Source organism: Curcuma longa, chromosome 19, assembly GCF_044706935.1.
Source record: "Curcuma longa cultivar G26 ecotype Majalengka, Jawa Barat chromosome 19, ITB_CL_G26_1.1, whole genome shotgun sequence".
In the NCBI taxonomy this organism is placed as follows: Eukaryota; Viridiplantae; Streptophyta; class Magnoliopsida; order Zingiberales; family Zingiberaceae; genus Curcuma; species Curcuma longa.
This window is the reverse complement of record NC_133879.1, coordinates 1174271-1238069: the sequence shown is the minus strand read 5'-3', so window position 1 is coordinate 1238069 and position 63799 is coordinate 1174271. Positions and strand designations below refer to the sequence as shown.

Sequence of the window (63799 nt, the reverse complement as noted above, 5' to 3'; positions counted from 1 at the left end):
AACTAAGGCCAAGTAGGCTCTCTACAACGCAATATTTACATATCTCCACACATGAGGCTACATTTACACAACTCTCACAACTCACTCTCTTTAAGTCTTTGTTGACAATTAGTATTGTGGATTGGAATGCTAGAGAAGGGATGAATAACTTTCATTTACAAATAGATTTTTTTTCCTTTTTTTCGAGATAATGTAGAAATGACTTTCTAGTAGTCCTTGGTTCCAGTTTCTCTCAACTCAATGCCGCAAAAATATTAGTAGAAAGTTTGTGTACTATTGCCAAGAATAAGTGAAATCATTATTTATATAGATGAGCATCACGTGGTTGTCGAACAATTATTTTTGAATTACTTTAGTCCAATAAAATCCATGAGTTATTGGAATACAAATTAAATAGTTAGTGTTCCCATTTAACTCAAATCTAATTATATTGAGTCAATTGGATCTTATTTTCAATTAACTCAAACTCAACGAAGAGCATTTTGTTTCTAAGTAGCAAGTTTTTAGTTGACTCATTAGTCAACTCAACACTCCTGGTCGACTCAACCAACGTTGAGATCTTGACTTTACATGTATACACCTTCATAAGCCTCTGTAAAGCTTTAAGATTGAGCATGGTCACTAACTACAACTAGGAAAGCTCTATGCAATGTCATATTTACATTTTCTCAAGTAAGCAAACCCGAGATTACATTCACACATTTCTTGCAACTCATTGTCTTTGGTACTTCAATTTGTTGCGACTTTACATTGCCTAAGGTTAAATCTCGCATCGAATCTTTAGTCCCTCAGATGCACTAAGCTTTTGACTCATTCTACTTATCATCCTTCTCTAGATCACCTACGGAGTCCACTTCTTGTAGTTGTCATCAAAGTTGGTGAACTACTTCAACTCTCTTCTGCAAACTTGGATGTCCACCTTATCATTCTTTGATCTCCCACGACCATCTGTGAGGAAGTAAAGCTAAAACAACTTGGTCACTCCGCGAACTCTTTTGCAAGGCTTCGCCAGGATTCGAACCCTTGCCCTCACACTTCGACCCCATTCTATATAGTCACTTGGATGTCTCATATTATCATTCTTTGATCTCCACAAAATTTATGATTCATCAAGCCAAAACAACTTGGCCACTCCTTGCAAACTCAATGTACAAATTAGATCTACTAATAAATCTAACTTAAATAATTTATCATACATTAAAAACACATCTATTATACCTAATTGTTTATTGATTGATTGCGTCAATAGTAACTTCTGTTGGCTTCTTCATAACCCTTCTCAACCACCTCACATACGCTTGATCCAATTCTTATAGTTGCCGGTGATATATAGGAGACTTTTAGATGTATGATAAAAAATTTTTAGATCTACATGATATAGATAGATACATTTCAAGAGTCTGCATTGGAAAAAATGAATTCACGTCACAAATCTAACTTCCAAATGCTAGCCTAAATGTTGTCAAACATAAAGTTTAGCTCACCTTGAGTTAGCCAAATTAAATTGAAACAATTTACATACAACAATCAGTCTCATGACCATCTGTGAGGAGATAAATTGATAAGCAGTTGGCCACGACGGAAGAGGGTATTGCCTTGGCTTCATCGAGATTTGATTCTTGTCCACTTCAACAACTCTGCTTCGTCGTAACCAACTCAATTATATTTTAGGGATAAAAAATGACCATTTTTTTATTTAGGTATGTCATCCTTGCACTATGCTAATTTTCTCGATATCATTTCAATTTTATCAGATGCCTCCGAAGAGACTGCATGACACATATCATGCTTATGGATCTTAATACATTTTAATTAAAGCAATTTTATATATAATTTATCTATCGCTTTACATATATCACTATTTAGTTTTAGCATGTGGTGTATTTTTAGCCTATGCCATATTTTAATTTGATAATTTTTCTCTATATAATTTTTAAATCAAATTGCAAATTCCATTACTTAATGTAACTCGGTAGCGTTATTTAAACAAAGATCATATTTGAATTGAGACGGACTAAATAGGAAGACCAACTTGTCTTCTAGAAAACAGTAAATTAACTCGTGGTGAAGTCAAATTATTTTAACTGATGATCTACAACCAATCAATTCAACATCTAAATCATCATAATTATGAAATGATCGCTACGATCAAGGAAGTCATCACAGACTTGTACTCTGTAGAGTATCAGATCACTTACTGGTCAAACACGGGTGCATATCGATGTCATCTGATGTCACTGCCACGGTGACAAAACATTCCTGACTTGGTCAAAGTAACTTGTCATGCAGGGATGAGTGGATGACCTACAACCAATCAATTCAACATCCAAATCATCATAATTATGACATGATCGCTACGATCAAGGTAAAGGTAGTCATCACAGACTTGTACTCCCTCGAGTATCAGATCACTCACTGGTCAAACACGGGTGCATACCGATGTCATCTGACGTCACTGCATAGTGACAAAACATTCTTGACTTGGTCAAAATAACTTGTCATGCAGGGGTGAGCTGCGAGAGTACCATAACGCGATTGGTGCAGCGGTCACGTTTATCCGACGCAAGTCACTTGCGCTGAGATTAAGCTTCTTATTGACTAAGTCAATGGTTTAAAAAAAAAAAAACATCGTGCGGTCTAGTATAAGTATTATCTGAAAAATCCAATGCATCTTAATAAAACATCTACAAAATCTCGTCTGGATTGCATATCGAAATAACATGAATCCAAAATCAATGTCGTTCCTTACTTGTCCTTACATGAAATTCCTGTAACACGGCAGCCGATCAAACTCAGCAACAACTAGAGCCTTCTCTTAATGGGGAGAGGAGGAGAAAAAGAGAAAAAAATTTAACAACTCAGCATCCTCCAAATGGATGTTGACTTCCTCTTTTTATACAAACATATTCTTGAAGGGACCATTTCCATATTGAACTCATAACCTGCTAACAACTGATCAATATTAATGATTCAGATTATTAAATTCTACACTTGTAATCCATATTTGATAACTAAAATCCCCTTTAATACATGATGTATCAGATCACTTAACAATGTTTAATTTTTAATGCCAATCATGTGAGGTATTAATTCACGTGTTAGCTCACTAAATGGAGACTTAATCTTTCAATTTCCCACTTAAACTATATGTGATACCGTATATATCACACAATACTTTAGTTAAACTTAACAATGTCAATTTTATGGGTTAAAACACCTTTAAACAATGTAATCTATTAATTCCATCAGTATAAACTAAAGAAGTCAAAGTTATCTTATTTATAACAAGATCCAATAGTAATCATAGTACCAACTTCATTAACGACATAGATCTAATGTTGATGTGTAGCATGAGAATGATATAAAATGTGATATATATGTACATGTTCATTCTCAACCAGTTCTTCTTATGACCCAAACAAGGTCCAAATTATATTTATTGATATTTTATGCTAAATCGTAGTAATAAATCATGATTCAACTTGATGACTCAAAATAGAGTCCTACATTATATTTGCAAGCACCGTATGCAAATTGTAATAATAAATTATAATATCTTTATTTTAAAGTCAAAACTTTATACACATGAACAAATCTTAGTACGTATAATAAGCCAAAAGTACATATGCTCATTAATATAGAGTATTACAATAAATATAAACTCTCACTAGACGAGTACTTCATCAAAAAGAAGAAAATCCATATTCACATGTCGATGAAACACATTGGGCGATAAGCTCTTGGTGAATGAATTCGCTAACATTGAATCTGTCCTTATATGCTTTATCGTGAGCTAACCACTCTGAACTCTTTTTTTAACTATCAAAAACTTTATATGGATGTATTTAGACTTTGACGAACTACGGTTATTCTTATAATAACATTTTGTAATATTATTATCACGGTTGACCCTCAATGGACAGTACCCCTAATGATCAGTAATCTTATGATAAAGTTTTGCATCCATATCTTGTGATTGGGCATTTCATAGCAGTCTATAAACTCTACCTCTATCATAGAAGTGATTATTAACGCCTGTTTAATTCTTTTCCATGATATAGCTATTAGGACCTATGCGAGCTAGAGGGGGTGAATAGCTTCGATCACTTCGATTGAATGTGCAACAGAAACTTGAATTAAACTCAATGTCATATGCACAACATCAAGATTTTACTTGGTTCACCGGCTTACAAGGTGACTACTCTAAGGCCTAGTCTTAGCAATCTATCACTATTATTAATTCCTTTTTCTTCTCGAATATCTTTCAGAAGTGGAGAAACCTTTTACAACACCTATTATTTATAAGTGACAAAACAACACAAAGAAACAAATACAAATGAAAGTAAAACACTTTACAATTTGAAAAAAATTTGCTTTGGATGCTTTGTTGTTGCTTTGGATTGTCTTTTAATGATAGAAAATGCAACAATATTTTGTCCTCAAATCCTCAAGAACTGACTTTCTTTGGCTTCTCCTTTGCCTTTTGTGCTACTTGAGCCTTTTTCTTGATAAATCTTAAACACTTGCTCTTATAGTATCATTTTTCTATATACTCAAAATAAATAATATAATTTTTATTTTTTAATGATTGAAATTGGTATACCTTCACAAGTTTGGCTCCCCAAGCTTGTTGAGGTGGCACAATCTTCCTCTTTATCGCTTCCAAATATTGAGGATTTCTCTTGTTTCGGTGTCAATGGCCTCTCCCCCTCAATCCTTAAGGTGGATTCTTCTTTAATATTTTCCTTGAATGTTGAGTATCTCTCAACCTCTGAATTCTTAAGTTCTTGATCCAATGAGTCTCCATCTTTGGATTTGTTTTCACATGACATTGAGGTTGGATCTTCATGAAGCGTTATTAGCTTCGTCCATAATTACTTGACATTTTAATATTCACCTATCTTACACAAAATATCGTTAGGTAAAATATTTGCTAATAATTTAGTTACCTTTTTATTTATCACATATTTTTGAACTTGCTTTTTAGTCCATTTGCTCTTTTAAAGAAGTTTTCTCTTTCTATCTCTTGGAACTTCAAATCCTTCCATTAAGGCAAACTAATTTTCTATATTGGTCATCAAGAAATTCTCCATTCTTGATTTCCAATACCTGAAGCTTCCCATTTTGAAAGGTCATGATACTCGAATGTCGTATCTGAATCCATCTCGGGGTTCCATTCCAAAATCCAAGCTTCCTTTGGTGTTGGCTTCTTTCAATGGTCAATCCGATGACGTGTTGCTAATTACCATCAAAGAGCTGAAAATCATGCCTTCTTCTTCTTTCTCTATCTTTGTGCTTACTTCAGTGGTTAGTCCGATGAAGAGTGGTCCTGCTCTGATACCACTCGACCAACTAACATATTGATCAAATATCGAAACCGTAACTCGAGTCAACTCAAACTTAGCCACCTTGACCAGTGATCGATTGCACCAACAATAGTCCCTCCTGCTAACATGAAGACATAACCTGAGGTGGATCTCTTACTATCCAAGCATCCAGTAAAATTAGAGTTTGAATATCCAATGACCTCTAGATGACCGATAAGTGAACATGTAGTCATTAGTTCTTTGCAAATACCGCCTAATTTTTTTTATAGCTTTCCAATGCTCTTGTCTACTTAAATATTTGGCTAGCATCCCCACTATGCATATAAGATTTGGACGCTACATAATACATATTTGAGCATACAGATAGTAGACCTTTATCATTACTTGCTAGTAAAATATTATTCATATACAGAATAAGTATGATAAACTTACTCACACTAAAATTGATATACAAATATTGATCAACTAAATTCTCCTTAAAATCATAGGAAGAAACCACTTAATCAAATTTTTGATACCATTGACGAGATGCTTGCTTTAGTACATAAATAGACTTAATCTATATACTAGGTGTTTTAAATCTTCCAATTAAAGTTCATAAATGGACTTTGCTTTAGTACATAAATAGACTTAATCTATATACTAGGTGTTTTAAATCTTCCAATTCAAAGTTCTCCGGTTGTACAATATAATAGTTTCCATAATATTTCCATTGAGAAATATGCAGTATTATCGTCCATTTGATGTAGCTTTAGGTTATAATGAGTTATATGTGCTATGATTACCTTAAAGAAGTTCTTTGTCGAAATCGACGAGAAAATCTCATTGTAATCAATGTCCTCTTTTAAAATGAATTCTTAGCGACATAACAAGCCTTATTCTTTTTGACATTGCCCTGCAATCCCGTTTGATTTTAAATATACATTTACAACTAACAGGTTTCATCCCTTTAGACAATTCAGCAAGTTCTCAAATATCGTTGTCCGTCATGGACTTCATCTCTTCTCTCATGACTTCAATCAACTTTTCCAGATGAGGATATAATACTTGTTGAATCATCTTCCAACCCTATGTCAAAGTCATCCTTTTGGAGATATATATAATCATATGATATTGTAGATTTCTTTTCCCTAGTAGATCTCCTTAGTGACATTTGTACTTGAGATGGTTGTGAGTTATGCTCAACCATAGGAGGAAATACATCTATTTGAGTTGATGTACCCTCTATTTGTATTAGAGGTGACATGTAAATATCGTGGTCTACTATCTCTGTTAGTGTATCACTGTATGTAGAATGGTTACTATTTCACTATTAGTTGCAATAATAGTCGCCATAGTAGGATCATCATTGCTCTCCTCAAATGAGATTTTCCTAACTTTAGTGCTCCCACCATTGGCAATGAATTTGACATTACCTGTCTCAAAAAAGAATTTACTTAAGGGGTTAAAAAACTTGAAGCCCCTTGATTTTTAAGAGTATCCCACAAAATGACAACTAATAGTTCTTAAGCCTAATTCCTTTTGTTAGGCCTATGGGGCCTAGCCTTAGCTGGACAACCTTAAACATATAAATGCCTAATGCTGGGCATTTTACCTGTCTATAGCTCATATGAGATTTTTACTACCGCCTTACTAGGTACTCTATTAAGTAAGTACATCATAATTTTGAGTGTCACGCCCCGGTGGAGGATCCGACGGATGGTCGGCGCTCATCCAACTCAGCTCTGGCCGCAGCTTCTGTGGCTGATCGGAGAAGAAAGGGGAAGTCGCAACGGGGATTCAGTCAGATTGCGATTGGAGAAGAGAAAACGAGAAAGCATAGTGACTGCGATGCTGAACCCCCTTTCGTGAGTGAACCAATTTTTGCCTTTTAACCGCGCGCGTGAACTGTGGCTTGAACCGGCTTGATTGAACCGAAACTGATTGAGTTGAACCCTAATTTGAACAGGCTGAGCCAAGTGAACTTTGGGCTGAATCAAATTGTTGGGCTGAGTCAGTTGAGTTTGGGCTGAATCGGATTGTTTTTGATCTTGATTTCCAGTTCGAATCTGTTTTGATTTGGACCATTTGATTGAACCAGGTTAATTTGTTCAGCTTTGATTTGGATCGAAACTGGATTTGGCGTGTGATTTGGGATGAATTCAATTGAATCTGGTTGAGTCAAATTGAATCTGATTTAATTTCAACTCGAACCAGAATTGATTTTATTCAAATTGAACCTCCAAACTTTATTATTTCCATCCTTAATTTTCTACAAAATAAATTACAATCAATTAATATCCATAAATTAATAAAAAATAGAATAACATTAAAAATTCATCCAGATAAAGAATCAATCCAACAAACCTTATTTATGTCATAAAATATGGTCAAACCGATCTGAAATAACCCTAATTTACCCGGTCAAATAACCACTTATCAGTGACCAAGCTGGGAGTCAGGCTCCGGTCTGGCTCCTGAGTGGTCGAGGGTTTGGGACCCGATCGGACTCGAAGAGCAAGGTCAAGTCAACCTTCTATCCAACATATATATCTCAGACTTTGACCGATCTTTGCTGGTCAGGTCTGACCACCTCATAGCCTCATAGCACCCATAACAATATATATATAATTTCTATCAATTTACATATATTTAGTTATAGCTTGTATTATATTTTTAGCCTACTCCATATTTTAATTTGATAAACTTTTTCAATATAATTTTATATCAAATTACAAATTTCATAACTCAATGCAAACTCGATCGAATTAAAGACGGACTTATGGTGAAAATCAATTTGCAACTAGTTGACTGTAGTCAAAGTCAATTTGTTTTACCAAAATACTTGCTTTCCAATGAACGATAGTCTGATAAAAAAATTGATAGTAGAAATTTCAAAGCCATTGTTATCATCATAATCATAACGTGATCACTACGTTGCACAAAGTTGTGACCTGTGGAGTATCAGATGACTTACTGGTCAAACACGGGTGCGTTGATGTCAGCTGCGGTCACTGCCAAAACCTTCTTGACTTGGGTCAAAGTATTTGTAATTTGTCTTGCAGCGAAGAGCTGAGGGAGTGCCATAACGCAATTGGTGCAGTAGTCACGTTCATCTAGAGCAATTAAGACACTTACGCTGAGATTAAGCTCCTTATTGACTATGTCAATGTTTTTTACTAATAATAATAATAATATAGCATCATGCGATTATCATAAGTATCATCAAACTGTTTACTACATTTTTAATGAGCACATACATACTTTTCGGTTAATGAACACACGCATTTTAAATATTTTTATATGTGACAATTTTAATTAAAACAGTTAAAATTTATATAATATTTTTGACCAAAATTACTTATTATTTTTTAAGTATTTTTTCATTATTTGGATTTAAAATTTAAGTAAAAAATAGTCATATATTAGTTTTTGAATCAAAATTAGTTTGGTCATGAATGAATTCCTATACAAAATGATTATGTAGAATTTATAAATTAAAACTACTATAATCATCTAATAAGTTTGAAATCATATGCAAACTTTAATAATTTTGTAAAGTGCTTTTATATATTCATATTCGAACTTTAAACAGAAAATAATAATGTGCTAGTTATAGAATATTTTTAAATCTTATAACTTTTTTATGATTATAAAAAAATTAAAAAAAATTATATTTGGCAATAATTTTAAAAAAAGATTAACTTGTAGAATAATTTTTTTAATCAAAATTACAATAGTTGAATTTTGTTTTTAATATTTTAGGCGAGCTGATTAAGATGTAGCAGCTGATTTAAAAACATAAATTATTCTTTTTTTAATAAAAAAATGTGCTCTTTGACATTTAAAGCAAAAACGCTCTTTTTTTTATTTATTTATTTTCAAAAAATGCCTTAGCCGACCATTATACGATTGGAAAACAGCTCACACCCGCAGCGACTCCCTTGTCTACGCATGCTCCAAGTCTTTCTGCTAAGAGTAGATCAGTAGGTTCATGGACCCACCTCGAGATTGAACGATAAATACGACAATGGACGTGACAATGTCTGCTTCGGCTGGAGCCCTCCTTGGGAATTTTCCACGCTACGCACACAAACTGTCACCGTTGGTTCCACTCAGTCCAGTCGAATTTTCCACGCGTCCAACAAATTCTGCAGAGCACTCTCCTCTTTATCTCCGCGCACTTCTTCCCGGCGACACCACAGCACCAATGGATCACCACCACCTCCTCCTCCTCCTCCTCCTCCTCAGGGCGTCACTCCTCTTTGCAGCCGCCTCCACCGACTTCAGCCCCAGTTACTTTCTAAACTGCGGCAGCCCATCCAGCATCACCACCAACGATAGCCCCCCGCGAGATTTTGTTACCGATTCCAACTTCGTATCCGGCCGCTCCTCCCGACTCTCCAACCCCTCCTCCGACACCTCCTCCTCCCTCTACTCCACCGCCCGCGTCTTCACCGGCACCGCCTCCTACACCTTCCCCCTCAACTCCACAGGCGTCCTTGGCCTTCGTCTCCACTTCCTCCCCTTCTCGACCAACGATCGGGACCTCTCTGATGCCCTTTTCCGCGTCACCGCCCAGCGTTTCCTGCTCCTGGACAATTTCTCCGTCGCGTCCACCGCAGACCCCGTCATCAAGGAGTATTTCCTCTGGTTCGACTCTACCGCCTCCACAAACCTCGAACTCACCTTCGTCCCCGCTTCATCTTCTTTCGCCTTCGTCAGCGCAGTCGAGGTCTTCACCACCCCCTCCTATCTCTTCCAGAGCTCTCCTCCTGCAGATTTATCCAATCAGGCTGTGGAGACTGTCTATAGGATCAACGTCGGCGGTCACAACATTTCTCCAGCCAACGACACCATGTGGCGGACATGGATCCCTGACGATGACTATCTTTTCAACAAGAACACCGCTTTGGTGAACAGCACCACTACCAGAGCAATCAACTACGAAATCGAAACTGTGACGAACATTGTCGCTCCAGAGTCTGTCTACAGCACGGCTCGTACCATGAACATTCCAGAAGACATGCGGATTGGCAATCCAGATTTCAACTTCAACGTCACCTGGAATTTTAAAGTGGATGCGGGCTACAATTACTTGGTCCGTGCACATTTCTGCGATTTCATTTCGCAGGCGTTTCAATACGACCCTATCATCTTCAACCTCTACGCTGCCAACCAGTCTACGGAGATCAATTCAAGAGATCACGCTAATTCCCCTAGCGTGCCCTTTTATTGGGATACAAGGGCGGAGAAGCTGCACTCTGGGTGGATTAACATTAGCATTGGCCGGTCTAACAAAAACAGGGCAGAGAATGCTAATGCCTATCTTAACGGCCTCGAAATCTTCAAATTCAACGATGCGCCCGTCAGTTCCAGCGACAGCAGCAAGAGAAGAGTGTCCGTCGCGGTCATCGCCTCCGCTTCTGCCGGCAGCGCCGTCCTGCTGAGCCTCGTTGTCTTCCTTTTGGTACTTTTGGCTTGCAAGCGTCGTCGGAGATCGAAGTCTCGGCCACTGCTCCCGAAGGAGACATGGTCGCCGTACCGCCGAGGAACGACGCCGAGGGGAAACTCAGTGGACCTCTCGAGCAAGCCGACTGAAGAAACAACGGCGCAGACCGCGTCCCCCAGGGTGAATCTCGACCTCAACATCCCGCTGCTCGAGATCAGGGCCGCCACCAACGACTTCGACGAGAGCCTCGTGGTGGGGAGCGGCGGATTCGGGAAGGTCTACAAGGGCATCCTCGGCGACGGCACCAACGTAGCAGTGAAGCGGGCCATGCCCGGGTCGAGGCAGGGGTATCCGGAGTTCCAGACCGAGATCCTCGTCCTGTCCAAGATCCGCCACCGCCACCTCGTCTCTCTCATCGGTTACTGCGAGGAGCAATCGGAGCGGATCTTGGTCTACGAGTACATGGAGAACGGCCCCCTCCGGAACTATCTGTACGGGTCCGACGACAAGCCGTGCCTTTCGTGGAAGCAGAGGCTGGAGATCTGCATCGGGGCTGCCCGCGGGCTACACTACCTCCACACCGGCGACGCCCACACCATCATCCACCGCGACGTCAAGTCGACAAACATCTTGCTCGACAAAACCTACTTGGCCAAGGTCTCCGACTTCGGGCTCTCCAGGTTGGGGCCTTCCATAGGCGAGACCCATGTGACCACTGGGGTGAAGGGCACCTTCGGCTACTTCGATCCCGAGTATTTTAAGACGCAGCAGTTGACCGAGAAGTCCGACGTCTATTCTTTCGGAGTGATGCTGTTCGAGGTGCTCTGCGCGCGCCCGGTAATAGACCGGAGCCTGTCCCATGAGCAGATGAACCTGGCGGAGTGGGCGTTGCATTGGCAGAGAAGGGGCCAGCTGGAGAAGATCATCGACCAAAGACTGGCGGGGAACATCAACACGAACTCGTTGAAGAAGTTCGGGGAGACGGCGGAGAAGTGCTTGGCGAACTACGGCGACGACAGGCCGTCGTTTGCCGACGTACTGTGGAATTTGGAGTACGCGCTGCAGCTCCATGTGACGGAACTGAAGAGGGAACCGCACGAGGACAGCGGCGCAGTGGATTTGCAGATCTCCGTGGCGGCGACGCGGCAGGTGGATTTGACGACCGTTGCCAACGTCGAGGAGGAAAATAACTGGCGTATGAGGAGCATTATGCCGTTGGACGCGTCGGGGAGCACCGTGTTCTCCCAATTGATCTCCAGCGAGGGAAGATGAAGGACACGATCGGATTCGTGATGAATAAATTATAAAATAAAGAATGTTTAAGAAATTATGCTGATGATCCGGAGAGAGATTAAGTGTTGAGGCTCCACTTCAATAATGATAGGAAGGACTCCTTATCAGATGACGTTTACTAAAAAGTATATGTCTTGAGCTGATACTATAGTAGTTGCAGTGATAGCCAAATCATTTTCTTCCAAGAAAATTCTATGGATGAGTCACCGGCTGAAGATAGTGAAGTCACGCAAGACCGCAGATGGTGGAGCTCCTGTCAAGCATTAAATATTGTGCGTGCCCTTCTGGCGGTGGTCTGGGCAGAAGCGTGGACTCGGAGAGGCTGAGCTGACAGAGGAGTCGATCTCTAGCTAGGAGATCACGGATTCACTTGGGAGCAAAGCTAGTGGAGCACTAAGTGGGAGTTGAGTGGGAGATCGACAACTAGGTTAGATGGGAGAGCTCGGGCAGTCACTGGGAGGAGAGCTTGGTCGGTGAGTAGAGTTCGGGCTTAGAGTGCATGGCCTCGAGCTGAGCTAGGTGATGAGTCAAGCTAGTTGTGGGGTTAGGCATCGATCTGAGTCAGTCGACCAAGAGATCGGGCCTTACCTTTGTCGTGTTGCTGCTAATTGGACTAGATCTTGACTTTATTGACATAGGCGTATTAACCCATAAGTCTAATCGAAGGAGGCGTAAGTCAGATTGACTAAACTAGTTCTTTAGCCCGAACTCAAGTTGGTCATGAGTCAAGAAAGGCAGCGGCTAGTTGAAGCGACGGGGCCGAGATGGTCGAGATAAGACTCAGGGCAGAGATAACCGAGATGAGATTCGGGACAGAGATGACCGAGACAATACTCGGGACCATGCTGGCTGAGATGAGGCTCGGGACAGAGATGGCCGAGACGAGACTCGGGATAGAGCTGGCCAAGACGAGATTCGAGATAAAATCGACCGAGACGAGACTCGAGACCGAGATTGTCGAGACTCGGGACAGAGATGGCTGAGACGAAGCTCGGAACCAAGCTAGCCAAGATGAGGCTCAAGGACCAGAGGTGGTCGAGACGAGACTCGGGACAGAGATGGTTGAGACGAGGCTCGAGACCAAGGTGGCCGAGACTGAGGCTCGGGACTAAGCTGGCCGAGACGAGACTCAAGACAAGGTTGGCGAGATAAGGCTTGGGACAGAGGTGGTCGAGACGAGAGCTCGAGACCAGGCTGACCGAGACAAGACTCGGGACAGAGATGGCCGAGATGAAGACTCGGGACCAAGCTGGTCGAGATGAGGCTCGGGACAGAGGTGGCCGAGATAAAGCTCGAGACCAAGCTGGCCGAGATGAGGCTCGGGACAGAGATGGCCGAGACGAAGCTCGAGACCAAGCTCAGAGATGGATGAGATGAAGCTCGGGACAGAGATGGGCTCAGGACAGAGACTCGAGACTCAAGCAAGGTTGGCGAGATGAGTCTCGAGACAGATGTGGTCAAGACAGAGACTCGAGACCAGACTGACCGAGACAAAAGCTTGGGACAGAGATGGCCGAGACGAGACTCGGAACCAAGCTGGCCGAGATGAGTCTCGAGACAGAGATGGTCCGAGATGAGACTCGGGACCAGGCTGACCGAGATAAGGCTCGGGACAGAGATGGCCGAGATGAGACTCGGAACCAAGCTGACCGAGATGAGTCTCGAGACAGAGGTGGTCGAGACGAGACTCAGGACCAAGCTGGCCGAGATGAGGCTCGGGACAAAGGTGGCCGAGATGAGACTCGGGACCAGCCTGATCGAGACAAGGCTCGGACAGAGGTGGTCGAGACGAGACTCAAGACCAAGCTGGTTGAGACGAGACTCAGGACAGAGACAAGATTGGTCAAGATGAGACAATGCTTGGGACAGAGGTAGTCGACATGAGACTCGAGACCAGGCTGACCGAGACAAGGCTCAAAACCAAGTTCGCCGAGATGAGTCTCGGGTCAGAGGTGGTCGATACGAGACTCGAGACCAGGCTGATCAAGACAAAAGCTCGAGGATAGAGGTGGCTGAGACGAGACTCAAGACCAAGATGGCTGAGACGAGACTCAAGACAAGGTTGGCCGAGACAAGGCTCAAGACAGAGGTAGTCGAGATGAGACTCGAGACCAGGCTGACCGAGATAAGGCTCAGAACCAAGTTGGCCGAGATGAGTCTCGGGTCAGACGATACGAGACTCATGGATATTGCATAGAAAGATATTAACAAGTTTAATAGGAATAGGAAGGAAATAAATTCTTGAATACTTAGCTTTTGACGAAGGAAGCTTTTTGCCGCCGTTAGGAGGATCGAGGGGAGAAAATTCAGAAAGGAGATACTCATCGTAGCTTTTCTTTTCGATGGAGCCGTGATTGTCATTAGTTCTTTGAGTGTTAACCATCACAGCGTCTCGGCTCAGTGTTCTCACAAACGACGTCAATTTGTTCCGGCCAATTCATCGTGGATGGTTCAAATACCAGTTCAGAACTGCTGACGTGCACGCTCCTCGAAAAGAATCACTCGAAGAGATGAGAGGACCTGAAAAGCACTTAGAAAGAGAGTTAGAATGACGTCGGGGGTGGACCCCGGCAAGCCACTCCGACGCTCAAGTTAGGGTTCGACGTGAGGAAGGAGTTTAATGACTTGGGGAAATTAGGGTAGATGTGAGCATACCTGTAGCCATGGGCATGGGTTACCTTTTTATAGTAGTTTATCTTCGAAATATTAGGATCCGTTTAGAAATATTCTAAGATATCCGTTCTAGTTTTTTAGGAAGATTTTAAAATATTTGTTTAATAAATATTTCAAGATATTTTCCTTATTCTTTGGGTGAATCGGTTTTAAGATTTCTTAATCTTAAAACGACCCAGTCTTATGATTTTATCCTTGATGAGGTGTCATTATCCCACCGGATCACTACACAATCCTTAAATTTTAATGCTAGCATGCCTTTAATCATAGGATCTACAATCATTAATAGCTAATATGTTCGATAATCATTATCTTATTTAACACGTTCTCTTATGGCTAGATATTTAATGTCGATGCCCTTGCTTCAACTACCACTTTAGTTATTTTTAGCCATAAAAAAAAAGTTGAATTGTCATTGTTAGGACCTTGCGAGTTAGAAAGGGTGGGAGTTGAATAGCTCTAATCGCTTCGTTGATTAAACTTACACAGCGGAAACTTGAAAACAAACAAATTCAGCACGCACACAACGTTAATAAGTTGGTTTTATTTGGTTCAGCGCCTCCCGAGGCAACTACGTCCAAGACTAACCTAATGTTCTACTACCTCTATTGATTTCTTCCTTTTCGGACCAAATCCGAAGGCAGAGAAACCTTTCACAGTAATATTACAACACAATACAAAAGGAGATGAAGCAAGAAGAAGTTACAATGATTTTTAAGGGATGTTGGCTTTTTCTTCTTCAAATGCTTGCATCAATGAAGGAGGTTGAGCTCAAGAACTTCTCAGCAAGGAGTTAGCAAAAACCTTTGGCTTTAGATGGGAGCTCTACCTTGAAACAAAATGTCACGTTCCGGGAGACGGTTGCTCGAAAAGTTTTGACAGCATCTCCCCTGTAACAATTCAACTTCCCTCAGTACATAATAACATAGGGACTACCCGACCGATCAACTATACAATACATGGGTTTTGTACCGCTAAACAACCTGAATAAGGGCCCACACGGCCATAACTAATCCAAACACATGCAGATAACATACTGTACCATCACGACAACACGTATAAGTCGTAAAGCAACACAACAAAGCAACGATAAACTCTACAAGTCTCCGAAAACAAATACAACGCAACGGAATCATACAATATCCACATCCACACCATACGAATCATAAACGCAAGATCCAAATTCATACAATGCAAATATAAGTGTCAAAAACCACTATCCGATGAAATCCAACAAAACATACAGAATAAAGACAAACACTCCAGCTGTGAGATGATATGGGGCAAACTGGCAGACCTCCAAGCTCCAAGCGACGTCCTTATCTGCTACCTAGGGAGAAAACAAGGAAACCCCAGGGTCTGGGTAGTGAGTATACAATACTCAGTGGATACTAGAATAGAATTGCACAACAACATATAGGATAAGACAACAGGATATCAACATAATGAACAAAATCAATAAACTACGTACAACAACAGATATCATGCAATCATACTATAACAAGTGTAATAGCCACAGTCATGTAACAACAAGTGCAATGATCATAAATGCAGAAGATAACTATCAACAAATGTATGCACATATGCAATGCATGGTCACTGTCTGCACTCACCACCCCCACACACTCACCCAGTGCAGTGAACTGGGGCGCACGACAGGAAAGTTGCACACACTCTAACAACAAACCACTACTAAACAAGTGGGGAGCAGGCAGGATCAGGAGGGCTATCTAGTCAGTCCTGGTTGCATCCAACTTAGCGCAACAATTGCTCTCACTCTTGTGCCACTATCATACAGTGTCAAGTGAGGCCAACAACAACAACAATGCTCTAAACACCTACTTCTATCATGTATATGTCATGATGCTCAATTCAACAGGTTAGGCCTATATCTAATCAGGCATAATCAACATCAACTAGAACTGCAATAAAAAATACAACAATATGGAAGTATTAAAATCAATCAACAGGGTTTTAATCAACAAGGTATTAAGGATATCAACAAGGTAAATAGCAACGGAAACACTTACGAATAGACCTGTGTTGACCAAGCACAGGAGTACCCACCTAGTATGATGAATATCGATACGAGAACTCCCAGAAAATAAGACCCTTGTGCGTAGCAGGATCCACCAATCAAGGTCCTGCAATTATAATAACAACATCCACTAAATCCCAGAATATATTTAAATCTCACTGCAAAGTAAACCCTACTTAACCATTAACCTCAACCGGATCCAACACTAACTTAACCCAAACCCAATTAGATCCATAATCTAATTGTTACATTCGGATTCAAACCAACAGTAGGCTAACAGATCCAACCAAAACCAACAGCAACCAAGATCTAATAGATTCCATAACACCTTAACAAAATAGAACCTAACCAAACCAATTAATCATTCTCTAATTAATCAACTTGATCAAACCCAATCAAATCCATCAATAGATCCAACAACTTGATCAACCGAAATAGAAAAACCTAAACAACAGATCAATCTCAATTCCAACAACAAACAGGACCGGATCAAACACATGAACCTATCCCATAGTAATCCAAATCCCACCCACGAAATCAGAAAACAACACATAGGAACTACTGGACAGATCCATCAATAGAACAAAACAGTATCAATCTCAACCGAAATCTAATGAAACAACAATCCAATTCCAACAGCATCGAACCAAACCATTGAAACAAAAATCTAAATCAACAGATCAGCCCCAAATTCATAATCCAGAAACCTCAACAGATCAACATCCTAATCCCTAACAATCCCATTGAAACAGTGATGAACCATAAACCCTAGAACAGAATATAACAACACAACACCAAGATTCAAGGTCACTTACCGAAATCCGATCAATAACAATCTCAACAGCTAGCTCCATCAATTCCCAAACAACAAACAACATTCCAACAGCAAGACAAAACCCAACAGTCAACACTTTGGTCAATCCAACAGAACCTCACAAATCCCTCCACAAATCAACCCCATCATTCAATGGAAACCCAATAGTAGCTAAACAAATCCAATCTACCCATTCCATCAAAACCCAACAACAAACAACAGAATTATGCTAAATTCAGGAACCAATTTACCTTGCCAAAGGAGCTGATCTTCTCCACGAGGTTGAGTTTTGGTCTCCTCCTTCTCCCACACTGCTGGGTAAACACGGCTCCAGCTCCAGCCGGTGGTGATCGAGAAAATAGAGAAGCACCAAGCTTCCACTCTGCCGATTGGTAAAGCAAGGAGGAGATCATGAAAGAGGAGACGGCGGCGACGACGTCCTGTGCTCCGGAAACAGAGGCATCGTGGAATCCACAAATTGTTGGTGCAAGATGCACTAAGATCTTGCTTAGAGTTTCGATGTTTGACAATACACCTAAGTCTGGTCAGTTTGACCAAGGGTTGATCCAAACAGGACTTGATGTTTGGATGTGTGGAAGTGAGCGAGAAGACCTAGTCGATTAGACTAGGCAGTGGAAGTCCTGATCTGGACGATCGGGCAAGGGAAGTCCTGGTGAGTGAAGCTGGGCAAGAGAAAGTCCTAGTTGTAGGCTAGGCAAAGGGAAGTCCTGGTTTGGAGGATCAGGCGGAAGTCTTGGCAGAGTCAAAGCACTAGATGAAGTCTGGGCTGATCTGGAGGACCGAGTCGCAGCAGAAGTCTGGGCTGGTCTGGGTGACCGAGTCGTAGTAGAAGTCTGGGTTGGTCTGGAGGACCGAGTCGCAACAGAAGTCTGGGTTGGTTAGAGAGAACCGAATCGCAGCACAAATCCTAGGGGCTGAGGACAGAGCCGAGCAAAAGTCCAACAAGTCAGGAGGACTTGGTTGGTAAAGGTAAATTCTCCAGAGTGGAGTGGGTTAGGACGCGTTCTCGGAGTGGAACAGTAGGCGTCAGACTAATCTAGGATTTCAGTAGAAATCCGAAGTTAGACCCACAAGGTAAGGCTTAGGATTGTTTGTATATTTGCATGTTTGTCTTGCAGGAACCAGGAGATGGAAGCAAGATAAAGAAAATATAAGTGAAGCAAACAAAGTAAAGCCAAACCAACCAGTCCAGAGGATCCAGTCGACTGGAACTGGAAACCCAGTCGACTGGAAGGACCAGTCGACTGAACCTGTAACTCCAGTCAACGGGAAAGTGGATAAACGAGCGGAAAGAAGGTTTATCTGCCACGTCGATTGGAGTCGACTCAGATCAGCCTAGAGTCGACTCAGGAGCAGTATAAAAGGAGGTGAACGTGCAGAAACAAGATCATTCAAGCCATAAACTTCCCTCTTCATATAGAAGTGCTTTGGAACGCGAACGAGGTCAGACGCTTGCAACCGGGGAAGATCCAGGAGGAGTGCGCGGCACTCAGACTTCCAGATCGGCGACAAGTGTTTGTTTTCTTTAATTACTATCTTTATATTATTGTTTTATTTCTTGGACTGTAAGACAGATTTCTCTACCTCCGAACAAGGTTCGGAAAGGAGACCACTAGTGGACGGGCGCCTCCCATACTTAGGCCTTGGACGTACTAACCCTGGGGGGTTAGGAACCAAGTAAATCCGCTTGTCCTTTGTGTTTGTTTTTAATATTTCGCTGCTTAGTTTTTGATAGTTAATTGAACGAACGAGAAAAAACTACACGCGCTATTCACCCCCTCTAGCGCATATAAGATCCTACAGGTGAGAGTTTCTGCATCTCGTTCTCCTCCACACAGCGTGCGAATAGGACGCGAGGAACGACGATCGTCACACGGAAGAAAATAGCGTCGACAGCACACACACACGCTCGGGAGGGAGAATCACCAGTGTCGTTAGGGTTTTTGGGAGGAGGACGAACAGGGGCAGCACTTGCGCGCGAGGAAGAAGGCTCTGTTCCAAATCGTGATCCGTGTTATAACGAGGAACTACAATACTTTTATACCGGGGTTAGGGTTTGAGGCAAATTAGATCACGCGGCGGCTAGGCTGAACCGGCCTCTTAATCCTAAATACTGTAGTGAACTGGCACTGTAACAAATCAGGTTTATTTTTGGTTCGCTTGGTTCACCAACCAAACGAACTCTGATTCGATCCAAATCAGTTTTGTTCGATTCGTCTTCACAAGACGAAGCTTTTCATTGCATCCGTTCTGACAAAATCTCTTCCATGACAAACCAAACCAAGTTGGTTTAATTTGGTTTAAAATTGAACCTTTTGGTTTACCAATCAAACGACCTCTAATTTGAACGAAATCAGTTTCATTCATTTTATTTTCGCAAGACGAGTTCCAATTTTCCCGTATCTTACACAAAATCCTTTTTTTCCTTTTATATGAAACCTTGACTCAAATTAAACTACAATTTTCATTTCAAACATTAGTCGAATTGAACTGATTTTCTTTTGTCAGCCATCCTAAAGACTAAATTTGCCTAAACTTCTCTGCCCTCATTTCCAAGTACTTGATTTTCTTTCATGGTTGGAACTTCCTCATCTCCGGATCTTCATGCACCTTTTCATTCTATTCACAATCTGCTCAGGTTTCCTCCTTCTGCTAAGAATCTAATCCTTAACATTCTTGGACTTTTCATGCCTTACATCTGGTCTTCTAACCTGCTTGGACTTCCTCTTGCCAAGAATCAAATTCTCGACCTTCTTGAACTTTCCTTGCCTTGCATCTGTTCTCCAACTTCGAGGACTTTTTGATAAAGATCGTTTTGTGTCACAGTACAGTATCAAACAATTTCCTATACCTCTCTCTACACTAGTATAGCATAGGGACTAGCCAAGGTCATCTCCCAACGGATGTAACGATAGGATGATAAATCTTATGATTGATTTTATTCATAAATAATTTTGGAGTTGGATTTTAAGCTGTAATGCTAAAGACAAATAATGAAAGACGTCATAATCAAATCTAAATTACGATTGCAACAAATTAAAGAAGCATGAAATATTACAACAAATTAAAGAAGCATAAAATATTTAGTGAAACTTAAGCATTTAATGAAACCTAATGCCTACTTGCATTGAATAGAGAATTAAGGAAACTAAATTATGAATGTTATTAAACTCATGAAATTGGAAGCATATAATCTAATCTACTAAACTGAATGAACCAAAAACAACAACCTATCAATTAATCAACTAGTCAAGAACCAATTTAAATTTAAATCATATGTATGTGGGAATTGATCACATACATCCAATTGATCACAATAATGGAAAATGCAACCATAATGAATGCATCTATGAATCTAGAGTGCTTACAACTTGATTTGGATCTACAGTGAAGAGGAACAAAGGAAGTTGATTTGAATGTCACCAAGTTGAGATGGAAATGAGGTGATAATCTGAACGGTGGACGCAAAATTCAGAAGGTGATAGGAAATCCTAATCTCCCTCATAACTCCAACGATTGCCTCAGTTTAGATGTGTGATTATGAACACCGACGATGAAAGATGAAATGTGGTCAAGGAATGAGGAATGTTTGACTGCTTTCGCTGATGGGAAACCCCAGAACACAGAGAAATATTGCTCTTCGGTGGCTGATGATGAAGAAGATGGTCGATGGATGACCGATTGAAGAAGGGAAACCCCTTTCTTCTTCGATGGTTGCTTGCGGTGTAGATGGCATCGAGTGTGAAGCTCTAGTGGATTGTGTTGATAGAGGAAAGGTGGATGGATGATTGTCGAAAGAAGGAAATCCCCTTTACCTCTTGGTGGTTGTCAGTGGAGAAGATGAAGTGGAGATGGACAGCGGTCACTACAAAAAAACCAGCAATCTGCGACGAATTCTGGGACGAATTTTAAAAAAAAATTGTTGCAAAAACATTGGCGACGAATTTTACAACGAAAAAAATTTGTCGCAATCAAGTCGTCACCAAAAATCTACGTCGAAAAATCTACATTTGTCGCAAATGTTTGCGACAAAAATAAATATTCGTTGCTAAATTCGTCGCCAATTAGCGACGAATTTGGCAACAAATCTAGAATTCATTGCTAAATTTGATAAATACTAACTTACGATATATTTGTGACAAACTGATTTTCGTTGTTAATTTCGTCGCCAATTGGCGACGAATCCCGTTTTCATTGCAAAAACAAAAAAAATTTCAATGCAAGATTTATTTTGGTGATTATCCTGTATATACAAATAATATCGATCCAATCGAATCAATTCATAATTGTGATCTAATCACAAATTCTCTCATGCTATAAATCGTATTGCGGACATTTAGTATTCGAGTTTAAGATTCAATCAAACACATATGGAATGTGCACTCAAATAGTGAATTGCTATTTATCCAATAAATAGTATAACTGTAAGGTGATTGTCTTAGGACACCCCTCAAATCTAACAATTCACCCCCTCTAGCGCGCCCTACCGATTCTACATTTCTATCCCCCTCAAGTCTTGGGGTCTGAATCCTATTTGTGGGTCTTCCTCTTCTCTTTGTCTGGCGCTAACGCCATAGGCTTCAAGTTGTCGACCATGTGCCTTCCTAGCCCGATTGGAGTCTCCCTGAGTTGATCTCTCGGTGATCATATGGACGTCACCTCGGGGGGCATTCTGTTTGTTATCGTCTCGTCGAGCTTTGCGGTCGGTCCTAGATATAGGATCGGTGGGACACACTAGAGGGGGGGTGAATAACACGTTCTTCATTTTTCGTTCGTTCGTTCTATCGGAGAAAACTTAGCAGCGGATATTAGAAAATTATGCAAGGATATGCGGATATACTTGGTTCTTAACCCCCCATGGTTAGTACATCCAAGGCCTATGTACGAGAGGCGCCCGTCCACTAGTGGTCTCCTTTCCAAACCTTGTTCGAAGGCGAAGAAATCAGTCTTACAGTCCAAAGTAATAATCACGAAATACAAAGTAAGACAAGGAGTGTTAGGATCGGTGCGTTCGCTAGAGGGGGGTGAATAGCGATTTTCGACTTTCTCTGCAAATTTGTTAGCGAAAGCAAAAAAATAAAGAATAGATTGCAAAGAACCAAACGCTAACCCGGTTGATTTACTTGGTATCCACCTCAACGAGGTGACTAATCCAAGGATCCACACACACAGCCCGACGATTCCACTATCAGAAAAACTCTCCTTTTCGAATCACACTTCGAAGGTGGAGAAACCCTCACAATCAATGTCTTCTTCGTACAAGATCTTTTATGAAGTAAGAGAGGAAGAAAAGAGCTTTTTCAGATGTCAGAGAACAGTAAAGAAGATGAAGAATGAATTATTTTATTCTCTGCGACGTTGACCGCTCTTTTTATGAATTTCAGTGCCCCAGTCGACTGCTCCTAAGGTCAGTCGACTGATGGGCTTCAACGGGAATTAAATACGCATTTAATTCGCCAGTTGTCACCCCAACGGCAGTATATCAGTCGACTGCTCCATGGCCAGTCGACTGCTCCAGTCGACTGTCCACTCGACTGATTTTTCTGTGCTTGTCTGTGTGTGCTCCGGATCAACCCCAGTCGACTGCTGGCAGGGCCAGTCGACTGCCATAGCTGAAAACTTCCCTTTTCAGCTTCTCTTCACTCCTTAGCCTTGATGCAAGCCTTCAAACGTCTTCCACAAGCCTCGTGTTCTTCCTTGCACTAGCTTGAGACATTTCCCTCGACTTCATCGTGCTAAGACATCCTTGCCAAGAGGCCACGCCTCCGGGACTTCATCCTTTGCCAAGAGGCCGCGCCTCCGGGACTTCATCCTTGCCAAGAGGCCGCGCCTCCGGGACTTCATCCTTGCCAAGAGGTCACGCCTCCGGGACTTCACCTTTGCCAAGACTCCATTCCTGGACTTTTCTGTGAACTCAAGTCACACATGTTAGATCAACGCACATTGCCTAACTTAACTGATTTAGCCAAACATTAAAATCCAATCACTTGGGGCACGATTGCACCAACAAAAAGTTCTGAGCGTCGCACACTCCTCTTGGTACTTCCCCAGTTGCACGAGCCAGGCCCCATTCGCGTTCAGCAACACTAGTGGATGAAGAGAATGACTTTGAGAAGTTGTGTCTTTGTTGTGCACGTTCAACCTCCTTATATAGCCTCTTCCGAGCACCTGGATAAGATCTGATCCGATCGGATCTTCTCGATCTTATTCGGGTTGAGTCTTCTCAATCAGGGTGCTTGGAAGCAAAATAGGGGTGCTCAGACCGTCCAGGCGCCTGAAAATCTTTAGGGCGCCTGGATCCAGTTGACTCAGATTTTACCTGAGTTGACCCCGGACTTGCTTTGACTGCCTCTGTTTGTTTCACTTATGCTTCCTCCATTTTACTTTCAGCTCCTGGTTCCTGCAAGACAAGCATACAAATATACAAGCAACCTAAGCCTTACCCTGTAGGTTTAACTTCGGATTTCTAATGAAATTCTGGGTTAGACTGACGCTTACTGTTCTCACACTAGAAATACGTCCTTATCCACTCCACTCGAGAGAATTTACCTACCAACCAAGTCCTCTAGACTTGTTGGACTTCCACTTAGCCTCGATCCTTGGCTCCCAGGATTTGCTGCTAGACATCTGGTCCACCTGACCTGCTTAGACTTTCACCCGACATCTGGTCCACCTAACCTGTCCTGGATTTCTGCAATGCATCTAGTCCTCCTAACATGCTTGGACTTGCACCTGGTGCACTTGATCCTGCTAAGACTTCTGCCTAATCCTCCAGACCAGGACTTTCACTGCCTAGCCTCCAACTAGGACTTTCCCTGCCTAGCCTCAACTAGAACTTTCCCTACTTAGCCTCAACTAGGACTTCTCCCTAGTCTTCTGGTTAAACTGACCTGACTAGACTTCACTCACATCCAAACATTAGGTCCTGTTTGGATCAACCCTTGCCAAACTAACCAGATCTAGGTGTATTGTCAAACATCGAAACCCTCGGGTCAGACCCAGTGCTTCTTGCATTGACACTAGAATGGCCTCAGGAGGTGTCAGGATGTGTCGGTTGGCCTTGGGAAATGGTCCCATCTGTGAGCTTGAGGCGGCGAGTGTTGTTGCAGGTTCTGCAGGGGGTTGGCCGACTGGAAGTCCTCTCCACGAGGGGAGGGTTATCTTCTAGAGCGTTGCTCGGTGGCCTGGCGAAGTTCACGAGCATATTGATGGCACTCGTGCGTAGCATATCTCCTTGACTAATGATAAGCGCAAAAGCGAGGGAGCCATCGACTGAGTCCCGAGGGACCTAGCAGGAGCGGTGTCGACAGCCTGGATGGCTCTGTGGCTTGTCTTTGGAGGCGTCTGATGGGATCCTATTTTGGATCCTCTCAGAGGCTGAGGCAGCGGCCTTCGATCGGGTCAGATGACGACCGAGACATTGCAGTTGGGCGTTGTGTGATGGCTCACATCCATGTCCTTCCATCGGGCAGATTGGGCTTCCTCCACATTAACATACTTGACTATTTGACTCAGCAACACATCAAAGTTTTCTAGTGGCTTCTTGATGAGCGACCTAAAGAAGTCTCCTTCTAGCAATCCCTGTGAGAAAGCACTCATGAGGACCTCGGAGGTAGTCGAGGGCACTTCTTGAGCCACCTGGTTGAAGTGATGTACATATTCTTTCAGGAATTTCCGTGGCTTCTGCTTAAGAGAGAAGAGGTCCATGGGCATCTTGCGGTATGTTTTACTAGTGGCAAAATACCTCAGGAAGGAAGCTTTGAAGTCAGCAAAGGTTCGAATGGAGGTGGGAGGGAGTCGACTGAACCGCCGCTGGGCCGATCTAGCTAGCATGGTCAAGCGCAACACTTGATGATGTCAGTGTATTGGTGCAACAGGGTGGCATTCTCGAACCTTCCTATATGATCTTCCGGGTCAGTAGCTCTAGTGTAGTCAGCGAGCTATGGAGTTCGAAAGTGGCGAGACATCTTCTCTTCCAGGACACACCAAGTGAAAGGTGAGCTCTCGAGTTCACTTGTTTCCCCTAGCCAGGGTCCTTTGCCCTTGGGCGAATCTCTAGGAGGAGTCCCACCTGCTGCAAACTCCATGGACATGCCATAGTGATCTGCCCCTACACAAGCATCGTGGGGGAGCTCGCAACACCTCCACTGGTGGTTGTTACCTTCGCGTAGGTACTTGAGGCACTTTGGCGGAGAGGGTTGGTATCCTGGATGGCAGCACCAGGGCTCCAGGCTGATTCTGCGAGGCCGCCTGGACAGCAACGACCATTATCCGATTGAACTCTTCATGGGTCATGGTGATGATGGCTGGTCTGCCAGGGTCATCCATCCGAACTTCTCAATTCAAGATCGAGCGTTTTCCACATACGACGCCAAATATGTTCTTGTTTGAGATCGCCTTCTGAATGAGTCACCGGCCACCTGAATTGTAGATTGACAGTCAAGGTGGTACCTACGAGCAGCGAAGGATGAGGATGATGGACTCTGACACGCCACCAAGCTTTGAACTGCCAAAAAGAAGAAGAGGGTAAGAACGGAGACCAAGGGTGTCCTGGCTCAACCATTCCAACGCTCAAGTCAAATCCTAACTTGGGGAGGGAGGAGAAAATGAGGGGATGTAGAGAGAATGTTTGTTGATTCTGTGTGAGTGTGTACCTGTATCCGAGAGGTAGAGAGTTATATAAACTTATGAAAGAGAGAAATAAGAAAACTATCTTATCTTATTAAAGGAGAATATTTCATCAGTAGAGGTCTTGTCAGAAGAGATGTCCTAACTAGGTAACGAGAACATCTCATCACCGCCGCAATAGTGAAAAGTTTTATCACCCACACCTAATACGGCATCAAACTGCACTATCATGTCGCATCAATGGGGTAGATGAGTTACCCGAGATATCATATGATTGCATGTGTCCTTTTGGCGGTTTGCCAAGCAAAGTGAAGGAATGAAGAGAGTAGAGTTGGTTGAGCACGGTGTAGGGCATTGAGTAGGGAGAGCGCGGGCGATAGAGAGAGCCCAGACCGAGGCCGTCCGAGACAGCCGAGAGGAGACTAGGCCAGGTGGCTTGGACTCAGAGCTCGGAGTCGGGTGTTAGATCCCAGGATAGCTACTTGCCGAGTCGGGTGTTGGATTCTTAGGTAGGGAGTTCAGCTATGGAGCTAAGACGTGGGCCCTAGCTAGCCAATCCAAAAGTCAAACTTAGAGTCAAATCTTATGTCCGACGTGTCGTCTCTAGTCAAATCAGGTACTGATCAGGTCTTGACTTTCTTAATCAAGGTATACCGATCCATAACAGTCTACAAGGGCATCCTCAGCAATGGCACCGAGGTAGCAGTGAAGCAGGCCATGTCCGGGTCGAGATAGGGGTATCCAGAGTTCCAGACCGAGATCCTAGTGACGTCCAAGATCCACCACCGCAACCTTGTCTCTCTCATCGGTTACTGCGAGGAGCAATCGGAGCGGATCTTGGTCTACGAGTGCATGGAGAACGGCCCCCTCCGGAATTATCTGTACGGATCTGAAGACAAGTCGTGCCTTTCATGGAAGCAGAGGCTGGAGATCTGCATTAGGGTTGCCCATCCGCCGCGACATCAAGTCGACAAACATCTTGCTCAACAAAAGCTACTTGGTCAAGGTCTCCGACTTCAGGCTCTCGAGGTTGGGGACTTCCATAGGCGAGACCCATATGACCACCAGGGTTAAGGGCACTTTGGCTACGTAAGCATATGCAAAGTGCTTTTATATATTCATATTCAAACTATAAATAGAAAATAATAATGTACTAGTTATAGAATATTTTTAAATCTTATAACTTTTTTAGAAATATATATTAACAATTTTTAAATTTATGATTATAAAAAATAATAAAAAAATATTTTGGCAATAACTTTAAAAAAGATTAACTTGTAGAATAATTTTTTTAATCAAAATTACTATAGTTGAATTTTGTTTTTCATATTTTAGGCGAGCTGATTAAGATGTAGCAGCTGATTTAACAACATAAATTATTCTTTTTTTAATAAAAAAATGTGCTCTTTGACATTTAAAGGAAAACGCTCCTTTTTTATATATATATATATATATATATATACGGTTTTGATATGCCGCGCGACATATCCCGCGCAACCGTCCGCGACTCCTCCGACGTTCGCTGCTTCTCCGCCGCTGTTCACCGTTGTCCGACCACCAATGGCCGCCGGACCGGATGCGTTGGAAGGCCAACTCGCCGGCGCTCCGGCCGGACCCGGATTCCCGCCGGATTGTGGCCGGAATCCGGCCGAAATCCGGCCAGAAACGTGACAGAGCCTCTGTTGGGCGATTCCGGCCGAAATCGGCCGGATTCCGGCCGAATCGCGGCCGGAGACCGGCCGTGGTCGACGCGCCGGCGCCGGGCGCGTCGACCGCGGCCGGTCTCCGGCCGCGATTCGGCCGGAATCGGAATCGCCCAACAGGCGCTGTTGGCCGATTCCGGCGGAAATCGACCGGAATCCGGCCGAATCACGGCCGGAGACCGGCCGCGGTCGACGCGCCCAGCGCCGGCGCGTCGACCGCGGCCGGTCTCCGGCCGCGATTCGGCCGGATTCCGGCCGATTTCCGCCGGAATCGGCCAACAGCGCCTCTGTCGCGTTTCTGGCCGGATTCCGGCCACAATCCGGCCGGAATCTGATGCCAATGTGTGCGCCGTCGAGTTGTGATTCCAACGAGTCCGAAATTGCGGCCAACGGTGATCGGACGGCGACGAACGGCGACGATGAAGGAGAGGAGGTCGGCTGTCGCGGAGGAGTCGCGCGGCGTTTGTCGCGCGGCATATCATTCCTATATATATATATATATATATATATATATATATATTTTAAATAATGCCTTAGCCGACCATTATACGATTGGAAAACAGCTCACACCCGCGGCCACTCTCTTTCTCTTCGCATGCTCCGAGTCTTTCCGCTAGAAGTAGATCGATAGGTTCATGGACCCACCTCGAGATTGAACGACAAATACGACGTGACAATGGACGCGTAATCTTCTGCTTCGGCTGGTGCTCGCCTTGGGCATTTTCCACACTACGCACACAAACCTGTCACCGTTGCTTCCACTCAGTCCAGTCGAATTTTCCACGCGTCCAACAATATTCTGCAGAGCACTCTCCTCTTATCTCCGCGCACTTCTTCCCGGCGACACCATAGCACCAATGGATCGCCTCCTCCTCCTCCTCCTCCTCCTCCTCAGGGCGTCACTCCTCTTTGCAGCCGCCTCCACCGACTTCAGCCCCAGTTACTTTCTAAACTGCGGCAGCAAATCCAACATCACCACCAACGACAGCCCCCCGCGAGATTTTGTTACCGATTCCAACTTCGTATCCGGCCACTCCTCCCACTCTCCAACCCCTCCTCCGACACCTCCTCCTCCCTCTACTCCACCGCCCGCATCTTCACCGGCACCGCCTCCTACACCTTCCCCCTCAACTCCACAGGCGTCCTTGGCCTTCGTCTCCACTTCATCCCCTTCTCGACCAACGATCGGGACCTCTCTGATGCCCTCTTCGGCGTCACCGCCCAGCGCTTCGTCCTCCTGGACAACTTCTCCGTCGCTTCCTCCGCAGTCGCCCTCCGCAGACCCCGTCATCAAGGAGTACTTCCTCTGGTTCGACTCTACCGCCTCCACAAACCTCGAACTCACCTTCCTCCCCGCTTCATCTTCTTTCGCCTTCGTCAGCGCCGTCGAGGTCTTCACCACCCCCTCCTATCTCTTCCAGAGCTCTCCCCCTGCAGATTTATCCAATCAGGCTGTGGAGACTGTCTACAGGATCAACGTCGGTGGTTTCAAGGTTACTCCAGTCAACGATACCATGTGGCGGACATGGATCCCTGACGATGACTATCTTTTCAACAAGAGCACTGCTTTGGTGACAAACACCACTACCGGAGCAATCAACTACGAAAACGTAAATGTGACGAACATTGTCGCTCCAGAGTCTGTCTACAGCACGGCTCGTGCCATGAACATTTCAGAAGACATGCGGATTGGCAATTCAGATTTCAACTTCAACGTCACCTGGAATTTTAAAGTGGATGCGGGCTATAATTACTTGGTCCGTGCACATTTCTGCGATTTCATTTCGCAGGCGTTTGAATACAACCCTGTCATCTTCAACCTCTACGCTGCCAACCAGTACTACGGAGATCAATTCAAGAGATCACGCTGATTCCCCTAGCGTGCCCTTTTATTGGGATACAAGGGCGGTGGAGCTGCACTCTGGGTGGATTAACATTAGCATTGACAGGTCTAACAAAAATAGCGGCAGCGAATGCTAATGCCTATCTTAACGGCCTCGAAATCTTCAAATTCAAAGATGCGCTCGTCCCAGCGACAGCAGCAAGAGAAGCGTGTCCGTCGCGGTCATCGCCTCCGCTTCTGCCGGCAGCGCCGTCCTGCTGAGCCTCGTTGTCTTCCTTTTGGTGCTTTTGGCTTGCAAGCGTCGTCGGAGATCGAAGTCTCCCCCGCTGCTCCCGAAGGAGACATCGTCGCCGTACCGCCGAGGAACGACGCCGCGGGGAAACTCAGTGGACCTATCAAGCAAGCGGACTGAAGAAACAACGGTGCAGACCGCGTCCCCCAGGGTGAATCTCGACCTCAACATCCCGCTGCTCGAGATCAGGGCCGCCACCAACGACTTCGACGAGAGCCTCATGGTGGGGAGCGGCGGATTCGGGAAGGTCTACAAGGGCATCCTCGGCGACGGCACCAACGTAGCAGTGAAGCGGGCCACGCCCGGGTCGAGGCAGGGGTATCCGGAGTTCCAGACCGAGATCCTCGTCCTGTCCAAGATCCGCCACCGCCACCTCGTCTCTCTCATCGGTTACTGCGAGGAGCAATCGGAGCGGATCTTGGTCTACGAGTACATGGAGAACGGCCCCCTCCGGAACTATCTGTACGGATCCGACGACAAGCCGTGCCTTTCGTGGAAGCAAAGGCTGGAGATCTGCATCGGGGCTGCCCGCGGGCTACACTACCTCCACACCGCCGACGCCCACACCATCATCCACCGCGACGTCAAGTCGACAAACATCTTGCTCGACAAAACCTACTTGGCCAAGGTCTCCGACTTCGGGCTCTCCAGGTTGGGGCCTTCCATGGGCGAGACCCATGTGACCACTGCAGTGAAGGGCACCTTCGGCTACTTCGACCCCGAGTATTTCAAGACGCAGCAACTGACCGAGAAGTCCGACGTCTATTCCTTCGGAGTGATGCTGTTCGAGGTGCTCTGCGCGCGCCCGGCAATAGACCGGAGCCTGTCCCATGAGCAGATGAACCTGGCGGAGTGGGCGTTGCATTGGCAGAGAAGGGGCCAGCTGGAGAAGATCATCGACCAAAGACTGGCGGGGAACATCAACACGAACTCGTTGAAGAAGTTCGGGGAGACGGCGGAGAAGTGCTTGGCGAACTACGGCGACGACAGGCCGTCGTTTGCCGACGTACTGTGGAATTTGGAGTACGCGCTGCAGCTCCATGTGACGGAACTGAAGAGGGAACCGCACGAGGACAGCGGCGCAGCGGATTTGCAGATCTCCGTGGCGGCGACGCGGCAGGTGGATTTGACGACCGTTACCAACGTTGAGGAGGAAAATAACTGGCGTACGAGGAGCATTATGCCGTTGGACGCGTCGGGGAGCACCGTGTTCTCCCAATTGGTTGGAATTTTAAAGTGGATGCGGGCTACAATTACTTGGTCCGTGCACATTTCTGCGATTTCATTTCGCAGGCGTTTCAATACGACCCTATCATCTTCAACCTCTACGCTGCCAACCAGTCTACGGAGATCAATTCAAGAGATTACGCTGATTCCCCTAGCGTGCCCTTTTATTGGGATACAAGGGCGGAGAAGCTGCACTCTGGGTGGATTAACATTAGCATTGACCGGTCTAACAAAACATAGGCAGATGAATGCTAATGCCTATCTTAACGGCCTCGAAATCTTCAAATTCAAAGATGCGCTGGTCAGTTCCAGCGACAGCAGCAAGAGAAGCGTGTCCGTCGCGGTCATCGCCTCCGCTTCTGTTGGCAGCGCCGTCCTGCTGAGCCTCGTTGTCTTCCTTTTGGTACTTTTGGCTTGCAAGCGTCGTCGGAGATCGAAGTCTCGACCACTGCTCCCGAAGGAGACATGGTCGCCGTACCGCCGAGGAACGACGCCGAGGGGAAACTCAGTGAACCTCCCAAGCAAGCCGACTGAAGAAACAACGGCGCAGACCGCGTCCCCCAGGGTGAATCTCGACCTCAACATCCCGCTGCTCGAGATCAGGGCCGCCACCAACGACTTCGACGAGAGCCTCGTGGTGGGGAGCGGCGGATTCGGGAAGGTCTACAAGGGCATCCTCGGCGACGGCACCAACGTAGCAGTGAAGCGGGCCATGCCCGGGTCGAGGCAGGGGTATCCGGAGTTCCAGACCGAGATCCTCGTCCTGTCCAAGATCCGCCACCGCCACCTCGTCTCTCTCATCGGTTACTGCGAGGAGCAATCGGAGCGGATCTTGGTCTACGAGTACATGGAGAAGGGCCCCCTCCGGAACTATCTGTACGGGTCCGACGACAAGCCGTGCCTTTCGTGGAAGCAGAGGCTGGAGATCTGCATCGGGGCTGCCCGCGGGCTACACTACCTCCACACCGGCGACGCCCACACCATCATCCACCGCGACGTCAAGTCGACAAACATCTTGCTCGACAAAACCTACTTGGCCAAGGTCTCCGACTTCGGGCTCTCCAGGTTGGGGCCTTCCATAGGCGAGACCCATGTGACCACTGGGGTGAAGGGCACCTTCGGCTACTTCGATCCCGAGTATTTCAAGACGCAGCAGTTGACCGAGAAGTCCGACGTCTATTCCTTCGGAGTGATGCTGTTCGAGGTGCTCTGCGCGCGGCCGGTAATCGACCGGAGCCTGCCGGAGGAGCAGATGAACGTGGCGGAGTGGGCGCTGCATTGGCAGAGGAGTGGCCAGCTGGAGAAGATCATCGACCAAAGACTGGCGGGAAACATCAACACGAACTCGTTGAAGAAGTTCGGGGAGACGGCGGAGAAGTGCTTGGCGAACTACGGCGACGACAGGCCGTCGTTTGCCGACGTACTGTGGAATTTGGAGTACGCGCTGCAGCTCCATGTGACGGAACTGAAGAGGGAACCGCACGAGGACAGCGGCGCAGTGGATTTGCAGATCTCCGTGGCGGCGACGCGGCAGGTGGAGTTGACGACCGTTGCCAACGTCGAGGAGGAAAATAACTGGCGTATGAGGAGCATTATGCCGTTGGACGCGTCGGGGGAGCACCGTGTTCTCCCAATTGGTCTCCAGCGAGGGAAGATGAAGGACACGATCGGATTCGTTGGGAGCACCGTGTTTTCCCAATAAAAAATAATGGAATTTGTCCACTCTGATCTCAACTCCAAAACGTTAAACGCTATTTAGCATATTTTATTACACTTTTGTTTGCTTGGATTTGCTTAAGTCAATCATTTAGTCCACACAAGGATGCAATATTTTAGTACTCTGATCAAATAATATCTTTTATATATATATATATATATATATATATATATATATATATATATATAAGAGTTAAATAAAACAAGGAATCAACCTTGTTGCAATTTCCCATGAGTCGATTTGAGAAGATTGAGTCTAGTTCAAAGAGATTTCAATTGATGCGGTTCATTTTGATGATGAACCAGGCCCAATAAAGTTTTCTATTTTGAGTCAATTCATTTTGGTCCACTTGAAATAGACTTAGCTTATTATTACTAATTTTGGCCTCGGGAGCTGAGTTTATTACCATGGAGCAAAGTTGTAGATGAAAATAAGAGTTTAAATTTCAGTAAAGTCGAGACAATACCCTCCTTCATCGTGGTCAATTGCAATTTCTCAATTTACCTCTTCACATATGATCGTGGGGCCGACTGTGTGAGACCGCTAAATAGGCAGATTCTATCTTTTTGCAGAAAAAAAAACTGAGTTGATTCAATGGCGTATCAATCTGGGTGGATGGTCTAGTTCCTCGGACAAACTCCAATTCAATTCGAGCTCCAATTCAATTCGAGTAAAAATTTATCAGTTGGTTCAATCATGATCAAAACGGGTAGGGTATGTCATTCCTGCAAGCTTTACTTGTCGATTCAGTGGGTTGATTAAGCAGGTCCAGGTTCAACCCTATATTCAAGCTACATTTCATGCCGCTCTTATTCATCATATGCAAGTTGTTATCTTTGAGTACCTTGACAAATACTTCTTTAAATGTGAGGACTAAGATCGAAAACAACACTCTTATTCTCGAATGGAATACGATCAACTTGATTCTCAAGCAATCATTCTTCAACTTAGGGCTTTCAGGTTGAATTTGACACAATTAAACACTTTAACTGAGTGCTTATTGTGATATCTAACCAAGCGTACGTGGATAGTTAAGTTTTATCCTTAATTTGAATTAAGCTTTTTATTTTGGACTTTAGCATGTCTAGAGCAGAAGGGTTGTGTTTAAATTTACCAACATGATTAAATACGACTACGTCATAATAGTTAATTATACAATTTAACTAATTTAAGCAGGTGTTTATTTTTTTGTATACAATTTAGATATAAAATCATACGTTGAGTTTTATTAGGTGATAACTTTTATTATTTTTCTTTTTCCTTTTTATTTTCTGCTCGATGGATTTTATGAAGAATGACTTCGTGGAACTTGATCCTCATCTTTTCTTTTCATAGACTTCAAATTAATGATGAAATCGACCACTTTTGACTTTGAAAGTGCCTTTCAATTATTGAGTGGTTAGTTGAAAATCTAAATAGATGATGATCCGTGAAGCGCCCGAAGACCAACTAATAACGTCTCGTACTCGATTTCATTATTAGAAGCTCGGAAGTTAAGCTAAATGGCCACCTAGATCACATCTCCTTGGGGAGAGTTCAGTAAAATTCCTACCCCACTGCCTTGCTTTGTTGCTAAGTCATCCGCAAATATCTTCTAGGTTTTGTCTCTTTCTTAACAGAGAGTTTTTGCTAGTAAATTTGCTAAAGATTAGGCCTTGATTGCAGTGCGTGGCTAATACTCAACGTCATATTCGCTGAGTTTAATCATCCACATATTAGTCATCTTGAGGCCTCTAGATTGGCTAGCACTCACCCTGGAGTGTTGTTGATGAGCGCTGTGATGGGGTGAGAGAGGAAGCACAAGCGCAATCGTCGAGTAGTCATGATAAGTGATAATCATCATTTTGACTCATTATTTTGATTTTATACTTGATATTTATATCCTCTCGTATGGTTAAATATGGATTCACATCATGTTTTATGAGTTTGAATCTATTTCAAATTTCGATGTAATTTTTTCTACATTTAGGGTATTATTTTTTAAAATGTCAACTTCATTTTGTATGGAATCAAGATGAGTCGTGGATTTGAGTCGAACCGAACCAATATTAGCCCAAGGCTAGGGTTAAAGTGAATGGATTCAAGATTAAAAGCTGGTTTGATTCATATAAGAATTGGTTCAAGTGTTTAAGGGGTTAACCAAGGCAGAGATTTCCCCATCTCGTCCATAGTTCAATTTGAAGGTTGGCTCACACTTGGAGAGGTGGTTTATCAGGTAATACCCTCCTGCGTCGTAATCAATTGTAATTTCTCGATTTACCTCCTCCTCACAAATGATCGTGAAATCGATCGTGTGGGACCACTAAGGTGGCGGATTTCATCTTTTGCATAAAAGAGGAGAGGCGGTTTATCCAATTCAATGAAGTCTGATTCGTCAATCAAAAGCCGGTTCACCTCCTCAAGCAACATGGTTCAATTGGGAGCTTGGTTCAAGTTTTGGAATTAGTTCGACAAGGAAGAGGGTTGATTCATCTTGATTGGGTTCGGTTCACATTAGAGAGTTGGTTCAAGTGAAAGCCGGTTCATGCTATGAAAGTCGATTCAAGATATGGAGGCCGATTCAACTCCTCATCGACATGCAGACAAAGGGGATAGTAAGCTACTTCCTTATGCACCTCTTCCCGATCGCCATCTACCTCATCTTCCTCCTCCACAAAACCCATCTCCTCCACACTGTAAGCATCAACCGAAGCTTCCCCTCATTAATCCATCAAGCTCACACTACCACCGGCGTAAAGGGATTCCCTTCCCTATCTATCTCCATCCAATCCGACCGTCCCCACACTACCAACTCCATCAACCAAAGCTTCCCCTCATTCATCCACAAGCACACCTCCATCCATTGGGAGGAAAGGGGATTCCCTTTCTAATCGATCCATCTCATCTCCACCACTGGCAACACTTCTCCTTTCATCTCCGGACAGCAGCCCCTTCTTCCAAATCCGAATCGCAACATCTTTTCTATTTGCAAGCTTCCTTCAATGGGTTGATTTGGTCTTCGTGGTTGATTGTTTTTAAGAGTTCTAAGTTGGCTGTCAATAGTTTTGGATAGATTACCTTTACTTAGTATTCATTTAGCTGCTTTGATTACAACATATTTGGTTTAATTCCCCAAGACTTTTGCTACCTTAGTTAATGCATGTCGGTTTGTTTAATTCCTACATTATTTCGTTTGCGTTCAATTGTTAGTGATGTTTGCTATTCGTATGGATTGTGAGATGCATGACGTTAAATTAGTTTAGCATGTCTTGTTTTATGGTTTCATAAATTTCTTTGTGATGTAATTTAGAAAGCTTTACTTGTTCGTGATTATAATTTAGTTTGTTTATATTTCTATTAGTTTCATTGCTTTCATTTATTAGATTTAGCATCTGAATCATAAAACCCTAATTACAATATAAAAAACTCCAAACTCCAAAACATTCCATTTATCATAACTGAATTTGAAGATTATCACCTTATTGTTACATTCCTTGTGAGAAACAATCCAAATCACTTCTATATTATATTCATGTAGAAGGGTTGGGTAATTTATTTAATACCATATCACGTGTACTGACTCTCAACATCCTTCAAGAGGCGATTGGTAAAATAGATGGGATGTCGTACAATGCCCTCTTGACAAAGAAGAACTAAACTGATGGCCCCATCGGTGGTTGCTAAATACAATCATAGTCTTTCCCCTATGACAGACTTAGAAAGAGTAGGCAGGTGTGCTAAGTATTGTTTGAGATCGGTGAATGCTTGCGTACACCTCTCATTCCAAGTAAGTCGAGCCAACTTCCGGAGGATTTTGATAAAGGGCAGGCTTCTATTGGCTGACCTGGTGATGAATCGAAATAAAGAAGTAATTCTGCTAACTAACCTTTGACCTTCTTTGACTTTTTGAGGAGAGGCATTCTCTGCAAGGTTTGTACTTTTTTGGATTAGTTTTGATTCCCCCTCTAAGTCACAATGTACCCGAGGAAGCATCCACTTTTGACATCAAACAAACATTTATTTAGATTAAGCTTTAAACCATACCTCCATAATGTACGGAAAGTTTCTTCCATATCACTGAATAAGTCTTCGACTCGAGTGAATTTGATTAGTATATCATATACATAGACCTTGATATTCCACCCAATTTAATGTTTAAAGACTCAGCCCATCAAATGCTAATAAAATGCACTTGCATTTTTAGTCCAAATGGTATGACAGTATAGTAAAAGGTCTCATAGGAGGCGATGAAATTGATCTTTTCTTGATCCTTCAAGGCTAAAGTGATCTGATGGTAACTCTAATAAGCGTCAAAAATGCATATTAAGGCACATCTAGAGGTTGAATCTATCAAGTGGTCTGTCCGAGGAAGGAGGTAAAAGTCTTTCGGACAAGCCTTGTTGAGGTCTCGAAAATCCATACAAACCCGTCATTTGCCAGCAGGCTTTCGCACCAATACTATCGCCACTAATGTGCTCGGCTTCCATTAATTTGGTAATCTCAAATCAGATTACCTTATCCTTCTCAAGTCCAAAGTGTCATTTCTTCTGTTTGACCGACTAAGTTTCTAGTAGAATATTGAATTTGTGCTCTATAATGGTAGGAGAAATGTCACTGACCTCTTTCGCCGACCAAGCAAAGACATCAATATTTCGTGTAAGACAAGCAGTCAATTTTTTCTTCAACTTAGGAAGGAGGTCGATTGTAATCCAAGTGGTTCTATCTGGCTGATCAAGTACAATTTGTATTCCTCCTACTCATCGGTAGGTCGAATAGGTACATGTTGAAGGGTTTGTACTTCTGCACTTCGAGCTCTTCGGACTTTTCATAGGTCAGTGTGCACCATCTCCACGTAGCATTTTCTTGCTGTGATCTGATCTCCCTTGACTTCGCCAACCTGATCGTCTATAGAAAACTTTACCTTCTGGTGAAACGTAGAGATCATGGCTTGGAACAAACTCATGGCAAACCTTTCTAGAAGAACATTGTATGAAGAAGAGGCATCAACCACTATAAATACAGTGGTCCAAATTCATTGTAAGGGCTTCTCTCCAAAGGATAATAATAGATTGATTTGTCTGAGTAGTTATACTTCATTCCCAGTGAACTTAAACAGGGTGGTAGCCATTAGTTGGAGTTTAGCATGGTCGATCTGTATCTAATCAAAAGCATCTTTGAACCGGCATTGACTGAGCTCCCTATATCAACGAATACTCGGGCCACGTCATAGTAGTCAATGGTAGCTTGGACTACCAATGCATCGTCATGAGGGATGAGTACTCCCTCTAAATCTCTGGGCCAAAGTTGATCGGGGACCTTCTCCTCATACCCTTCCCATCCGAACTCCACAACTTTTGAATCATCGTCCATAAGCTTTTCTGGCTCACTTGGAGCCTCCATTAGTCGTCTCTCCTGAAATCATATTTATAGTACCTCGGTGAGGAGTATTGTTTTGAGGAGCCTCTCGTCGAGCGTTCTGGTCTTGCTTAGCTAGTTCTTGAGATCGCCTTGATGCCCTTTCTTCCCTTCGATTTTTGGATTGATCTCTAGACTCAGCAGAACGAGGACGTTTAGTTAGAGATCAACGAGGTGATTTTGGTGGGAATCTGGCATTCTCTTGCTGGTGATGTTGTACTGCTTAGTGGATTTCCTTGACGAGTTGATGACATTCGTTTGTAGAATGTCCATACTTCTGATGAAGAGCGCAAAAATGAGCAGATATTTTGGTAGGTTGTCTTCTCTGGTTATCAGGTGATGTTGGAATCATTTCCAATGTTTGGATAACTCTTTTTCCCAGTTCTACCCAGGGAGTAATTGAGAGTCAGTTGAGGTACCCTATTTTGAGGAGGTGGATGAGTTATTTTCTCTTACCTAGTAGGAGGGGACTTGGTAGTACTGACATCGTTCTTACGAGCGCGTTAAGCTTCCTCCACATTAATGTATTTCTCGGCCCTCCCCAAGAGGCTATCATAATTGGCCGGAGGCTTCTTCACCAAATCTTTGAAGAAATTGCCCTCCAACAACCTTTAGGAGAAAGCGCTGGTAAGGAACTCTGAGGTGACGCGGTGAAAGGTACATCTAGGGCGACTCGATTGAAGCATTGAATGTATTCCCTCAGAATTTCTCTATTCTTTTGCTTCATTGCAAAAAGATTAAAAGAGGTTTTATGGTATCGCTTATTGCTAGCGAAGTAGTGTAGGAAGAAACTGCTGAGATCTTCAAAAGATCAGATAGAATTGTGTTGAAGTTAATTAAACCACTGATGTACTGGTCTAGACAGAGTTGTTAAGAAGACTCTGCATTTAACACCATCAGTATACTGGTGTAGCAGAGAATCATTTTCAAACCGACATAGGTGATCTTTTAGGACCTAATATATTCCCCTAGCTATAGGGTCGAAAGTGACTCAACAACTCCTCTGCTAGGATGTTCTAAGAGAAAGTAGTATCTCAAGTACTTTTTCTTTTAGTCGGTAAGGGGGTGTTACCTCTATTAGAATTTCTTTGAGGCAATTCTCAGACTCTTGATTCCTGAGATTGCTCCTCTTGTTGGATTGATATTCCCCTGGGTACTTCAACGGGGTTTAGAAGCACCTCGACAGAGACTAGATGTACTCCGACAGGGGCTAGAGTCAGTAAAGTATGACCCATAATATTTCTTCCATGGTAGTGGTGATGAGTCGGTTCAGATCCTCCCTCATCGCAGTAATAGTTTTTTAGACTAGGTATACCAACCCAACTTCTTGCGCCAGCATATTCTTGGTCTTTTGGATTTCTTCCAATGACTCACATCTCAACATCTTAGCTCGGATGTTCCCACAAACGACATCAATTTGATCCGGTTTGAGATCAAGGGATAGGATGACTCAATAAAGTAACCACGATCGATTACTCTGATCGACTGGATACCGGTCAGGTTAGGTTTCCTTCAAGTCGATCTTTGAAGAAGTCGATCTTCAAGGAAGTTAGACTTCAAGAGAGTTGGGCTTCAAGGAAGTCGGACTTTAAAGAAGTCGGCTTCCAAATACCGTGTGTGGAGATCTTTAGATAGATCTGGAAAGACTCAAGGAAAAAGTTAGAAGGAGTCAAGGCGAGCCTTAGCAATGCTCCTCTAATGCTCAAGTCAGACCTCAAAAAAAAGTGGAAAAAATGAATGGAGAAAAGTAAGGAGAATAGAGAGTTATGAATTGCTTGTCTTAGTGCTGCAATCGATTACCTTTAAATTGAAAGTGAAAAAATAGTTCTGGTTCCCAAATGACACACCTTTTCATTTCATTATCGAGAAACACCTCTCTTAGTAATCGACGCTTTAACAACTACATCCCTTGGTGATGGGTGCGCGCTTCAACAACTGCCAAGTTGAATCAAAATCTCTATTTAAGAGGACCAAACTTGAATACGACCTAGATGAAATTGACTTGAGGTCTTCTATCAGAAGCTGATTCGATCCAAAGTCTGTTCAACTAGATCTGAGCACTCAAAGTCAATTCGATCGGATCCAACCTTGATTTAAATCAGTTTGACCGGATCCAAGCTATGCTTAAGTCAGTTTGACCAGACTCGAATTTAAGTTAACTTGACTCGAATTCTTCTTGATTAACTTTCAACTCAGTTTGATTTTTAACTTGATTATGCCACGTAGTGCTGACGCTCCTCACCATATCACCGCACATATGCATCATGTATTTATTCATGACAAAGATCTTCACCAGACCTAAATGTGGAATGAAGAGGCTTATCATCTTAATTTTTTTGTCTTCGCGTGTGATTAATGTGAGGGGGGAATTTCACACGAAATCAGCTCACTTTTTTCACAACCAAATGGATTCAATCACGAACGTCTGTAATCCAACAGTCCTTGGAATATAATTAAACCCGCTCGATCATGAAAAAATAAAAATAAAATAAATAATGAGAAGGGGGGCCGGCATGCATCACGTGCCCCCTCTCAGACTACTACTTTCTTCCTCAATCTCTTGTTGCCTATTTCTTCCCATCTCACTACTATTCTCCATCTCAAAGACTCAGGCCACCTCACGCTAGCTAGCCGTCTAGCAAGATCTTCCTCTTCCTCTAGCTGCTGCTCCTCTCAGCGCGGAAGATGAACATGATGAAATCCTCCACCCAGTCGCCACTGACCACGAGGACGCTTCCCAATCCCACGGCAAAGCTGGAGTACTCGCGCAGCTCAATCAGCTCGTCGCCCATAGATCTGCTTCCTTCCTCGAAGATTTGGAAGCTGGAGTACTTGTTCGGGGGCTGCATGAGGGCTGCGAAGAAGACGTTGCAGAAGTGCTTGAGCTTCCTCGTCCCCTCGTCGCACCCGACGCTCAGGTGCTCGAGATCGGTTTCCTTTTCCAAGTCGACGTCGACCAGGGGCTGCAAGGACTCCGCCAGAAGCAGCAGCGCTTCCAACGCGACGACTGCCTCTTCCTCGAACATGCAGTGGTGTCGTAGCAACGCCGATATCTCCATCTACGACGCAATTGTTCACTGCAAGAAATCGATCGTAAGTGTATATATTTATATATTTTCCATGGACTTGTTCTCTGTAGCTCACTCTCTTTTCCCTAATTTGGTTCTTTTTCTTCAGGGACAGAGTTAAAGGCCGGATTGATTGAACTACCAACAAGAAGAAGAAGAAGAAGAAGAAAAATCGTCAAGTTCTTTTATCTCGTAATTGGCGATCGACGATCTATCAGGCACCTTAATTAATCAGCAACTACAAAGCGCGATCGATATTATAATGTAGATATATGAAAAAGTAATGGTCCATTGAAAAATTTATGAGTTTGAATGTTGTAGGGGATGTATTGCGTAGATGTCAACCTCAGAAATCGATGTAAGTTAATTACAAAATGGTTTAATTATTATTTTATTATGAAAGTATTGTTGAAGAAGGGGCGGTGGTAGTGGATTGTATTATGTGGATATGATATGCAAAAAAGACAAGCATTTATTTGTCTCTTAAGCCCCACAAAACAATATAATTGATTTTATCCTCATCAATTCATAGTTATCCTTCATTGTATCTTATACGAATATACAAATTTATCATAAATTCATAGCTAACATGCTGCATGCATGACACTTTTTATTAGAGTTTACCGCAAGCATTCTATGATCCATGTAATTAACCTACAATGAACATTGCTAACCTTCCCATGCCCACTCAATGTCTTACGGTGTCTCCAAGCTTCATCTTCATATCACCTCTCCCTTGACCCAAGTGTCTTCTAGCCTTCCTCTGATATCTAGTTTAGTAATGGCCCTCCAAATTCCAACAGTACTACTACATGCACCACTATTAATTCCTTACTCAACATCCTTGTTGTGATGCATTTAATATGGTTCATGTTGCCTCCGATGAACATCCTCTCTACCCCAATGTGTCTTCAAGTCGATCTCTTGTTAACAACCTTATAACTTTTAATATCACACACTTGACTCAATGCCCTTCGTGTGATACATTACATTATTCCTTGGTCTTCAACTTGGCTTTTACAGATTAGAATGAGCTACTCCATCCTTGTGCTATGAAATAGGGGATAATATCCATAGCCTATATATATGCATGGATTTTCATCTGTTAATCTATATATCATTTGTTTATCATTATTTGTTAACATATCATCTATCTATCTACCTATGACTCATCATTTAATTTATCAATACATTTAAACAAGTTTTAAAAAGAAAGAAAGAAAAAAACAATAAATCCTCGATGGCTAACCCCACCCTTAGCTTGTTAAAGAAGTGCCACCAATTTTCTTGTAGCCTTCTGCGCCGATTCCACCGTCGTCATGGCTTGCTGCTACGACCTCGATTGGCTAGCTGTTCTTCGAGCAGTAGAGGCTACTGCACAAGACCAGCGACGTACGTGCTTAATTACTGTTCATCTTAGTTCTTCCTTGACAGCGATGTCATTGTACTTGGCTGAACAAATGGCAATGGCACCGGCAGTCGAATATAGATATAGGTCAATTATCCGGCCGTTTAAGCTTGTGGAGGTCGTAGCAGCAGGCCACAGCGATGGTGTATCAATCTGTGCGAATGGAATAGTAGAAGTTGTGGTCATAGCTAACTGCTGCTGCCAATGATGAGCAGTGGCTGATGGCTCGACTAGATCAATGATTGAATGATAGAACATGACATGGCCACCGTATGAAGTTAACAACAATTGATTATAGATAGATTTGTTACTAATTATGCAAATCTAAATCTTATGATAGATTTAATCAACACTTCCAAAAAATTATTGATCAGCAAAACAAAATAAAGATGGCAAATTGTTGGTCCCAGCTGCAAAATCACATCCTTAAATTTCATTTGCCAGTACGTACCGTGATAATGATGTTGTGTGGGCGAGCAGACAATTGGCAATTCGAGGTACATGGCGTGTCTGGGCCACATTTATCTCTCACTTTCCAGTCCCATATATCGTGCATGGTGTGAATGAACGACGACCCTTCCTCCTATTGTTATATATAACGAATGAAGACTCGCAGGCTCAGATCTTCCAGATATATCATCCAGAGAAAACAGGTGAAAACACATGTACAGGAACAAACACTAGTCACTGGATGCTTGCTTTGCATTCGTTGCTTTCAGATTTTGCCCATTCCAGAGGGCTGCTCCGAGTCGGGAGGGCAGCTAGCGTGCGTATAATGCACGGGACCAAATTGCGACTGCGACGAGAGAGAGAGAGAGAGACAAAGACACAACATTTACTACCGTATTGACTATGAACGTATGTGTTCATTTTGTGCCCTTAGCTTTTGTGAGTTTCATCTCGTCGCGGACGATGGGCATGATCCTTCCTGGTCCTGGACGCTGACGTTTGTCACCTCCATCCACCAAAAAGACAAAGAAAATATTTGCTGCGTATTAAATATGTGTCCATTTTGTCACCTCGTCGTGGGCGATGATCGCGATCTTTTCTGGTCCTCGATGCTGATGTTAATTTGTCATCGACATCCCAATTGCAAGAGAATTTGCTGGTCTGAAGTCTGATGAACCTAATGAAAAGTAATTTCCGAATGCGTTCCTATTGCTGTAATTTAAGCGCGTCGCGATTTTCTGGAGGCATTAATTACATGATGCTGTGTTTTGCCGGCCGGAGTCTTTAATCCAACGGAATCTCTCCATCGCTATGATGCTGACTCCGGTTCGTATCTAGACGAAGCAAAAAGTAGATAACAGGTTAGAGGTCACGAGATTGATACAGCAAATTGTTAAATATTTTCTAAAATCTAATTTAATATTTTCAATTTAAGTATTGTATGCTATCCAGATCAATAATTCATAATTATTGATTTGTGTGAAAATTCAAATCGGTATTTTTAGTGAGTTGGTATACGTCACGTGGACATCACATCGATATTTAATAGGTATTTAATTTTTAATACAAATTGTAAACGCTATATTAAATTTAAAAAAAATAATAATAATAATATAGTGCACTAAACTAGGAAGATGTCCTGAGTTTGTAAGATAAATCATTTCATAATGTAAGAAAGCATACATAACAAAAATATCCAAAATTTTCATCATAGTGTAAGATTATTTCAACAACAGGCAATAAAAATAAAATGAATCATTCGTCGTTAACTAACCAATGGATATGATATGCCTTGAACCTGAGATTGGATGCAAAGAAATGGCTGACTTCTGCACCATCTCAATTGTGTTACAATCTTAGTTTAAATAGAACCTCAAAAAAAAAAAACAAGTATTACTCATTTCTTTATCCGTTCCAATGAACTTAACTTCATACATGCACAAAGCCTAGTTATTAAACGTAAAAAGTCAGTTTCATGGACAAGTAAATAGATTTTATTTTAAAAGAACTTCTCAGTTTTGCATAATATTTTTACAAGAGGGAGTAGGTAACATTAAGACCTGCAAATAACCATGAGTAGAAGCGGATAGTTCCAGTACTGGCTTAGCACTGTTGAAGTTGAATAAGCTTCATCCATCACATCCAACCTTTGAGCCGGGATAAGAGAATAAACGAGATGCATTTTGGAAACTTAGCTCAGCTAGTAGTTCCTCGGGCATTTCAAGCAACGTCGAAACATAATTCAAAACCTGAAAGATGGTCATTATATTTATTAATATCACATAATTGGAGAGTAGGGTGAAACTTAGTGTCTGCTCCTCCAAAGTATAGAAAAGTGAAAATTTGAGTTGATATGAATAAAAGAAAGTTTTCATTTTTATTTATATTTACTCATTTTTCTATTTTTTTTATTCGGCCACTTTTTCATCTTCTAATGGAAACATACAGATAGGATTGCGCCAAATATTAAACCAACAAATAAAATATATAATATTATTTCTTTTGCACTTTTGCAACAAATTAAGAATTATGCTCTCGACAGAAAAAATGAAAAAGCACAAACAATCCAAATTGACCATATTCCTTAACAAAAGTTTAATCTGAACATAAACCAGAAACCCCCAGCTAAAAGAAAAATGAGCTTCTGCAGTATAACACTTCAAGCGTTTCTTAGAAATACCTGAGAAATGAAAAAACAATGCTCCATCTATGCCTTCCTCATTCCTACGATGATGTTTTGTACTCCTGTGTAGAATATATGATGAGTTTTGTAAAACTCCAAACGAGACCTAAAGTGATTATTTCCATGAGATGCGACTCTATATACATCTTTATCAAAAGCTAATATCTCTTATATGAGGATATTTATATATAAAGTTGCAGCCAGAAGCTATACCCTTGTAAAAATCCTTATGCAGAATCAAAGTACCAATACACTACCATCAATGCGCACAATGATGTTGCATTACCTAATATTGTGTATGTTTTAGATGTTGAATTTTAAGGTGGTGTACTCTAAGACTCAATTCATTTTAAAGCGCACATCACTAACTGCGCACTACATTACATCTAAATAACAAATCTAATTTTACTTCTTTTCATTTAAGAAACTTTGGTATTTTGTGGGGATTATTAGAAAAGAGAAACATCCAAAAGCTCTCTAAACCTTTTTTTTTTATCCCACATCATGAATTTGTTTTTCAAACTCTCTCATACATTATCCCTTGTTTCTTTTGTAAGATGGACTCACTAATAAGCTTTTAGAATTATAATTATATTTAATTTTCCTGAGAAGGGGGCATGAGAACACGTAGGGTCAGACCTTAGGGGAGGCCCAAGAGGCCTCTACCAACTACCTAGAGGGCCCAAAAAAAATAGTATAGGTTAGTTATAGGCCCAAAAAACTAGTTTTAATTTTTAACCCTAGATAACCTAATTATCCAAGCATATAGAGGGCCTAAAAAAATTTTGGACCACTTTTAAATCAAAGTTGTAAAAAAAAGTTTAAAAAATTTACAACGCATACATGCCATAATGTGGTGATGGCCATGCGGTGATGTTGATAGGGGGCGAATCGGCAATACAATCTGTTTCCTTTAACAATGTTTTCCTTCATTTAATCGAGAGTCAAGAGGCTTTTTATTTTAATTTTTGTTAATTGTGGTATTCCATCTGACTCGAGATCTATTTTCTTTCAATTTTAATAGATATGCTTTCTTTCTTATGTAACGTGTTCAATCTTATTGGGTGTTGTGAGATTTAGGAACTTTTTGATTTGCTCCACTAGGCTAATAATGTGTCATACTCTTTTTATTTTTGTTGCTTAATTAATTAATTTGGTCGTGTATATTAGTTTTCCCCTCCTCGATATGAATTCATAAATTATGTGCAGATCAAAGGCCTCCTAGACCTCAACTAATTTATGAACAGCAGCCCCCAAAAATAAGGTTTAGAGGAGGAAGTAATAATGAAATGTGGACACTTCCTTCGGCACAACAGCAAGGAGGAGCAATGTTTGTGATCCCAGAACAAATTGGGTTTTTTCATGACGTATTCTCACGCTGGGAGTCAATTACAAAAAATCATATTGCAAGTCAGACTTTCACTGATGCAAGAGACAAAGCTGAATATATAGAAAATCTCCTCGGAGAAACTGAGAAGCTTGTATGGATACAGTGGAGAATGAGCTACCCCCAGGAATATGAAGCTTTAATTAACACAAGTGACGGGAGAGATGGCACTCAAAATATATTATCCCAAATCAGAAGAGTTTTCTCATCAGAAGATCCAGCTCAAGGATCAACAGCTATTCAGAATAAGGCATACAAGGATCTAGAAAAGCTATCATGTGACAATGTCAAAGATATCATCAGGTATTTAAATGATTTTAAAAGGTTGGCTTCAAAAACTGGGAAGACTATATGCAGGTCCTGAACTATCAGAAAAACTCTGGCTAAAAATGTCAGATGATCTTGGAGATAGAATGAAAGCTGCATATGATGAAAAATACTCTGGACTTACAGTTGGTGTTCTTCCTAGAATCATTTTTGCTTATGAATTCCTTGAGCAGGAATGCAGGGATGCTGCCTACAAGAGGAATCTAAAGAACTTATCATTTTGTAGACAAATTCCTATTCCAGGATACTATAAAGAAAAGGGATCCAGGACATATGGGGTACGAAGATCAAAAACACATAAGGGCAAGCCACATGAAACTCATGCCAGAATAGAGAAAAGAAAGCATCTCATCAGAAATAAAAAATGTAAGTGTTATTTATGTGGGCAGGAAGGACATTTTGCACGAGAATGCCCTAACGAAAGAAGAAATGTGAAAAGAGTTGCTATCTTTGAACAACTGGATATCTCTGAAGACTACGAGATCTTGTCTGTCCAGGAAGGAGAAGATCAGAGTGACGCAATTTTTAGCATTTCTGAAGGAGAAAAAGGCAATGAAGATTTACAAAGATCTGTTCAGACTCTTTTAATTAATGAAGCAACATTTATACTTGGGCAGGTTGATGGAGGATATAAACCTCAGGTAAAGGTAACAGATGAACAACTCAACTGTCAACATGACTGGCATCTAAATGAAGTAATAAGCCTTCCACAGTCAAGTAACTGCACCTGCTGCAAAAGAATGACTTTACAAAGAGCAAGAATTCATTGCCCAAAGTGCATGATTACAGCCTGCAATTTGTGTGGGCCTTACTATTTTATGAAGCCAGTACCTGTGGCACCTTCTGCACCAGCACCATTTCTGCCTTATAAGCTCCTTAAGGAACAACAGTATTACATTTCTTGGTGTGAAGGAGAAATTGAGAGGCTTAAAAAGGAGGTAAGCTTTTATAAGGCTCAATATGAGTTAATTCTAACAAAGGATTTGACATAAGATTTTCAGAATTTAGGCTCAGGAAAGGAAAAAGAAATTCCGGAAGAAGAAGAAGAGGAATTCACTAATGCAATACTCGGAGAACAGGTCAGTAATCTAACTGGAGGAGAACCAAGACAGGTAAAGAATATGCTTTATAACCTGTTGGTAGAAATAGACATTCCAGGAACTCCGAAATTGTCACTCAAGTCCATTTTAGACACCGGAGCCACTACTTGCTGTGTGGATAAAAATTCAGTATCAGTATCAGCTTTAGAAAAGAATACTTTCATGGTAAAATTTAGTGGGATTAATTCTCAACAGACAGCTGATATGAAATTAAAGCAAGGAAGAATGTTTGTGGGCGAAAATATATTTAGAATTCCATATACTTACAGTTTCCCAAAGATTCTAGGTGATGGAATTCAAATGATCATTGGCTGCAATTTTATTAGAGCCATGCATGGAGGAGTACGAATTGAGGGAAATGTGGTAACTTTTTATAAGCATATTACCATCATTAACACTTTACCCTCTGTTACTTCTGCTGCAGCTATAGAAGAGCTAGATTTGGATGAAGAAGAATATATCCAGATTCAAGGGATGGTTAATTGCTCTATTGGGCAATCTCAAAAGAAATTCAGAGAGCAATTTGGGCCACTTCATAAGGAATTACGAGAACAAGGCTACATTGGGGAAAATCCACTTCAGCATTGGGAAAAGAATCAGATAGTCTGTCATATTGATATTAAAAACCCTGATTTCATTATTGAAGATAGACCGCTTAAGCACTTGACACCTTCTCAAAAGCAGGCTTTTTCCAGACATGTTAAAACTTTACTGGAACTGAAGGTTATTAGGCCCAGTCAAAGTCGGCATAGAACTACTGCCATTATTGTTAATTCAGGTACTACTATTGATCCTAAAACAGGAAAAGAAGTTAAAGGCAAGGAGAGGATGGTTTACAGACTTTAAAACTTCACACAGAGGACTTAGAACACTTATCGAAGTAAGGCTTGTAGTGTGATGCACTGCGTGCCTTGCAACGATGACACAAACAGACTTATATAGAGAGAACTTGAAGAAAGAAAGTGGGAATCGGGTACTCATGGGGCCCCATTGACATTCCCATCATTCATTCCTTTACAGATGTTCTCCACTTACACACCAATAATGCATACCAATAATACATTACTTTCCTGGATGGACGGCTCCCCGAGGCTCAATCCATTCAGGAATCTTTTCACAACTCATGCCATATGCTATCCTCCACTAAGTAGGATAAGGAGGAATCTTATTAGGTACGTACTGAGTGCTTTTTAGTGGTCCACCATGCCCGCACTTGTCGGTTTTGCTGCTTTATTGTAGTTTGAAAGAAGCGGTTCGGATTGTTGCGTCGCGAGTAAGGTTTGATGCGGCTTCCAGCTGGTCATTGATTTGCGCACAATCAGACATCGTTGCAAGGCACGCATGCATTAAGGCGCTTATAATTAAAAACCATCCTCTCCTTGCCTTTAACTTCTTTTCCTGTTTTAGGATCAATAGTAGTACCTGAATTAACAATAATGCCAGTAGTTCTATGCCGACTTTGACTGGGCCTAATAACCTTCAGTTCCAATAAAGCTTCAACATGTCTGGAAAAAGCCTGCTTTTGAGAAGGTGTCAAGTGCTTAAGCGGTCTATCTTCAATAATGAAATCAGGGTTTTTAATATCAATATGACAGACTATCTGATTCTTTTCCCAATGCTGAAGTGGATTTTCCCCAATGTAGCCTTGTTCTCGTAATTCCTTAAGAAGTGGCCCAAATTGCTCTTTGAATTTCTTTTGAGATTGCCCAATAGAGCAATTAACCATCCCTTGAATCTGGATATATTCTTCTTCATCCAAATCTAGCTCTTCTATAGCTGCAGCAGAAGTAACAGAGGGTAAAATGTTAATGATGGTAATATGCTTATAAAAAGTTACCACATTTCCCTCAATTCGTACTCCTCCATGCATGGCTCTAATAAAATTGCAGCCAATGATCATTTGAATTCCATCACCTAGAATCTTTGGGAAACTGTAAGTATATGAAATTCTGAATATATTTTCGCCCACAAACATTCTTCCTTGCTTTAATTTCATATCAGTTGTCTGTTGAGAATTAATCCCACTAAATTTTACCATGAAAGTATTCTTTTCTAAAGCTGATACTGGTACTGAATTTTTATCCACACAGCAAGTAGTGGCTCCGGTGTCTAAAATGGCCTTGAGTGAAAATTTCGGAGTTCCTGGAATGTCTATTTCTACCAACAGGTTATAAAGCATATTCTTTACCAGTCTTGGTCCTCCTCCAGTTAGATTACTGACCTGTTCTCCGAGTATTGCATTAGTGAATTCCTCTTCTTCTTCCGGAATTTTTTTTTCCTTTCCTGAGCCTAAATTCTGAAAATCTTCTGCCAAATCCTTTGTTAGAATTAACTCATATTGAGCCTTATAAAAGCTTACCTCCTTTTTAAGGGAGTATTTGGTTTGGTCATTTTCTGTTTTCATTTTCTTATTTTCTAGAAGTTAACTGTTTGTTTTGTGTTTTCCAATCTCATTTTCTAGAAAATGAGAAGTCATTTTCTAAGAAAACAGAAAATGATAAAATATCATTTTCTATAGAGAATGAAAACTGCGACTGAAAAATAGAAAATGAGAAAAGGCGGCTACAGTGCCGCACACCTTCTCATTGTACGATTATTTTAATAAAATAATTTATTAAATTAATAAATATTATTTGATAATTTTATTTTTATAAAATAATTCATTAAATTAATAAATATAATTTGTTAATTTTTTTAAAATTTAAAATAAATTTATACATATTAATAAAATAATTATTTTATTCATTAAATTAATAAATATAATTCTTTAATTTTATTTTTTAAAATTAAAAATAAATTTATATTTATTTTAATAAAATAATTTATTGAAATAATAAATATGTTTTGATAATTTTATTTTAATAAAATAATTCATTAAAAATAATTATTTTAATAAAATAATTCATTAAATTAATAAATATAATTTATTAATTTTATTTTTTAAAATTTAAAAGAAATATATATATTAATAAAATAATTCATTAAAATAATTATTTTATTAAAATAATTCATTAAATTAATAAATATAATTCATTAATTTTATTTTTTTAAAATTTAAAATAAATTATTTTTAAAATTTATAAATATTAAAATTAAAATGTATTAAATTAATTAATTTGATTTCAGTTAGATTTCACAATACATTTGAAGTTATGTAATGTTGTATTAGAAGGTCAGGTTTGATCCCTTTCTAATATGGTTGATCTCCTTCTTATATGATTTTTCCTTTTACATGATAAGATGGCATTTTTATTAAAAATATCTATTTTATTTATAATTTTTTATATTAATAAACCAAACACATTTTTCAAGTTTATTTTCTAGAAAATAGAAAACAGTATATCATACCAAACGTATTTTCTATTTTCTGAAAATTAGATCAGAAAATAAAAAAATAGAAATAGAAAATGAAAAATAGAAAATAGAAAAAATTTTCCAAACCAAACGCCCCCTAAGCCTCTCAATTTCTCCTTCACACCAAGAAATGTAATACTGTTGTTCCTTAAGGAGCTTATAAGGCAGAAATGGTGCTGGTGCAGAAGGTGCCACAGGTACTGGCTTCATAAAATAGTAAGGCCCACACAAATTGCAGGCTGTAATCATGCACTTTGGGCAATGAATTCTTGCTCTTTGTAAAGTCATTCTTTTGCAGCAGGTGCAGTTACTTGACTATGGAAGGCTTATTACTTCATTTAGATGTCAGTCATGTTGACAGTTGAGTTACTCATTTGTTACCTTTACCTGAGGTCTATATCCTCCATCAACCTGCCCAAGCATAAATGTTGCTTCATTAATTAAAAGAGTCTGAACAGACCTTTGTAAATCTTCATTGCCTTCTCCTTCAGAAATGCTAAAAATTGCGTCACTCTGATCTTCTCCTTCCTGGACAGACAAGATGTCGCAGTCTTCAGGGATATCCAGTTGTTCAAAGATAGCAACTCTTTTCACATTTCTTCTTTCGTTAGGGCATTCTCGTGCAAAATATCCTTCCTGCCCACATAAATAACACTTACATTTTTTATTTCTGATGAGATGCTTTCTTTTCTCTATTCTGGCATGAGTTTCATGTGTCTTACCCTTATATGTTTTTGATCTTCGTACCCCATATGTCCTGGATCCCTTTTCTTTATAGTATCCTGGAATAGGAATTTGTCTACAAAATGATAAGTTCTTTAGATTCCTCTTGTAGGCAGCATCCCTGCATTCCTGCTCAAGGAATTCATAAGCAAAAATGATTCTAGGAAGAACACCAACTGTAAGTCCAGAGTATTTTTCATCATATGCAGCTTTCATTCTATCTCCAAGATCATCTGGCATTTTTAGCCAGAGTTTTTCTGATAGTTCAAGACCTGCATATAGTCTTCCAGTTTTTGAAGCCAACCTTTTAAAATCATTTAAATACCTGATGATATCTTTGACATTGTCACATGATAGCTTTTCTAGATCCTTGTATGCCTTATTCTGAATAGCTGTTAATCCTTGAGCTGGATCTTCTGAAGAGAAAACCCTTCTGATTTGGGATAATATATTTTGAGTGTCATCTCTCCCGTCACTTGTGTTAATTAAAGCTTCATATTCCTAGGGGTAGCTCATTCTCCACTATATCCATACAAGCTTCTCAGTTTCTCCGAGGAGATTTTCTATATATTCAGCTTTGTCTCTTGCATCAGTGAAAGCCTGACTTGCAATATGATTTTTTGTAATTGACTCCCAGCGTGAGAATACGTCATGAAAAAGCCCAATTTGTTCTGGGATCACAAACATTGCTCCTCCTTGCTGTTGTGCCGAAGGAAGTGTCCACATTTCATTATTACTTCCTCCTCTAAACCTTATTTTTGGGGGCTATTGTTCATAAATTGGTTGAGGTTTAGGAGGCCTTTGATCTGCAGGGGATACCCAGGGGGTCCCATAGCAACATCTTGTGCTGGTGTATATGGGGATGTTACTGCACTTGTTGAGGAGTAAAGATGCTGCTCTTGATTTCTGACTTCCTGGTTCCTTGCAAACTTCCTTAATATTGGATAATCAAATTCCGCATTTACTGCTATAACTTGAGATGAATCCCCTGGTTCCTCTTCTTTCTTTTCTTCTTCATCATCGCTTTCACTTATCCACCCATAGCAAGGAAATTTCTTAGCTATCTTAGCTTCTCCTTTAGCTTCTTTCTTTTCTTCTTCTTTTGATATAAATGGATACCCACCACCTTTTGATGCGAACGGATTAATCCATTGTTCTGGAGTTTCATCATCATCATCCCATCCCGTTGGAATGATAGGGATATTGCTAATTGGTGGCATGGAGTAATCAACCAAGTAGTCAAATTTACCACTAGGCTCGCCTAATGGTGCCCATACTTTTCCCCGTCTTATACCTGAAATCCCTGCTTCAGTATCCCATTTTGGTCCTTCATCTTCTAATTCTGGTTCTGATTCCTCAGTTGGTTGCTTAATTGACTTGAGAATGTGAGAGGCTACGGGGAGATTCTATAAAGTTGGGTACTTGGGTTTTATAAAAATCATAGAAAAAAATTAGATAATTCTTTTGTTGTCAAAACTTCAAGACCCATAATATTTAAGTGATTATTTAGAATATTTTTATTATATTATATACATTTTGAATATTATATGTTATTTAACATTTTATGTTTTAATTTATATTTTATAATCTGTTTTAGAAAAACATCTCATTAATAAAAAAAATAACTACGTTTTATTGTTTTAGGAGGTTCATTTTTTAAAATTCACCTCAGGCTTAAAAAATTATCTAGTACGACCCTGAAAACATGTAGGCAGTTGGGTATCTTGGGCTTAATTTCAAATTTTTTTTTAAATTTCAATATGTTTACTTCTGTTATCCTTTATATTAAGAAATAAATTTAGTCTAAGTTCACATCTTATTTATATTTATCCAAATAATAATACGATCTCCAATCAAGACTTACTCTCAAAATAAACCACAAACCGGAGAGATCAGGCATGCTTCTTCTATTATGTAAGCTTAGTCCTCATGATCCATAGCTACATTTTATCATATTCTACTATACCAACTCGAATCTTATCATATTTGAATTTGACTAGATTTGAATAGATTCAAGTCTACCACCTGTTGGATAAATGTAAAATATCTTTCACTCTCTCGAAAACAATATGCTACTTAGGTTTCTAGAATCTATGACAAGATAACCATTTGTAGTTGGCATAGGCATTATCCCCCTTGTAGTACATAGATCTAGGTCACCCTATGTGAAATGCCGACATCTTGCCTTAAAATAACAATCACCTCTTGGGTCAATTTTAATTAATTTTGATTTTTCCTTTATATTTTTGTCTAATTTTTGTATGATATTTATTTATTGAACTTAGAACAAGATTATTTGTTTTGTTTTTTTAGACGTTTTACATCACAGAACTAGAAGCTGGCACCACATCAAGATCATATGCTAATTTATGCTCCTGCAAGGAACTCTTCAATGTCAGGAATTGCAATGAGTTAAATAACTAAAAAAATTTATGCATCATTGATCAATGTTAGGAATTCATATGCTAATTTATGCTTTCATTGAAGCATGTAGATAACATTAACTAAGAGAATTGAAATGGCTAGATGTTAGGAATATCAAATGTTTAGTAAATTGGCAAGGCAACTTTTATGATATTTAAACTCAGTATTATCCAATGCAACTTTACTGAACATTAAACTATTAAACAACAAGTAATGGAATCAAGATATATTGCTAGGGTAAAATCATGTTCCTTTGAGCCTAGGAAGTCGGCCTAGGAAGTCATAGGAGGATGATAGACACTGATATTTGAATGTGCAAAATGAAATGATGAATAGATAAAATATTTTATACATAAATGACAATGAAGGATGAATTAGTATAGTTAGTTACCAAATACCACAATATTCATTCTTTTTGTTTTGTTTATTTCCCCTTATTGCAACTCCAAGATTAAATTGTAATATTGGCAATTTATATATTCTTCACAATGGCACAGTGATATGGATTTTCCATGCTGAACTGTTGGGTAAATTGCTAGAGCATACCACATTTGGTTCACTAAAAAGAAAAAACTTACACTATGAATGTTAGCAGGATGATTTAGTCCTTCCCTTGACAGACTTGCTGGCTGTGGAACAGAACCTCCAAATTGTTTTTCCAACTCTGCTATGGGAACAGCAGGGATTGAAAATAAAGGATTTGTTTTCAATCTTAGCAATCCATCAGGCGCATCAGTCTCAATCAAAATTCTGTCTTTAGGTACCTACATAAGAAGTAATTGGTTTAAAATCAGTGATCATAGAAACTGCTTCTGAAGGAGTTGCTTAGTACTAGCATGAAACATTAAAGTGTAATACTAACTGACTGGACGACTTTCTTTGCTTTCTCTGGCTTCATGGATGTGAGATGCCCAGAAAATGAAAAATACGCACCCAACTTTGCTAAACCAGGGACCAACTCAGCCGACCCTATATAGGAGTGCAGAATAACGCCTGCTTCAAAAGGCCCAGTACAGCTGGTCATTCACATAAAATCAATGTTGAGATGTTACAGCATAGGTAAAGATATCGAAAGATATAAATGCACTAAGAATCTACCTCAGGTTCATTGTTGCCATTTATCAGAAAAACAAGTTCTTAAACAATTTAAAAGCAATGACGATGTACATTTGATTTTCAGTACATTAACAAAAACTGAATTATAGACTATCACGAACAATGCAAAGAAAATCTTAGATTACTGAATTTGAAGGCTAGTTTCCACCCAGTAAGCAGATCAACTTTCAAAGATATCCAGCTTTGATGGAAATTCTGCCTGTAGCTCCAAGTCCATCTTAAACAGATAGTCTACAGTCAATTATGCCATCATGCACAGATACTGGTACAAAGTAAACAGTATGGCTATCCAGTAATCCCTCAGTCTATTACAAATTTGTCATGCTATCTCACTTGTTCTTAACAGGACAGAATGCTATTAAAACCATACCTTACAATATTAGAAAATATCTTATATCAATCTTTTCTATTTTCTTATATTAATTATATATTATCTTTTCTACTTTTTATTTATTAAATTTCATTAAAAAAAAGTATTATGTCCTCTAAACCCTAGACTTAATCTTTTATTGATGTATATATATATATTGAACAATGTTCATAAAATCAATTAATTAATTCCTCCAAATTTTCTTAATATGGTATCAAAGCCAACCCTAGCCGTGTCTTCAAACCTTATCTGTCATTCCAAATCCTAGCCTCCTCTTCTCTTCCATTATTCATCAATGCTGACAAGTCTTCTCTTCCATTGTAAGCACCGTAACAGAGAGGGTCATAAGATTAAAAACTATCGGACTCTAATGTTTCATTGCAAACACTGTGATAGAAGAGGGCATATCGAGGATGGATGCAGATACAAAAATGGCATGTGGCCATCCAATACCACGGGCAATCGACAAGGTCGATCACAACAACAACGTGGATTTAGAAGAATTACAGCTAATGTAGCAAATTCTCCTCAATCTACACAAGTTTATCCACAAAATATTAACAAAACAAGCCAAGTTCGTGAGCAACTTCATCAGATTTCCCATGGCCTATCAATGATAAGCCAATACCATAATGTTGGTAATAAAAAACACTTATGCAAATGTGACAGGTCCGTCTCCTTTTCTCGATGCTTCGATTAATTATGTATTCACTAAGCCTTGGAATTTGGATAGTGGGACCACCGATGATTCCACACTTTCACTAAAACACAATCATCATCGATACCCATCATTAATTTACCAACCGGATCTACATCCTCAATCACTTTGACTGATACTGTACCTTTCGATTCTGATATTACCTTAGATGATGTTGTGTATTCCTAGTTTTCACTTATATCTAATTTCTCTGAGTAAAATTACCACCACCCTAAACTATCATGTCATTTTCCCCCACCTTTTGTGTCCTACAAGACTTGACTATGGGGAAGATATGGTTTAGGGAAACAACATGGTGGTCTCTATAACATGCTTCCGTTGTAAAGAACACCGACCTGTCATCAAGCTTCACATCATTCCCATCTATGGCATATGCATCTTGGGCATCTATCACCATTTCGCCTTAAATTTGCTTCTTCATTATTACCTTCAGATAATATTTCTTATGACTATGATTGTACCATTTGTCCCATGGCAAAACAACAACAACAACAACAACCAAGCCTTATCCCACTAAGTGGGGTCGGCTATATGGATCCTTTTACGCCATTGAGCTCTATCTCCTATTATATCATCATTTATATTTAAATAAATTTTATCTTGTTTTATTGTTGCTAACCAAGTCTTTTTTGGTCTACCTCGCCCTCGTTTGATATGCGTATTTGTCATAGTTTCACACCGCCCAACTGGAGCATTTATCGGTCGTCTAAGTACATGTCCGTACCACCTTAAACGCATTTCACGGAGTTTTTCCTCAATAGATGCAACTCCAACTTTCTCTCTAATGCTCTCATTTCTTATTCTGTCCATCTTCGTATGTCCACACATCCATCTTAACATCCTCATCTCCGCAACTCTCATCTTTTGCTCATGTGCTCGAGTCATAGCCCAACATTCAGCGCCATATAACATGGCAGGTCTAACTGCCGTTTTATAGAACTTTCCTTTAAGTTTTAGAGGCACTTTACGATCACATAAAACACCTGATGCTCTCCTCCACTTCAACCATCCTGTTTGTATTCTATGTAAGACATCTCTCTCAATCCCTCCATCGGCTTGCAAAAATGATCCTAAATATTTAAAACTCTCAGTTCCAGACAACTCATCATCTCCTATTTTAATACTTGTCTCATTACGTTCAACAGAAGGGGAGCCTTGGCGCAACGGTAAGGTTGCTGCCATGTGACCTAGAGGTCACGGGTTTAAATCCTGGAAACAGCCTCTTGCCAAAGGCAGGATAAGGCTGCGTACAATGGATCCTTTCCCCGGACCCCGCATGGCGGGAGCTTCGTTCACCGGGCTGCCCTTTTTTTTTATTACGTTCAACATTGCTAAACTTAAATTCCATATATTCTGTCTTTACTCTACTAAGTCTAAAACCTTTCTCTTCTAGTGTTTCTCGCCAAGATTCTAATTTAGCATTTACTCCCTCACGTATCTCATCTACCAATACAATATCATCTGCAAACAACATGCACCATGGTACGGTATCTTGAATGTGTCCAGTAAGTTCATCCATGATTAGTGTAAAAAGATAAAGACTTAGAGCTGACCCTTGATGTAACCCTATCTTTATTGGAAATGCTTCAGTTAATCCCATGGCAAAACAAACAAGAATTTTATTTCCATTAAGTTCTATATCAACTCATGTTCCATTTGATTTATTACATTGTCATATCTAGGGTCCTCAGAAAGTACCCACACAGGCATACGATTCTTCCTTACTATTGTAGATGACTTTACAAGATGCATATAGATATACCATATGCAACACAAATCTGAAACCTAAAACATTTTGAAATTTTTCATTGATTTTGTTCATACTCAATTCCATGCATACATCAAAGAAGTCAAAGTAGATAATGGTTCTGAATTCTTGGGGGGCAGCCCAGTGCACGAAGCTCCCGCCATGCGGGGTTCGGGGAAAGGATCCATTGTACGCAGCCTTACCTTGCCTTTGGCAAGAGGCTGTTTCCAGGATTTGAACCCGTGACCTCTAGGTCACATGGCAGCAACCTTACCGTTGCGCCAAGGCTCCCCTTCTTCTGAATTCTTATCTATGAGAAATTTTTTTTAAAATTTCATGGCATTGAATACCAACGCACTTATGTTTATACTCCACGGCAAAATAGAGTTGTTGAAAGGAAGCATCGTCACATTCTCATTTTAGCACAAGCATTACTTTTTCAATCTCATTTACCTTTGCATTTCTAGGGTGGAATATGTTTTAGCTGTGGTTTATCTCATTAATCGGTTACCATCTTCATTGCTCTCTAATAAAGCACCTTTTGATCACACATTGGTGACAAGCTATGAATACAAAATTAGAAGCATTACAACTCAAAACATGGAGCCTCGTCCCCTACCCATTGATCATAAACCAATCGTTGCAAATGGGTTTACAAAATCAAATATAGGCCTGATGGCACCATTGATCTCTACAAGGCTCGTCCCGTTGCTGAGGGATATAATCAAGTTGAAGGCGTTTGACTATTAAGAAACATTATCACTAATAGTTAAGCTTACAATAGTTTGATGTCTCGTTACTATCACTACTGCTCGCCATTGGTACATACACCAATTGGACGTTCAAAATGATATCCTCCATGGAGATTTACATAAAGTTGTTTATATGGAACCTCCACCTGGTCTTCACCAACAAGGGAAGAGCATTGTATGTCGGCTCAACAAGTCTCTTTATGGACCTAAACGAGCATAAAGAAATTGGTTTTCCACATTTTGAAACACTATTTTAAAGGTCAGTTTCCAACAATCAAAACTTGATTATTCACTTTTCACCAAGGCTCAAGGTATTTCTTTTACAGCAATTTTCATATATCAAAGATCTAGCAATTCTCATGTATCAAAGATCTTGAAAACTTGAAATACTTTTTGGGTATTGAATTCTCCTCCAAAAAAGGTATTTTATGTCACAAAGAAAGTATGCATCAGGCATTCTACAAGATTCAAAACTTCTAGGCATGCGCCCTAGCAATTTTCCAATGGAGGAGCATAAAATTTGCCTTGAGAGCTTTTTGTGATTCAGATTGGGGAGGTTGTCGTGCCACAAGAAGTTTGGTTACAGATTATTGCATTTTTCTTGGAGATTCTCTCATATCATGGGAATCCAAGAAGCAAACCAACATCTCCAAATCAGCTGAGGCAAAATATCGAGCCATGGCTAACACATGTCTAGAGGTAACTTGGCAACTCCTATACTATTATTCTACGATAGTGAGACAGTTTTGCACATTACAGCATGTTGAGTATTGCTTTTTATAAAGAAAAATAAAATAAAATATATCAAATTAAAATTTTGCTAAAACTTTTGGATCGATAAAAATAATCAAACCAAATCGTTGAACACGAAATGAGGGCATTGAATAGAAGTCAAATTGGGTTCGGATTTAATCCATCGGGTAGGCATAGGCACGGAGATAAGAATTATGTGGGCTCAAACCGGGATCAATTTGGATTTGATTTGGCCAACTTATGGTCAAATCAAATCTTAAATGGGATTAATCGGTTCGATCAATTTAAAACAAATTAGGAATTTTTGAGGAATTTCTCTTTTCTCTCTAGTTTTCTTCCTCCCAAAGCCCCACCGCCGCATGCCACGAAGCCCCTCACGCCGCCTCCTTCTTCCTCCTCCCTATTTCTTCCCCTTCATTTTTATTTTCTCTTCACTCCTTCCAGCAATAGAACCCTCTCCTTTCTCTCTTTCCTTCTCCAACAGAAGCAGCCCCTTCTTTTTCCCTTTCCGGTCAACAGAAGCAATTCTTTCCTCTTTCTCATTCTTCTGCTGCCATAGCCACCTGCAGCAGCTGCCGGAGCTAGCCAAGGTCGCCAGCGAAGAAGGTAAGGTTTCCCTCTTTCTTTCCTTTCTCTTCTCCTTCCGTTCTTTTATTTTTTTTATTTTTTATTTTTGTTCAGTTCAAGCAATACAGAAGCATCAACATAAACATTTTCCTTCTTTTATTTCTCCAGCAGCTCTTCCCTCCTCCAACAACCCAACAGCAGCTTTCTCTTCTCTTTATTTTCTCCCTTCTCCATCAATTTTGTGCAAGAGGACCAGCAATAATAACCTTACTGCCCTTTTTCCAGCTGGCCACCACATTCCTCTCTTCCAACATTAGAAACCTTAGCTAGAAATTTTAATCAAAACATATAGTCGAGGAACCTCATAAATTTCGATGTGAAATGGTGGTAATATTGCTGTATTGAATTTATTTTGAAGGAAATAGCTCGTAATTTATTTTAGTGAACTTAGAATTAGATTCTTTTGTATCCTACACAATTTATATTAATGTTGTGGTGTAGGTTTGAATGAAACATTTATAATGATTGACAAATGGAAGAAAAGACAAAGATTGTATTTTTTTTAGAATTTCTTGGGTTGACGAATGTAGAATTAAATAACTTTGTCAGTAATAGATGTCAAATAGGAATTTAGAATATATCGAGGTAGTGGGATCAACATTGATCCGTCAACTTCAAATTTTAGTTCATTTTCAGATTTTGTATTATTATTATTGGTCGATATTTCAAATTTCTAAGTTATTTTCATATTGTGTTTGTAGATACGAGTTCGAATGGAGCTCAGTGACCAACCAACACTCGAAGCTTTTGTTGTATGAGGGTAAATCTATCCCTTGACTTCTTGTATATATTCCTTTGTTCACGTATAAATAGATTAAAAAAATGAATTATATATGCTTATATAATTGTTTTCAAAAAAGGGATTAAAATAATATTTAAAATAGTGAAATGGGTTTTAAACTAATTAAATCATTGGAGGGTAAATAATTGATATTACTTCATGTTCGCATATGAGTTTTATATGGGAATTAAGAAGGGAAAGGAAAAGGTTATTTTAACATTTTAAAATAGATATTCTTAATTACTCTTGAGTTGTTACCTATTTTTTAGATGAGAGCTGCTTTTCCCCCCTCCCGTCTGACAGCCCCCCCCCCCCCCTCACCTCCTCTCTCCCCCTTTCAAATGACATTTCTATCCTCTTTTTTTATTTTTTTAAATTTTCATTTAGTTTTATTTTTTTAATTAATTTTATTTAAAAATAGCTCTCATATATTTTTAATTTTATTTAGTTTTTATTTAGTTTTATTTTTTAATTAATTTAATTTATTATTTTTTTCATCAATACGATATTTTTTTTCCAATTTTATTTAATTTTTATTTAGTTTTATTTTTTAATCAATTTTGTTTATTATTTTTTATCAATACTTTATTTATAGAATTTTATATAAATTTTATTTAGTTTTATTTTTTAATCAATTTTGTTTATTATATTTTTTCAATTTTATATAAATTTTATTTTTTAATTAATTTTATTTATTATTTTTTTCATAATACTTGTATTTTTTTCAATTTATTATTTTTTAAATTTTGTTTTTTTATTGATTTTATTTTTTTGTTAATCAGTTTTTTTATCAATTTTTTTATCAGTTTTATTTTTTTGAATAATTTTTTTATATGTTTATAATCTTTTGTTTATTTTTAGTTATAAATTTTAGGAGTTATTATTTATAAAAAATTTAAAAAGTATAAAAATATGGATCAAAATAAAAATTATATATTTAAAACTAACAAAAATACTAACAATTAATAGTGAACACATTCATAATTTAAAAACAAATATTTTTTTCAAATGCATAGTACATGTAATAATACAAAAAAATACGAAAATATATAAAAATAGAAATTTTAATCAATATTGCCTCCAAATTCTGCTCCTGACGCGTTTGATGGTGGTGTACCTATTACTTCGTACCACAAATGAACACGTGTCCTATAACGAGTGACCTATCCTTTAGCTTCATATGATGAATGTTGCCACCACCACGTTGAAATGGGTGGTACAGGATAATGAGGATGTAAGAAAACTTGTACGAAGTGATTGCCAACATGAGCAATAGCTATTTCTCGACGCTCTTGGTTTGGAACTGGAGGAGTTCTTAATGGCAAGTGAGTAAAACAACTCCCAACATTCTCACCAAATGTATGGTGATGTGCTTCCGCAAGTGCACGGAATATCGCCAAGTAATAAAAAGATCGAATCCACAGGGACCGTGGAACTACTTACTAAATCTAGCACAAAAAGGTGGAGAGAATATAGATCATGAGTTGTGTGGGGGAGATGGGAGTGTTTTAAAGTGCTTTATCCTAAAAGTCGGAGAAAGGGATCGACTGTGACACTTATGGGTGAAGCGATCCTAGGATTTCGGACTCCTCAGAGAATGGATTAATCGACTTGGATCCTCTACCTTTCCTCAATAACTGTTCAATTGTAGGAATGTCAACCAAATTATCCAATTCAACCTCGTCAGGTATCCTCGAATTAACTCATTGGTGTTCTTACGTCACTCGTTATTGGTTTGAAACGGTTCTAGAAGCCCGGTTCAAGGTCTGCCCGTGTCACTCAGGCGCCCCGGAAATACTAAAAGAACCTTATCCACTGTCACTAGATACCCTTTTACGGATCTCTCCCCAATAACGAATGACCGCTAACTATTCCTCATAAGAATTCAACTATGTGTTAGGAAATCCTTCGGAATCTCGCCCGGTTCAAGGTCTGCCCCTTTTACAGAGCGCCCCGGTATACGGCCTAATGATTCCCCAATTCATAGTAAATCCCTACCCTCATGGATTCACACACACACAATTTATCATCAAGTACAAGCATAAATCCACAAAGCAATTCACAGTATTTCATAGAAAACGGTAGATTAATCAAATCCAAGTACAATCATC

At 40.6% G+C, this 63799-nt stretch overlaps 2 protein-coding genes and 3 pseudogenes across 4 annotated transcripts in view; 2 read left to right on the top strand and 3 right to left on the bottom strand.

Annotated features, from left to right (window-relative positions):
- Positions 1-1674: 1674 nt before the first annotated feature.
- On the bottom strand, positions 1675-1770 carry LOC141812801 (U6 spliceosomal RNA; annotated as a pseudogene).
- A 7720-nt stretch (positions 1771-9490) lies between these two features.
- On the top strand, positions 9491-12043 carry LOC141812500 (putative receptor-like protein kinase At5g59700). The gene has a single exon (XM_074700486.1). It carries the CDS (start codon positions 9517-9519, stop codon positions 12028-12030), a length of 2514 nt encoding a protein of 837 aa, XP_074556587.1. The 5' UTR covers positions 9491-9516; the 3' UTR covers positions 12031-12043.
- A 16723-nt stretch (positions 12044-28766) lies between these two features.
- On the top strand, positions 28767-33110 carry LOC141812436 (putative receptor-like protein kinase At5g24010; annotated as a pseudogene).
- An 11830-nt stretch (positions 33111-44940) lies between these two features.
- Positions 44941-63799, bottom strand: part of LOC141812543 (uncharacterized) — a 42156-nt gene continuing 23297 nt past the window's right edge. The window contains exons 6-9 of one of the 3 annotated variants that reach the window (XM_074700538.1): positions 55687-55840; positions 55403-55588; positions 45507-45571; positions 45001-45075 (exon numbers count right to left, since the gene is read on the bottom strand). In XM_074700538.1, coding sequence (XP_074556639.1) covers positions 45551-45571; positions 55403-55588; positions 55687-55840 — 361 coding nt within the window. In that variant the 3' untranslated portion in view covers positions 45001-45075; positions 45507-45550. Of the gene's footprint in view, positions 45076-45506; positions 45572-55402; positions 55589-55686; positions 55841-63799 lie in introns of those variants that run through there. The other 2 variants (XM_074700537.1, XM_074700539.1) reach the window with 2 other exon arrangements.
- Positions 49642-53620, bottom strand: LOC141812684 (uncharacterized; annotated as a pseudogene).

Coding starts and splice junctions, on each gene's coding strand:
- LOC141812500 (XM_074700486.1), top strand. CDS start 9,517: ATGGATCACCACCACCTCCTCCTCCTCCTCCTCCTCCTCAGGGCGTCA.